The sequence below is a fragment of the Amblyomma americanum genome, chromosome 3, assembly GCF_052857255.1.
Source record: "Amblyomma americanum isolate KBUSLIRL-KWMA chromosome 3, ASM5285725v1, whole genome shotgun sequence".
Classification (NCBI taxonomy): Eukaryota; Metazoa; Arthropoda; class Arachnida; order Ixodida; family Ixodidae; genus Amblyomma; species Amblyomma americanum.
The window spans coordinates 126,782,611-126,854,699 of NC_135499.1; the positions used below are offsets into that span (position 1 = coordinate 126,782,611).

The 72,089-nt window shown below is 46.9% G+C and overlaps 1 protein-coding gene across 2 annotated transcripts; it reads left to right on the forward strand.

The window, feature by feature from the left end:
• The first annotated feature begins 3,690 nt into the window (after nt 1-3,690).
• On the forward strand, nt 3,691-37,365 carry LOC144124887 (alpha-L-fucosidase-like). 2 transcript variants are annotated; one of them, XM_077657823.1, is made up of 8 exons: nt 3,691-3,812; nt 18,082-18,433; nt 25,319-25,434; nt 28,457-28,563; nt 29,874-30,146; nt 32,048-32,268; nt 35,246-35,487; nt 36,625-37,365. In XM_077657823.1, the coding sequence occupies exons 2-8, from the start codon at nt 18,156-18,158 to the stop codon at nt 37,170-37,172; spliced, it is 1,785 nt and encodes a 594-aa protein (XP_077513949.1). In that variant the 5' UTR covers nt 3,691-3,812; nt 18,082-18,155; the 3' UTR covers nt 37,173-37,365. The 2 variants fall into 2 exon arrangements, with proteins under 2 accessions (XP_077513949.1, XP_077513950.1); XM_077657824.1 differs by lacking the exon at nt 3,691-3,812 and adding an exon at nt 15,919-16,058.
• Nucleotides 37,366-72,089: the final 34,724 nt, after the last annotated feature.

Genomic DNA, 72,089 nt, shown 5'->3' on the forward strand with positions numbered 1-72,089 from the left:
ATACTCTCGAGAGCAGCAGATTGGACAGCCGTCGCCGTAGCTCAGTTGGTAGAGCACCGGACGCGATATTCGGAGGTGGTGGGTTCGGATCCCGCCGGCGGCATGGTTGTTTTTTCTGCTGCTTTATAAGTAATTTTCTTTATGCGATAGATTAATCTAAGTATTATTAACCCTGTGATTAGCACTACACATTAAAAAAAATTAAACATTCCCCTATGCACCTTGGTTTCGGTGACTGTTCGCTCCCTTAATATATATATATTGTAATAAGGAACGCCTTGTAAAGCACAGCGTCGCGAACAAACAGCGGTACAGTCCAGGCACAGACCAGAGGCAGCCGTCAGTCCAGAGCACGCGTGAGGGACGGAGCGCTCGGCGCTCGAGCTTCGGAGCGTTCGGGGTTCTCATCGTCTTCTTCGTTAAGCGCCTGCCTCTGAAGATTCCAAAGCCGAAGGCCAGTGGTACAATATAATTATATACATACAGGATCAGACAACTCGATAAACCAGAGAATGTTAGATATATAATGTAAACGTACCGTATTGCCAGGAATAACCTGAAAACGATATTTGTTTATTAACCGTGCAGTGAAGCATGTGTGGTACCGCTTAAGCTGTAAATCCATGCGAAGTAAGGATAACCCTGCTCTACACCTTCCGACGCCTTTTGGTGCATATTGTTTCTGTAAGGGCTCCGGCATATGGCTGAGAAGCGAACCCCGTAGCCTGGTTACTTTTGGCAGTAACTTTATTCTGAGCCTTGATCTGCAGGCGTAGTCAAAACACTGTAAGAAATGTTCAGGCTGTTAGGCATATTTATTTCTTTTTTTGCCTCTGTTATTTTTTTCAGTTCCACTAACCTCGCCAGCTAATGCTTATTCCTGCCAAAAAATTTTCGATCTCTGCACCTTGATAGCACTATAGGGCAAATAGTTGATGGGTGCAAGTGTCTCGACAAAACAAACTATCAAGCAACAAAGAAACGTAGGTTCTACATATGTTGTTGGCGATGTGGTCAGGGCCCGTAAACCATCGACCTCAACTTGAGATAACGAAGCACGCTCACAAGAGGCTAAAGGGAATGCCCCCCGGCGCCTACCTAGTCGCTGGGGCAGCCTGCGGGATTCGGGTTGCGGGTCAGCTTTCCGCAAGAACAAAAGAAAGCAAATTTAGCGCGAACCTTTACCATAATTTTTGGTTCCAAGACCACAGCCGATCCAAGTCAGGCTCCAGTGCTGAGAGCAATACACAATCCTTGCAAACTCTTTCGAGCTGCCTTTATCAAACACAACTGGCTCAGTCCAAGGTCTCTCTCGTGCACTGGCCCTCGGGCATTCGTGCGAGATTTGAGGAACGCCTGAGGCCATGTTCGTCCTTAGGCCTAAACAACAGCAGCATTCGGCGTGGCAGGAACGCCACAGCGATATTATCACTGCCTGATTTATCTCGACACGTGGCGTCCCGCACGAAGCTCTAGGAGAAGCCGTAATCAGCTCATAAGATAAGCGTGGCCTTACCATGGCGCCAAGTGGTAACGTTTCTAGCGCAACCGTCAGCCCAGCCGTGACCTACTCGCAAGAATCAGTTTAAAATTAGCCCACAGGGCAGGTGAGCAGTGAGGTCGTTGCGGTGCAGCCAACAAATGTCTTCAGGAGCACTACACGGCAGAAGCAGTATAGTGCATGCCAAACAGATTTCTACCAGACAGTTCTCGCCGGCAACAAAACTTAGGTGAGGCAATATAAACCCGGTAGTAAGCTTCAATTACTCAGAACAATCAAACACAAGCAACTCCCAAATCACGCCACGTTTTGGTTACATACGCGGGGCGACCTAACTGTTACGTAACATCTACCCTTGAGAACTTGCGGGCATACGTGAGGATCGGTACACAGTATCGACGAGCACCCTTCGTCGATGATGCGATGGGCAGTGAACCAGAGATTTCATCGTTTGATCTAAATCCCCACCGCACTTCTCTCCCCTCCCTAGCCCTTTTAGCGGTTCGACGGTCGTCAGCTGCCAGGAGTAAAACAACCTTATCCCTGGCGATCTGTTTGCTGACCGCGGGCGAAATGGACGCCATATCGATCCTGGGACTCACCAATGGCAACTGCGCGTAGCTAAACCTGAGCCACCTTTTAACAGCTTAGGAACCAGTCGCTTGTCTTCATTTTTCTTCATTTTTTTTGGAGGGGGGGGGGGGGGGGGTACTCCTTGGCTGGGATAGCGTTAGTACGGAGACGAATGAAGCGTATATCAAATAGAAATGCACAGGTTTAGAGAAAACGCCGGAATCATACCTCGTCTTGGCTAAGCCGGCAAGAGATCGCGGGGGCGCCACTCGCGTGGCCTTTCTTGGCACAGCAACCTGGGTGTACGCACCGCAGGCACGGCGTCTCGGCGTCCTTCGAAAGGCAATCTGATCGTAACACACGAGTTTACGCGGTCGACTGCGCTGCCATGCGGGTCAACAGAGGAACGTATTGCACTGTTGTGGTCTTTTCTCAAGCGCTGTTTTTAAACCACAGCGTTGGGGACGAGTGGTGTCCGCTGGCAGACACGCGACGATGGGCACGAAGGCTTGGGCCGACGCATCGGGCTGCACGTAGACAGAGTTCATTCCCTCGTGACATAAGCAGTTACGTTTGTAAAGCGGCCGGTTGCCTAAGAATGTACTTACAAGAATAAGAGATTGGGGAGATCGGGGCGGTCATTTTCGCTCAATATTCCAATATTAGCTGCGGTCTATTCTAATTGGCTGGTTTCTCTCTTTCAATTTTAATTTTCAGTTCGATTCTGCGAAAGGAGCCCGTGAAATACTAAATCCCCATCATAGCGAGGCTATCTCGCTTCTTCTTTCGCGGTCCATAATAATAATAATAATAATAATAATAATAATAATAATAATTGGTTTTTAGAGGAAAGGAAATGGCGCAGTATCTGTCTCATTTATCGTTGGACACCTGAACCGCGCCGTAAGGAAAGGGTAAAGGAGGTAGAGAAAGAAGAAAGGAAGAATAGGTGCCGTAGTGGAGGGCTCCGGAATAATTTCGACCACCTGGGGATCTTTAACGTGCGCTGACATCGCACAGCACACGAGCGCCTTAGCGTTTTTCCTCCATAAAAACGCAGCCGCCGCGGTGCATTCCCTTCTTGCTATTTTCGTTTACTCAAAAACGAATGCAGAAATGTCACCAAACAGCATCCCAACTTCGTTAATGGAAGCTAACAGATATTTTCATTGCAGTTATCGAATACCGCGCTATCATTTAAACGTTACTGAGGTTTGCCGCATACAGCAGTATAAGTAACAGAGGAAATTTCTTCACTTTTTATTCTTAATGATTAAGTATGCACACTCAATTCTAACGAATAAATTGTTGAAATCTAGTTTTCATTTCTTTTTCTGTTATCAAAAAGCAAAAACAAATCTCAAAATACAAAACACGTGCGATGATCGGTGAGGCTCGTGACTACTGTTTTCTTTGAGCAGTATTCTAACTGCGCCTGATTATCAGGCTGTTTTTTTTTTTTCCTGTGGAAACTTTCCGTCAGTCCCATTTCAAAATAAATAAATTAGGATGTAATCTAGATTTTTTATTTCACTCATCTTTCTGCGTAATGTATTGAATCCATTCTCAAAATTCAAGCTTCTGCGGTGCTAGCTACCCAGTAAGAAGCACCGGAAGTAAAGACGACAAAGACAACGAATGCTGCTCGCTCATCGGTGCGCACTTTTTTGGCTATCAGTCTCCCACAGCGCGAACCCAAGCGCCGGACCCAGCTCCAGGCTTCTCTGCTCATAAGCTAGTAAGTATACGTAAATGCTTGTCATGTTAACGGTCGCAACGCAGTAGTAGGCTACCCTACCGGCAGCCGACAGAATAGCTGTCGCCTGCAGTGCTGGCTTATTTGCTCGCTGTAGTGACGTGACATGCACAGAACATCTCGATAAGAGGAATTTTTTGCTTTTGTTTTTATAAATGTAAAAAAGCACCTAACGAAAGTGCGTGGTACCCTTCGGGTTTCCCAGGACATACATGCTGCTTGCAAATCTTACCCGGTCCCTATACTCATACTCTGGCTTCAAGCACGCACAGATGTCGATAGCATCGTCTGACATGTCATCTCGTTTAGCGGACGTACCGCAAACACCTTCTGCCTCTTTGCCACCAGATCCACTTCTGACACATTTAACATCTTCAACCTCCCTCAGGCGGCGCACACGTGCTCTTATTCCCCCGTGTACCCACCCCCTTTCTCCCAACCTATCACGGATGGAGGAGGTCTCTCTGAGGCGGCTGCGTGTCGCAGTGGCCGTTACGCCTGCAGTTCGCCACCAGTGGCAAAGTGAGAAGATTCCTGCGCCAGAAAAATTCCCTCACTGCGACACACCCGCTTCTGAAACCACTTTTCACCACTTATTGTGGACTTGCCCAGGAACTTCGCTGGTGCGCGCTCGCTTTCTGCAAGAGGCAGGCCTGTCCTCAAACAATGACTCCGATTTCAACTTGTGGATAACGAAAAAAATTTACGCCCGAGGATTATGTGACTTTTTACACCTTACTGGACTCCATGCCTTTTTGTAACCTATTAACGTAATAACGTTCATTAATGGCATCACGTTTTATGCCGTGCGGCACATTTAGCGTCCTAAATAAAAGAAAACAGGACCAATCAATATTCGTTTCCCCTGGGAGTGTGTCTCCTTTAGGTAGCATCCTGAGATTCGTTGGGTTAGGCTTGAATGCTGGCTGCCGGCAGCTTTCTGTGGAGGGTATTCTGCCAGCAAAACATCTGAAAAAAGAAAAGTTCGGCAGTGTCGTTTCATTGGCTGTGTGCCGTGACCAGAACCAGCCAATGGGGTCAGACTGCCGGCAAAGTTTCCTGCAGGTTATTTTGCCGGCACGATAATCTCGTCCTCAATATCGCTAGCAATATCCCTGGAAGTGCAGATCAACCGTTGAAGTCACCGTAATACGCTAGAGAATAGCTTCGTTACCTGCATCAAAGTTCGCCCTTCTCCTCAGTAGACACTGTCACTCTCTTAGGACCAGTGCTACTCAGATCCGCTAAAGAGCGAAGAAACTCTAGTCGCCACAGAAGTGTGTTTACATAGGTTTTGGCGTCCCGCTGCGACACTTGGGCTATGAGGAACGCCGTAGTGGAGGGCTCCGGAATAATTTCAACCACCTTGGGTTATTTGACGTGCACTGATGTCGCACAGTACACGGGCATCTTGCATCACAGAAATATGGCCGCATATCTGCAATATCGACCTCATCTTCTCGGCCTGTTCCGCGAATATGTTTCCATAACCATGCTGCGTAGGGAGAAGGGGACAGAATTCCTGACAGCACAAACTCGAAGAAGGGCAGGAAGGGGGGTCTCGGACCCGCTGATCAACGTGTCTAGAACGGGACTGCCCAGACGAAGACACGTCATCATGTCTACATGTCTTGTGAACGGACTGCGGCTTTCTCCGGCACCTCGTTAATAAATAATAAATGCCATTATTTTCCAGAAAACTTGTTTACAATTTTAAGACAGGTCTGCCCAAGCCATGAAGGCTTGTATGGCGGTTCCCGGCAGTCGGTGAATGACGAAGGTCTTGCAAAACAGGCGTAACAAAGGACAAGAATAACCTTAATACCAAAAGTAAACAAGTACAAAGAAACAGTTTAAGTTACCGACACAAGATTTTTAAAGAAATTATAATGGCTTTAATTATGACAGCAAAGAAACTGAGTAGACGGAATCAGGCAGAGAATTAAAAAATTTCGGTATATAATAATTACGGGTGAAGTGGCCATAATGAGTGTAGCAGCGAGGTACCGGGAAACGAGGGTGATGTCGAAAAGAACGAACAGGAATGAAAGGAACCGAAAATTCACTTTCCCAAAACTGAGCATGAATAACAACGTGATGAAAGAGGACATCAAAAGAGGCCAGTCGTAAAAACTAAAATAAATTGCCGTCAGGTGAAAACGTCCATGTTATATGCTACGGATTGAAGAATATTCCTTAGTATTGCATTTAATTCCTTTCGCCAAGTTTTTGAGCAGTAATAAAACACGACTCCATATCTGAGGATACCATAAACAAGAGAATGTACAATAAGAAGCAACGTTTGCGCTTTCCATAAATCACGTTATGTACTATCGGTGACAAAAGTCTCTAGGACTCTCGGAAAGATATCCATAGGCGCCGTAATTATGAGGGATAACATCAATTCACTACCACAGAAAAAAGGAGGTCAGTTTGACTTGCACCTCCACAAGTTTGGTTTCGACCCAACGGCTAATAGCTACCGGCTTGGCTTCCGGCTCGCGCGTCCTAGAGAATTTTGTCCCGCGGCTGCACAGTGGGACATAGTAGAAATACGCACGAAGACGCTTGAGGTTGGAAAAGCACGGTCCTCAGCGTCTCATCAGTATCGTTCTAACGTTTTTCTTTATATGTGGGTCACGCACCGCATGTGATGCCAACGGCATCTCCTGGCAAGTCACGTCGCGTAACGGGCTGCAGTGCGGGTCTTCACCGCTGAGCCTTGGCACCACCCGTTGTGATAACGCGTGCGCCACACTCGGAAACAGCCTCGCTTGTTCATCGCGAAGCAAATCAATCTTGTGGTTTACGACGAAGTACCAAGTGTGGTCGGAGCCTGATCTGTAGCCGCCGTCTCGTTTCCTTCTAGCTTACAGACGACGGTCTCCTTGTGTACCTGACTTGTTTGCTGTGTTCATTCTTCCTTCGCTATCTCCGGTTTTTATCTAAGCAGCACCTTGTGATAAATGGTGGACTGCGGTCGACTCGCTTGTAATGGAGCACATATGCTCCAGCGACCACTCACTTCGAAGTACCCGTTCGCAGTCTTGCGGTGGAAGATGCAAAACATGCCGCCGCCGGGATTTTGGGAGAAAAGCTACAGATTGTGAAAAAAAGCCGATTTTCGTCGTTTTTCCGGCAATAATAGGTGACCAAACAATTCAAGCAGCGCTGGTGGCCCGCTGGGGTTCCGATTCGCACTTTTACTTGCGGATAGTTCAGTGCAAAGGTTCGAAATTTGAACCTCAAGTGAGAAAAAGTTCTTAGCTTCCCTCTTGCTTGTTGCCTGCAGGCGGCGAACACGTTGCTTCTAAACAACGTGAAACGCAAATATTGTGTACTTTATTCCGGAAGGAATACCTGAGCTCTAAGCCGTAGTTCGCCTTAGTAGTGAACAGACGGATACCGTAGCTGGTAAACGAATAAACATTGCTTGCAACATAGCAGCATTAGATAATCACAAGCAAACACTGACAAAATATTTCTAGTTACGGTCGCACAATCTGAACATAAAAACCTACCATTATCCATTCATTGTTTCTGTTTCTTAGCAAGACGCAGAAATTAACAGTCGGCCAGCTGTGTGGAACACCTTGTTTCGATAAATATTGAGCATGCTGAAAGCTGTACTGTTTCCTCATCATTTAGGCAGTCACGCCAAGCACCTGAGCCTTCAGTATAGGCCACACCTTTCTCGATTCCTTCAGTAATGGTATTCCCGTGTAAAAAAAAAAACAAAAACAATCCAGACAATTCCATTCTTCGCATTGCACGTGCCCATGCTGCCTTTGTATTTCCTGTCGGCTCGAAACGCACAGTACAGAGTTTCACCACGTTCCGAGCAACGCGCGACACACAATGGCCGACGTCACCCCTTTGTGTATAGAGAGGTTTCTCGGCGCCCGCGCCACCGCGTCGGTGACGTACAGATATTGCCACGCGCGTGCACTATACGGTCTTTCGGACTCCCACGTAACGAACCTGATTCAGTCTGCAAGACTGCCGCCGCAAACACAATGCAGCCTGCGGGCGAGGTCTTGTTCGCATCCGCCTGCCGATCGCAGCAACGAGCCCGTGAAGCGTTCTTCCGTTCGGCACGCGACATTCTTGTGTCTCGGCCCTAAATGTGAAGCAACTTACTGTGTTTTTCTTTCTTTATTTGTTCCTCCTCGAGATGTTTTTTGGGATGTCTGGTATAACTAAAGACACAGTATGAAACCTTAATTACTCGAAGAGGCCAACGCAATGAGCTTTTAATTGGAGACGGTTCTTCCTGAAACCCTGAGAGGAAGCACGTCGCCAGGATTTTTTTTTTTCCTTTTTCTTGGGGGGGGGGGGGGGGGGCGAGGTAAGTTCTTGTATGGGAATGGGGGCAAGCCCAATGAGTGCACTGTTTGGAGAAATTAGGAGGAGGGGGAGGATGCACTCGTTTTCAGCGGTGCACCCCCCCCCCCCCCCCTTTTTTCTCCTTGGATACATAGCGGAGGGCGGAGGTACAGCCTTTGCCTTCATACGCCCACGCCGGGATTTTTCAGAATGGTCCTGCTACTGTTATCGCAGTGAAAGAAATGGAACGATGCAAACAAGAAAATCGAATAGGTATTCTGAGTTATTCGCCCCAAATTCTATAATTTTCCAGTAAAATTTCTCTAAAAGTTCTAAAATACGTTCGTTCGACTGTTCAGCGAAAGTTATCGCGTTTTATTTTGTATACTGTCTGTCACCGACTTGTAAATGATGGTTGAGCTCCCCCTATCAACTCGCAGCTTCAGCTTACCGCCGCGGTATGCGTCCATCTGCGCCTGCACCATAGCGGCCGCAGTGAGTGATGACAGTGTGTTAGCTACGATAAATCAATTGTTCACATTATATATTTTTTACACTTAAAGTGATATTACTCTTTATTTTGCATTGATTATTTTCAGTTGTTATTTTACGCTAGTTTAGAGTACTATTACGAAATGTTTTATTCCCGTAGTGGAGTCCTCCAGAAAATCTCTCTTTAGATGTGCCCGTGTAGTAGACGCCCGTTTTCGTATCCCTTCTCCAACCTTGGCGGCAGCCTCCAAGGCCGGGCTCGAAAATTAAATACTAAAATAGGAATTCAAAGCCGCAATGAGGAGGCGATCAATATCAAAGCGAAATGAACAACATGTGTTGCCAACGCAGATTTGTTGCCTCCTATCGCATATAAACACCTGTAAATTTTTTAACCACCGGCTCGGTATAAGCGGTCATCACCAATGCGCTGATGGTTATGGATTGTGCTTTATTCTCCCAAAAGACGCGGGTTCGGTACCGGCCGCAGTGGTCGCATTTCGATAAAGGCGAAATTCTAGAGGCCCGTGTACTGTGCGATGTCAGTGCACATTAAGAACCCCAGGTGGTCGAAATTTCCGGAGCCCTCCACTACGGCGTCCCTCACAGCCTGAGTCGCTTTGAGAGTTTAAGCCCTCATAAACCTCATTAAATGCTTTAACACCGGGAAAGAGTTGTATCCTGAAGCGAACGTCTCCGAACCAGTCTTGGGAACAGTGAGTACAACTCCATGCAATTATAATTCCGAGTAAAAATTGATTCCTGGCTATTTCTGGCTGCTTTGACGTTTTTCTCGCGCAGCAAAACACGTATTTATCCCCGAGAAAAATGCATGTTATAATCTTCCCCTCAGTCAATTCAAACACGTTACGCTCTTACCGGAAACGACGGGTTGCCACTGTTTTCATGTCAATGGCGGTATAGCATGGCCTCTGAGATCCGCACCCACAAATAGGTGTCGACGCACACAGTTTAGTTGCGGAATCGGCCGGTGATGGCGACGCCTGTATTTCGTCTTTTCTAGCTTATAAAAGCTCCGTTTTCGATTAGAGTGGCCTCTTAAGGATCGGAACGCGGTACAAGCTCGATATCGGCCAACTTATACACTCTAGCACGAATACGCCTAAATGAGAGCAAAAAGAGAGTAAGTTTCCTCTAGTGCACTCAAAAGGGAGTGCTCTAGGGGATAGCTTACTTCCTTTTTTACTCCTTTCTGTTTATATTGTATTCGTCCTCAGCGTTCCTTTAAGCCAGTCAACCTTATACTTAAGCACGACTGCACGGGGGGGCACGATCTCTTCCATTTACAGCAAAATAGGGAAAAAAGTCTCACCCATCGTTCTCCAGTGTGCTGCGTCTATATCACTGGTCCCCACAAATTTTCTAATCTCACCTGCCGCCTTTAATTTCTTCCATTCTTCGCTGCATTACCCTTTCCCCCAGAGTCTACTATTTCCCTCAAAAGAGAGTTGGCTTCCGCTTCTCCTCGCTAACATATCACACCCATGTCAATTCTTTCTACTTCACAACCACAGGAATATCATTCATTCGTTTAGTCTCTTCTGGAATACATGCAAATCTTTTCCTGTGCCTTAATGAGTGATACGTATCGTTTTTCTTTCCATAGCACGCTGCGCTGTCCTCGATCTAAAAGCGAGCATTTTTGTTAGCCTGAAAGTTTAGACCTCATGTCATGCACTTGCCATTTAAAATTGCCTACTAAAAGACTTGCGCAGCTGGAAACGCTTGAGATAGCTGTTAATTGATATAGGTTCAGCTTGCAGGTTCCGGCTGAGCAGGCTTGAGGCATTCAACCAGAAAAAAAGTGAAAAAAAAAGTGGCTGCGAGAGTGATCGCGCTGCAACGCGGGCCGCCCTTAACGACGGCGCTCTGACTGATGGCACTTCTAGAAAAACACAGCAATCAGAAATGGTAGTCAGCGAGCCACAATGCTTCAGGTATTTAATGACTGCAATATCTTTATCGAGCATAACGCAGGTAGGCATTGAGAACTAGCAGGATGAACCATCAAGAACGCTGCGTACGTTGATAAAACCTGTTCTTTCCGACCAATTTTCCTTGGGCGCTGGTGACTGTCGTTGTGGTGGCTGTCGACAGATGCCTCTCTTTCCTGCTTCCATTATGGCCTCGTGTTTGTTCTCATCGGTAAACAAGTAAATTACCCAGATGAGTACAGGAGGAGAATCTCCTGAGGTTAATCGATGAAATCATGGAGACTTTCTCCGGTACTGTGCACACTGACGCTAATTGGCGTCTGGTTGACAATGCCATCGGCTTAAAATTCAAAAATCGCTAACGAACTTTGGGCTTTGGGGCTTGTCGCAAACACTTTTGCTTGTCTGTTCGTGTGGAAGCGGGCAGGCGCTCAGATCCATCTCGAATCAAGTAGCCAACCAGTAGTATCTGGCTGGCTCCACCCTAGCATAAAATTCCATAGACCGTTCAAAGACTGTCTACAGACTGTTCAGATAAAATTTTCGTAAGGTCGGAGCTTACCTCTAGCGCTCTACACAAAGCGGTGACGCGCATTGTGCGCGCTAGTCGACAAACTCGGCTACAGTCCACCCGTGTCTCTACAAACCGTGCGCTCGCGGGAAGCAGCCTCTCTCCACTATTCGTGTCCCGGAGACATTCCTGCCAGGAAGCGAGCGATTACAGCGCGGCTGGAATGCGCGTGTTATTCAGCGTTCCGCGTGTATAATAACGCGTGCTAGTTCCTCATTATTCTCGCCACTACTGCGTCAGGCGGCGGCACCGAGGCGACGCTCACGCCGCTGCACGGACTCGTCATGCACCCGCCCATCCGTCAGCGAGGCGGTCGAACCGGGCGAAAAGTGCTGCTCCCGTCGCTTGCTCATCTTCCGGTGGCGCGGACGACATCGCGCGCGCGTGGCACGATCGCTTGTTTGCACAGATTAGCGAACCGTCGTTGCGCTGCGCTCTCAACGGACGCCGAGTGCGGCAGTCGCGCGCCTGTCTGGCACGCGTCGGCGACACGCCACCCCCTTTTCCCACTGCCACTCCCAGCTCTTCTTCCTTCCTGTTCTTTTTTTTTTTTGCTTCTTCGTCAGCGGGTTGTCGCTCAGTGGCTCACCGCTCGTCAGCGTAAGCGATAGCATTCGCGAGATAACGGGTGCTCTAGCGGTTTGCACGAAGCATGAAATGTGACCGCGACACGGACCGCCTCTGCGAGAGATGGCGCCACCAGTATTAAGGGTCTTTCTCTCTCTTGAAGCAGCAGAAAGCCGTTGACTAACGGCATTGACTGGGTTTTTTGCTTTAGCGAAGGTTGCTGGTTGCTAGAAGTGGTTGGTGCTGGCACTTACCTCCTTTTACTGCCTGTAGCAAGGACGTTTCAGCAAAGTTTTGTTACCTAGAGCTTCGAGGGTCCCTCCACACAGTTGGCGCAGTACTTGAACTCTATTGCGTGCTACTTAAGGAGTTACTAAAATATTGTGAGTAATGGTTAGCATGCTCGGAGACAATTTTCGTTTTTTTTCTTTTGCAGCGATATAGACCAGCGCTGTGCAGAACACATGCACACTTTCTTAATTATGTTGCTGACGCAGGAGGAGTGTCCCGAAAAGTGGAACCACAATGAGTTATTGTGGCAAGAATTAATGCAGGCGTTATTCAAGGGTCCCTAAGGCACTTCGAGTGGGGACTAAATATCCTGCAAGGAACTTTACTGCACAGCTCGGTAACCGTCCCGGCCATCGACAAAATGGCCCGAGAGCTTTTTAAGAATTGTACGCATTGAAGCAGTGGGAGTTCATTTCAATAAAAAACACTATGTAGGCTCTGATTCGAATTGTTGATCGCAGTATAAGTTCCCAAGGCCTGTTAGTCGTTTCCTACTTTGCACTTTGTCCTTGGTGCAGAACGTGTAATTCTAACCGGCGAATGTGATTCCACCGCAGAAATAAAAGTCTGTTCAGCAAAACTGCCGGAAGGTAGCAGTTCGCAGAAATGTCGCTTTGAATACGTGTCGCCGGCTTAATCTATCTGCCGAGTGCACAGTCAATTTAAACACCAGTGACATACTTCGGGCCAGTCTCGTACAGCGAAATCTCGAACAAGAAATTTTTGCTGCGCGTCTCTTGCCATGAAGGGCTCGTCTCGCTTCTCAGTATTCCTATGTAAGCTGTGGACTAAGTGTCTTTTGAAAGCGAAATACCGCGCTTCGAAACCTCCCGCGCACCTTCCACGCAAAACATGCACTTAAGTATAAGCACGGGCAGGAGGGCAGTCATTTCAGGTCATTATTATACTGTGAGTGTGGTTCTGATAACGAAAAAGTGGGTGCCATGAACGTTATGATGAGATCATGTTGTCTTGTGAATGGCACCTGATGAGTATGCCATAGTCTAAGCCAGAAATGGAGCAATACCTGGCGCTTTATGGACTAACGCAGCACAGGACTAAAGCCGCAGTGGTTACGCCAAAGTGTGTTTAGAACAGTCAGTGCTCTTTGACGTCCATCAACATAACACAAAACACAAACTTTACGCCTCTTATACGCCTACCCTGCGGTGATATGTGGAACCGGTGACAGAACTTCTGCAAATCGATATCCTAGCCACCCCAATAGCGATTTGAGGCTATCACTGTAGGGCTTCGAGCTAGTGAGCACACCAGATTATTTTCAAGAGAGCGATCGAAGTAGCGTTTCTTGATTTACCTTGTTCATGCAGACCTATTTCGTGTAGATAAGCCTACTCTTTAAAGGTTTAACCGTTAGGATTCACACCCAATCGCAGTATCTAGTCGTTTATGAGCATGTGGATGGTGCTTCTTGCCCAAAACAAGCATGCCGGTTGCCTAGACTACGGCAAGGGATTCGCTGTGAAGCCTAGGCGATCGGCATGAGGTTCGCTTCACAGCGAATCCCTTGCGCAATACCTGACGCAGCTCCTCCAGGTTTCGTACGCTGCGGTCTGCGTTTCACAAATCGCGGGACACTCGGGCTGCTCGAATGCAAGCGCACTTTCTGTCCCGCAACACCCGTTTCTTTCTTTTTGCGAGAGCGTGAGAATATGCCTCAAGCTCTTCGGGGCGGTGAGGTCTGTTCCGCGCTGCTGCAGCCTCAAGACGACTTGTGTAACGTTTCCTGTTCATTTGGAGGTATGTTAGAAAGCACGGCCATTAGGCCGATAAAGCATCACGGCTACCCGGAAAGATAGACCGAGAAAGCTGCATGCGGACAAAGCCTCAAGGAACGTGATCATGCGGCACGCATGCGATGAACTGTCTGGCCACAGATCATTCGCCAGACGACAGCCGATCGACAACCCTGTGCCGTAAAAAGAAAACATGCCATTCGACAGCGGCCTTGTTAAGAACCACTGCCGGGCGCACCGATGTGCCGCCGTACGGAAGTGACTTAATTGGGGTCGGCCGAAGGCAGCCGGCCAATCGAAAAGCAGCGCACGCTATTGCTTCCGGCAGCCTTGAATGCAAGCCGGATGGAAACGGGCGATGACCTCGAAACTGGTGGAGAAAAAACGTTCTGGGCTTCTTTGGGCGCCCTTCCTCGCCGCGGCCGTCTTTGCATCTGCAGCGATGCACTTCAGCTGTTTTGTACAAGATAGAGTTATATGAGTTTAAGGTGTATGGTCTATTTCTACCATTCAGTGTGCCCAGGGGAAGACTCGTTACAAATTCGTCATTTCGTTAACGCATCGATGTCAAATTAGTTATATACTTTTACTGCAATACAAACAACGTATTTCTCATTCATAATTGGAGTCTTCACTTGTAGTTGTCTTCTTTCGAAGGAACTGTATCGCTACAAACACCCAACTCTGAACTTTTAATCCCCTCTCCTCTGTCTCTGTATGAGTTTAAGGTGTATGGTCAATTTCTACCATTCAGTGTGCCCAGGGGAAGACTCGTTACAAATTCGTCCTTTCGTTAATGCATCGATGTCAAATTAGTTATATACTTTTAGTGCAATACAAACAACGTATTTCTCGTTCATAATTGGAGTCTTCACTTGTAGTTGTCTTCTTTCGAAGGAACTGTATCGCTACAAACACCCAACTCTGAACTTTTAATCCCCTCTCCTCTGTTCGTTTTTCTCGCTTTCGCCATAAAAAGGAGCTGTAGATTTGCCAGTGGAATTTTAATCCGCGACTATGAAGTGGTGCTTTGCGGATTTGTTGGAAGAAGAAAAGGCAGTAAATGTAGAACAGCACAAAGAATGCTGCGTTCTTTAAAAATGTCTATATTTTCTGCGCCAATAATGGGCGGCTCCTTCTGAAGCCATCTGCAGGAGTTCCGTATCATTTGGCTTGGTGTTTGCGCTAACGTGCTCCATACACTTTTTCACGCATCAAGACAAATCTTTGCAGTCATCCACGTTCTCCTCAGAAACCACAATCCTCCGCTCTTTTTACATATAGCAAAAGCAATGATCCTTTTTATTTCTTGATTTTCAGAGCAACGGTAGACGTTGCCCTTGAGAAAATGGCCATGTTAAGTTGGTGCGCACCTGCTTTGCGAAAAACTGCGAAATCTGCAACGGCCGCCACGAATGGTGTAGCTCGTGCTGTCGCGCGTAGAGCAGACTCTCAGTGACAGGAGTAAATTGTTTTGGAGTGCTGTAAGTTGTAACAACGTTGTCCTGCTGGCGTAATGGGGAGTTATCGATGCAGCCATCTTTAGTACTTTAGTAGCCATCTTTAGTAGAAATGCCTTGTATGCCGTGAGGGCAGTCAACTGCTGTGGCCACGTACCGAGGATCTTTTGCTCTGTTAATGGGCGAGGATCGATGCGGTGCAGGGCACAACACAGTGTATGTCTTGCACTCGCAAATGCAGGGCACTCACAGAGAAGATGAGCGATGGTCTCCTCACAACCACAGCTCTCACAGGCAGGGCTGTCGGCCATCCCCATCAAAGCATCATCTTTGCCTACTTGAGAGCGACTGGATTGAGTGACAAATTGTGACAGCGTTGTGCGTGTATGTGTTATGCCTTTTTCCCTTCTCTCTTCCTCCTTTTAGTCCCCTAATCCTTCTTCCCCAGTGCAGGGTAGCCAACCGGAACCCCTTTCTGGTTAACATCCCTGCCTTTACCTCCTCCTCTTTATCTATCTTGTTTAGTAGATATGGGGCAAGCTCTCAAACCTATAACGCACTCACTGAGGTCAGACTGCTTAGTCGTTCCTGTCCTTGAGCTACAACAAACATGCACGTTCATGTGCAGCTGCTTTGAGCGCAACTAAACGGAGTTCACAGCTGTCCGCGTAGCAACAGAGCAGGACCAAGCGAGAGCGCTAGCCGCTGGTATTGCTGCACGTCCCACATGGCCTGGCATTTTTCGCGCAAAAGTAGAAAGAGAAGCGTGGTTACGGGCAACTGCTGCTGCGTATACCTGTCCGGCAAAGGTCAGTAATGCTAGTTTCATCCATCGTTCCTGACGCATATTCCTGACGGGCTTGTTCGCCATTGTTACATTACGGTAAGCAGCTGGCCTACGTAACCGCTGCGCTGCGGTTTTGACGGTCCACCGCTAATTAGCGGGTTCGAAGCGAAGGTGTCCAGTCGGTACCTTCCTGTCTTCGCCTATCTGCAAAGGCCGACAGTATATATAGTGCGCAGAGCACGCATACCGAATCCCTGATTGCGGCAATTAATTGCGACCCGCCGCGGTGGCTCAGCAATTAAGGCGCTCGACTACTGATCCGGAGTTCCCGGGTTCGAACCCGACCGCGGCGGCTGCGTTTTTATGGAGGCAAAACGATAAGGCGCCCGTGTGCTGTGCGATGTCAGTGCACCTTAAAGATCCCCAGGTGGTCGAAATTATTCCGGAGCCCTCCACTACGGCACCTCTCTCTTCCTTTCTTCTTTCACGCCCTCCTTTACCCTTACCTTACGGCGCGGTTCAGGTGTCCAACGATATATGAGACAGGTACTGCGCCATTTCCTTCCCCCAGAACCAATTATTATTATTATTTATTGTTGCGCAAGCTTCCTAATAATGTGGAAAGTGTGGCGTGGACCCTCCAAGCAGAAAACTGCTGCCCATGTGTTTTCTTCACCTTTTTTCCTTAACCTAAAACGCACCCTTTTCATGTCTTTACAAGTTTCCTATGCCTCTTCGCGCAAGTGATTTTCCACTCACCTTTGTTAGTACGCACTCTATTTCTGCACCTGATTCACTAGAGCTAAGTTATTCTGCTTTCTCCGTTTAGCTGCTGCATCCGAGCACTAAGCGCAAGAGCTGTTCCCTAGAAATGCAGTTAATTTCTATTCACCACATTCATTTATCGAATGGGCCGCGGCGTCATGGCTCCAGGGAGACGATTCAGGTCCACACCAAGCCAACTTCACGCAAGCCGCCCAACTTCAATCACAGTTACAGTCACCACAAATTGACACTTTCAAGTGCACAACAGCGAATTGTACTAAACATATTACACACACCCGCTAGCCTCCTACATCTGCCGCCTTCTATCTACCCAACCTGCTCTAACTACCCTGAATAATCATACGCAGAACTTGAGCCTTACCTTGAGCCTTAACACAAGCCCGGTTGGCATTTTATCCCCCCCCCCCCCCTCGTATAAAGTACCTGGCTGACCTCGGAGCAGTTTCACCGCGTAAACGGTATGATTACTATTAGGCGAAAATATTGGCGTGTATTTCTGCGTGGCCACCGAATGAAGCCTGCAGCGAGCAGAGCGCGAGAACCGCCTCCAAAGAGAGGCGAGAGCATCAGCCGGGGCGGGCGCCATGTCCCCAAGTGAGCGGCGAGTACGGAGAAAGGGAAGAGGCGCTGAAATCGAGCGCGTGTCATCGGTTCACCCAACGCGGCCCCCGCCAGGAAAGGAAAAATGCGTGTAATGTAACGAATGTTAAAATAAACAATTAACGAGCCATAAAGCCAGCCTTAGTAATCAAGTGTAAATGCAGTAAGTCTAAGGCATAAAATCATTACCGAGCCATAAAATCCGAAGTACGTTATATTAATTGCCACAGATTTCAGGCAATGGGATGCGGCAAAATAGAAAAGCATCAAATGAAAAAGTATCGGATCGAACCGCCGCAAATGAAAAAGTATCATCCTACAAACGCATTCTGCTTAAGCAGTCCATCTGTCTTTTTTTATTTATTTCGCTTATTGCCGGCTAGCAGACAAGAGGACATGGCTGTCAAACAGGAGTAAGAAGTGAACTGAGCAGTGAATTCCCTCAGAAAACACACCCGAAAATGACCACGTTCACTAGGCGGAAAATCAGCAGGTAGCAGCAAATAATTCCAGGGCGCATGCGGACCTGAAGGGCCCGTTGAAGGACCGATTGGTCCTTTTAGAGCAAACCCGGTCCCTCGTCGGCGACTCCGAGAAGAGATTAAAGTGCCTTCTCTCACTCTCTCTTTCTTCGCTCTCTCTCTCACATACGCACAAAGCCTGACACCTCAGGCTCCAGGGTCCTCCCGGCTGTTCACCTCACCGAGTGCGTCATCTTCCGGTCTTCCTCGTCATGGGCAGCAAAGGGGAACAGGTGGCCAGCTTTGTTCCCAGCGGCGACCTCGTCCCCAGGGAGGGGTCGACCGCGAGGTCGAGGCAGCCGCCGCAGAGAGGGGCGTCGGCTCACGGGGACGCCCGAAAGCCGCTGCTGCCTCCTCCGGGCATGGCGGTGCCCAGGGGCCACCACGAACGGGACAAGGCGGCCAAGCGTGCGCCCAAGAAGCGAGCCGCTTCGCCGTCCAAGAAGCGCCCGGACGAAGGCGTCAAGTCAGCTCTACCCAAGCCGGAAGTGTAAGAGCGTCTAACCGCCCAAATTTGCTATAGTCGGATACAACTCAAGAACGAAGCGGATTTTCCCTGTCGAGGGACCGCCTTCCTGCAAATGGTGTCGGCCGCCTCGTGAACCTGTTAGCGTGACAAAGCAAGGGGACAGCGTGACAGTGGAAGAGGGAGACTATCCCCCACCATGGAGGGAGGGGGCTACCTCCTATCATCTGCCACTCCCTGCATTGCTAAGCTAGCAGGCTTATGAGATTTGGCCTTCGCCATTGACTTGAAGAGGCTCCTTTAACGTAGAAAAGCTGCTTCGTTCTTGAGTTGTATCCGACTGTTGACATTCTATTCAGCCTAAGGCTGTCGGCCTTCCAACGACCACCCCTGACGTTTTGATCATCGGTGGTGAATAGCTCCACAACATCCGAGAAGGCCTTCAGCCATTGCCTTTGTTAGTGTATTTACTCTCACTTGCCTATCTAAAGCAAAGGAGCTGCATCAGGGTGCCTTTCGGAGTTTATGACGCGGTTATCACCGTCGTCGTTAGCATGGCAGCCGAGCCATATACACAATGACGTCATCGCGACCAATTAATGTCACCCGTGCCTGTGGCTCATCAAATAAGAATGCTGACATATAGGAATGTGGCATTTGAAGTCTTAGCTCTGTTTAATTACTTATCAGCCTTGCAGCTCTTTCTTTATGACAGTGTGTGGCAAACTAGCAAGTAAATGAAGCGAAGGCAGGATGCTTTTGGATTGCTGTAATATGAAACTGCTCGGCGGAAATCGAAACTAAAGGCCGTTATTAAGGAGCAAAAAACATTTTTCTTGACTTCTTTTTAACGAAAAAGGAACTGTTGCTGACGTAGTATGTATACATTTGCAGAAAAATTGATTCAGGTATATTACTTTCATTTATTATCCGTTAGGGGTCTGCGCATGCAGAAGTGGCTACAGTCACGACAAAATATCTTTGCTGAGCCGCCTCAAAGCGCTCTCGCCTTAACCGTCGTCTAATGGAAGGGGGTCTGCAAGGCCCGCGTAACTTGCACCGCGAATTTGAAATGCGGTGATCGTGTTCAGTTTTTTTTTTTAAAACAGCGGCGTTCATTCGCATCTTCCGCTCTGTTAGCAGCGATCCATTTGTCAATTTCATGTGTGAAAAGGGATGCGTGAAATGTTGTGGCCCGACTCGCGCTGTCTGCGGCACGCCTTAGAGAGCACAAACCCCATGCTCAGGCTCGTGAGAATGGTTGCGAAGTTTGCGCACCTCTCTCGCTATCTCTCTTTTCTGCGCGAGTTACTTATTTTGACTGCCCACGCTATGTTCCTGGTCTTCTATCAGAGTCATACGATTAGTACACCTTAGTTATTAATTTCGTCGAAGGGCTGAAGTCTCCCACTACTGACTACGAGCATTACACCATACCTTTGATCCGAGGAGGAATGGTGGCAAGGGGAGGAGGGGGGTGCGGGGGAGGGGGAGTGTTTCAGCTCGTATTCTAAACGACCTCGCCCTGTACGCGCCGCGGTGACTCGGTGATGCCCGTGTTTTGTGCGATGGCAGTGCACGTTGAAGATCCCCCTCCATTACGGCACCTCTTCCTCTCTCCCCTTCTTTCACTCCCAACTTCCTCCCTTCTCTCACGACGCGGTTCAGGTGCCCACCTAGGAAAGAGAGTTACTGCACCTTTAGTTTCCACATACCTCCCCCCCCCCCCCCCACCCTTTCCTCACTTCGCCTTGCCGAGAAGACGCAGTGAGTGACGAACAGTATTTGGGTTCACGAACAGTCATTGAGGTCGAATGCCTCTGTCGTTACATTCCCAAGACGAAAACAGTGTAATCATGAAGCGATATGGGTTCATGCAATCGAGGAGACCGCAGATTTACAGGGGCTTTGTATAGCCTGACATCGTGACACTGGATTGGAGCGCGCGCGCCTCCGCCACTACAAGTTTGCAACGTCGAGTCGACGCGACAGGGCGCTGCAGTGTCACGTGACATCTGGTGCGCGCACCAGGACAGATGTAATGCATGCGGATACATATTATGGGATTATTTGGTGCTTGGGAAGATCTTGCTTCCGAACAACGAGCGCAAGGCGCGCTAATGGTATTTGTGCGAGTAGGTGGTGTGCTTTCCATGCCTCTAACCAAAGCGATAACGATTATAGTATGACACTTAAAGAAACAGCAGCTGGTAGCAATGAGCCACGGTCAGCGGCATCGTGTATTACTTCGCTGATGAGTCATAACAGGAAGTAAAATCAACTCTGTAATGTTTGAATACATCAAACCAGCAAGAGGAATCAATATTCTTGAGCTTAGAATTTCGTAGTGTGATTAGCTCCTTGTTTAGGCAACAAGAAAAGCTTTAACAACGAACTGAATTTTTTATCGCGGAAGGGTTCTGTGTGGCGTTCCAAAATCTGTGTGGAGCTTCACTGCAGACTTAAATCGTATCCGACTAACAGTAAGCTCTATTGTATGAACACGCTTGCGAAAAGGAACAGAGAATGAGCCGTATCAGCTCAGATTCGACAGCAGCTCGTAATGCTCGTCAACCTGTACCATCGAAACTTGGATCTGTCAATGCTCGCCAATTTCATCGGCAAAGCGAGCTCCAAGTTTCGATCTCACAGATGCGCCCCAGTACATCGCTTGTTTATAAGTTTGCCGAGATAAAGTTTTATTACTGCCATCATCTGCACACGTGACAGTGTTAACTTATTACTTCACTGTAAAGTAAGCATGTGATTTCAAAGAGCAGGTAATGAAGGCAGCATTCGTAAAACACTCTTATCAGTAACCTTGCGGACTTCAGATATCCATTAAGCTCCCAATCAGCGGAGCACGGAATACGCAGCTACTAAATTTAGCAGATTGGGGCGGGTACAAACACCGAACACAGCACTGTGGACGTGGTGAGGGTAACAGGACTTTGGACTAAACCGATTTAAAGCGTTGTGGGCACAAGGACTAACACAAGATTTTTTTTTTTTGATGATGACGGTGTTTTTGTTAAGCTAACGGGATGATTTTTTTTCGCTCCCATGTAGTACCACGAGATTTGATAGGATCTGTGATGAATGGTTTAGGAATCACCTCGACCACACCTGGTTCTTTGACGTGCACTGAGATGTCGGCACGCGAGCGTTTTAGCATTGCGTCACCACTGAAATGTAACGGTCACCAACTTGCGCTAAGCGCACTAGAGAGTGAGCCACCTCGGCTGGTGTTCGGAGTCCTGGGTCCAGCATACAGGTCGCACAATGCCCGGCTAAGCCAACGGAGGTTGCTTTCTCTGCAGCGCATCAAAGCAGGGGCTTACGCGAGCTGTCCAAGAAGTGCAAGCATCTTGAAATTGGACGTACGTACTTGTGTGCCTGTGTTCATTAAAATGCTTGCATGTTTACTCCGGAGAAAGCCCTTGAACGTAAAAGTTCTCTGCGTCTTGTTTTCGTGTAGGTGTATTTTGATTACGCCTGTCAATAAAACAGGTTTATTTGTTGAGTGAAGTATTTCACAGCACGGAAACACGAAAAAAACTCCTAAAATCGAGCAGAAATCTGATCTGCCTACAGCCTTGTATTACAGGAAAAAGTTCTATTTAATGATTTCGGTGGATTTTTATGCTAATGCTACCGAATATTAATCACACACGCAGGTTTTGCTTCACTCGAACTATGTATCAGCAAACCTTTTTTTTAAATGCATTTAGATGTAGTGTATCGATCCAAACGCGGGCTGTTTTCTCGCGCGGAATGCCCATTGGCGCGTCTCACAACTTGTTGACAGCCCACTCGAAGCTACGAGCGCGACGTGATGGCCTTCGTGTCTTTACGTGGTTGGCTGGCGAGCGGGTAAGAGCAGCGTACTTGTGGGAGCCGTAGTCTCATGCCCTATGTTCCGACTCCACTGCTAGTAAAAGAGTATAGAGGCAAGGTACGCTGGCGACTTCAGACAGCCATGCACCCCATTCGAGAGGGAATGCACGCCGGGCATGCAGATAGCGTCCAGCTATGTAAAAAAAAAAACCACTGAGACATCTAATTTCCTTATGCATTGGGAGCTGTTGAAGCCCTTGTCGGAAGTGAAGTCACTTCCGGACTGGTGACGTCACCTCTCTCCGGCCAGTGGGCGAACTTAACTTTATGACCGGCGACGCATTTTGCATTCAAAAGTCCGAAACTTACTCGGAAATGTTGCTTACAGTATCGCACCAAAATACATGCGGGCTATGTCTGCAAAATCGATAAGCAACGAATCCGTATGTCACCGAATGGGGGCGCTCTGCAGTCACGTCACTGCGTAAGCGAATTCAGTTGACCCGGCTTGCTCTTCGGAGAGTAGGCATACCTAAAGTGTTTTTTTTTTCCAGTGCCACAGGGCAAAGAACGCTGTGGAAGTGCTGTCTGCTCAAAACTGTAAACTACGTTGTCGCTGCCCGCTTGCTCATGCGTCATCATCTGTCGATCAGAGTACAAAGCAGGTAGCACGCAGCGCTCTTCAAAAGTTAAGACTCTTCTCACGTGACACAATCGCATAGCCGCCCAGCCTATGCCGCCAGGTTCCTGCCCTGTCCCCAGAACACCTACTCTCTCACTCCTCCTTCCCCCAATGTGGTTCGTTTTTCTTTCTCTCTCTCTAAACGCCAGAGCATTATAGCCCGCACCATGTATGCCCAGAATGTATGCCCAAAACAGTACATCCAGCTCTCCCTGCCATGTATCTGAATGACTGACTCACGCCGAAAACCATATCACAGGTCCTGTACCTGTTCCTATTGGCACCTATTCCTGTCAGGCAGATCGTAACTATGGTCTGAAAATTTTGATAACTAATATTTCCTCTGTGTTCATTGTCACTGTCCTGGCGCTGCAGAGACCTCGGGCACAGAGGAGAACTCTCCACTGTAGTACAAACCGTGTTGTGCGCTGTGAACGCCAAGCAAGTCCTACGCCTTGTAGGCACTTTGAACAATATTGAAAGTGTCTCCAGAATATTGCAACAACTTTATACGCATGCTTGGAATGCCTAATTAGCTATAATCGGATTGAGAACAGTGTGTCTTTTTCCTTACAATTGTCGGCGTGACCAAACAGAGATGCTTACGTTGTTTCCTCCAGCATAGAGCAGTAACACATTGCTACTGCCTTCGACTTTATTGCCGGCTAGTTCCGTTTTTAGCGCCGTGTCATCTGCTCAATCAGCTGCGCACTCAGACAAACACGCACTGGCTCCACTCACTCAGAACGCTGGGCTATATAACCCGCCAAATATCATCACCCCGAAGCTAACAAGTCCTCATTTTTCACCTACAAAGCAGCCTACAGCTGAAACCACTTTCCCGAAGCATGACCCCGGTCTACCGCAAAGGTCGCAGGAAAGCACACGCGTCCCACACCACAAGTACAACGCAAGACGAGACATCCTATATACAGATGCAACACCGCACTGCGAAATCCCAGGTACCCACACAGCTGCCTTCCTGGACATAGGCATTACCCGAAGAGCAGCAACCCTCGGAACCACGAACACCCCAGAGGCAGAATGCCTAGCCATATCTGTGTCTGTAGCCCTGCTCACAGACCACACAACCATCTGTACAGACTCCCAAGTAGAATACAGACTCTTGCACAAAGACACCGTTCCTTCATCCTTGGCCTACATACTCTCTAAGCAACCAGCACCACAGCAACATTTCACTATTATACGGGGCGCGTTCATGCGCTTGCCCGTGAAGTTTGCAGTGGATTACCTCCCCAACCCACAATCGTACGCTCGCGCCGACAAACGAACCCAGCGAATGCGACAACCGTCCCAAAGCACTACAATCAAAGCCGCATCATACACCCTCCTCCTCACTCCACCCTAGACCACTACAAAGCACACGCTGGAGTCAACTTCAGACAAGCTCGTTCCCATCCCCTCAGTTTACCCACTTGATCTCTTCCCTCCGTTACCACTTGCGGAGCCAGTCTCCCCACGAGATGTCATTACATCTGGCAATGCCCCCGTCCAGTCTGTGTCCCACCCATTCACTCACCCACCCCAATCTCCTTGGAGACCACACCTTTGGGGCTAAAGTTGACTTGCCGGGCCAGGCTGGACGGGAAGGTCAGAGGGCTCGAACAGAGAAGCCCTCCCGAGTAGATTTTTAACTTTTCTATTAAATAAAAAGTTTATTCTCCCTGGGTTTCTCCAAGAAGCCGCAAAGGGTAATCTTTGTCTCTCTGTTTTACCTTCTCCGCTACGTCAAGAACGCAGCGGCAAGTGTCCCTAACGGAAGCCCGCCAGCCGATGACGTCGACTGGTTCTCATGACGTCGAAGTTCATTCCTTTATACCTGCTAGCGTCAGCGCAAGTGGCTATCAGGTGCTACAGCCGGATACAACTCAAGAACTAAGCGGCTTTTGTCATCGTCAAAGGGCCCCCTTCCAGCCAATGGCGTCGGCCGATTCTCATGATCCTGCTAGTGTGACAATGCAGGGAGGGGACTATCCCCTTTCATCTTCCACTCCCTGCCTTGTCACGCTAGCAGGCACATGTGAATCGACCGATGCTATTGGCTGGAAGGGGGTCATTTGACGGGAAAAGCCGCTTCGTTCTTGAGTTGTATCTGATTATAGGCGACTAACCACGATGTCATGAGGAGGGGGAAAATAACTTTTATTGTTACCAAGAAGATATAGATCTTGGACGTTCCTTGGAACAAACATTCACGTCATGACAATCTCTCGACGCCATTGGCTGGAGAGCTTCCTTGCGGGGCATTGCCGCTTGGCTCTTGAGTTGTATCCGACTGTGGCTCATGCAGCGCCACGCCCTGCCGTCTGTTTGCGAACAAGTGCTGCCATTAACGACACATCGCTCCTTTGTGCCGTTCCCGGTTGCAGACTGCATTGGTCGCGGATCTTGTGCCCGACGCACTACCGGCTCTGGCTTGGCGTGGTCTTCCTCCAGATTGTCGTGGTGCTGTACTTCTTGCTGGGACTGAGGGCCTCCGTCAAAGGTACACCTTTTCAGAAATGGAGTTCTTCAATCCTATCTGTTTTGAACCCAGCAGCACACGAAGTGCACCAAAGTGCACTTCAACACTCAAAGCATGCTCCGGTGCCGCAGCCCTAAATATCACTTCACACAAATGCGAAACTGTAAATTGAAGTGTTATCGCAGTCGTAGTAGTAGTGTTGTCATCGCAGTGTGAATTCGTGTGATAGGTTAAAGGCGCGAACTGTTAGAGCAAGTTTGCGCGAAGCACCGAAGTTAAGAAGTAGTTGTCTTTGTCAGACTCGCTCCTCGTGGCCTTGACGGGCAGGAATGGAACCTTGCATGCAAGCATTGTGCGCGGAATTGCAGCCGAACGCGATTGCGTCCAACCTCGTGTTTCCAGACTGCTCGTCACGCCAAATAAATACCGAGCAAGGCTGACACAGCACGTCGCACTAATCATCGCGCTATGCCGACGTTATCTATGTAAAACTCGCAAGCGCTTTCTTGTTTGTTTGTTACTTAACGATCTTCGTACAAGCTGTTACGCTTGAATGCACGGAGTGTAATTAAGGAGCGCGTGTCGCGCAAGCCGCAGAGTCCACACACTGAGGGATGCCGCACGTCTGTCAGATAAGGAGCGAGTTCATTTGCTGGATAATGAAACCGACAGAGTGTTCATACACACGCATGCATCGCGCTACGCGTTTCATATGTCCCGACTAAATACCACGCCAACCCGTGGATGTATCTGCTATGTAGAAGATGTGACATTTGGTCGCCGGTGAAAAACACACAGGTTACAACCTCTACAGCCCTCGCCATATTGCCAGGAAAACGTTTCTGCTGCGTCGCAATGACGCTCAGGCGCTCTTGCCTTGCATCTCTCCTAACTTCTGTGCTGCTGAGTAAGCTGTTTTCCAGTTACTTCAAGTTCGTTCTTTTCTGCAGCAAATAGCATACTTTCTACATTCGTTTGAACTATGACGCTGGCCTTCTTTCAAGGTAATGCGAAACTATTGCTCAGAGCAACTAATTCATCCGGTTTGAAATGGTCATCTGGCATATTGTAATGATACTTTTTTTCTTTTACTTGCATACCCTGCTTGTTAAAAAAAAAGTGGTTGGGTTTTAACGCCGTTAAACCGAGTAGACTGCGAAAGAATGTGTTCATTCTTCACCTCTTCTTTCTGGCGTCTGCATGCGCACGCAACCGCGTTCCTCGCTCTTATTCGCCCCCTCTCCACTCGGCGACAGCTGGCGTCACGCCCTCCTCCCATTGGCTACAGCTGGCGCGGCGCTCCGCGGAACAGTATGTGTCGCATGTTACCGAGCAATGTCGGCCGCCAGTCGACATTAAAGGCAGGGCTCAACTATAAGCCGATGGAGGAAGAGATTGCAACGGGAAAGTAGCCGCCGCAGAATTCGTTTTCACATATTCTGTCGTTAGAGTGCCAGCGACTGCTCTATTAGCATTGGGGTTAACCGTTCTATTCTTGAAGCATGATATTTAATTGGGATAATTGTTTGAAGTCACGCGTTCAAGATGAGGTAAACGTAAACTTAAAACTGCGTGCATTCGGCACTGAATACCTTTGGTGTTCATTTAACTCACCTGGCTTTTGTCATAAGACGTCAAGAGCACCAGCCGTCTTCATTCGGTAGCAACTTCTTAACGCTAAAATGCAGTGTTTTGTGCGAATTCGCGCCACTGATTAATCTATCGACAATTTTATTAATACCCAGCCATCACCTGCTGTAGTGGCTCTGTGGATCTGGCGTTAGGCTGCTGAGTCCGAGGTTGTGGGATCGAATCCCGGTCGCGGCAACCACATATCGATAGACGCAAAATGTAAAAATGCCCGTCTACTGTGCGATGCCAGCGCACGTTAAAGAACGTTGCACGTGATGTAAAGTAATCCGAAGCCCTCCACTACGGCGTCCCTCATGACCAATGTGTCGCTTCAGGACGCCAAATCCCAAAATTAAAGGGGAAAAAACTATGGCCATAATCGGGACCAACAATTTTCGCTGGCCAGTAATATTTCTGTTTTGTGCCCAATTTCTTTTTTCGGTTTTCTAGCCATGAAATCCACTTATTCAGTCCATCGAATTGTGACGCTGGGTTCCGTCAATCTACTCCGAAAAATTATATTGTGCTTCGTCATGATTACGTCATGATTCATGATTCCGTAATGATGGGCTCCGTCGCGAGCCGCCAGCTTTGTGTTCCGTACCGGAAAAGAAACACGCTCAAGTAACCCAGACCCTTAAATGCGTGATGCACGTGAAATTTGAAAATAGAAGTGAAGTTGGTAACTGGAGGATTTTATATATAGCGTAGCGAAGACGTTCTGTGGCGTAGACGCACGCCGGACCAGCCGGGTGCCAGAAGCGCATGCATAGTAGCCAGGTAGAGAAGCGCACCTACTACTATGCATGCGCACCTGACACCCAGCTAGTCAGGTCCGGTGTATGTCTGCTCTAGTAAGTACCCGCTAGGCTAAAGCTTTCTATTGCGCACCACTGCTACCACCCTTCAAAAACGGTCTGCAGACTGTCTACTAGTTTTTTATAAACTTTATTGCCTCCCTATAGATGTATGCTTTATTCCATTCATAGTATCTAGACTATCTATTGACGAAATTGCACTTCAAGTTTATTGTTTAGGGGGGTTTAACGTCCCAAAGTGACTCCGGCTATGGGGGGCGCCGTAGTGAAGGGCTCCGGAAATTTTGACCACCTGGGGTTCTATAACGGCCACTGATATCGCACAGTAAATTGTCTATAGACTGCCGGTAGGCTTTGTATTGCCTACAGACTAGTCTATAGAATTTGTCTATAGAAAGTTCATAAATTTGCAGACAAAGTCTATAGATTGTCTATAGAAAGTTCATAAACTTTGCAGACAAAGTCTATAGATAGTCTATAGACTGTGTACAGAAAATTTTGCAAGGGCTAGTTCAGACGCAATACGTATTATTACTGCTGTGGAAAAATCAGGGGGACACTTCGTGTTCATCGTGTTCATCACGCGCGTGCAGCGCAAAATTCAATCGCCCTACCCCCACCGGAGCCGGGAACGCGCTACTCAGCTTACTGGCGTTCACTGGACACGCGCCCGTTGCCGGCCTGGTACGACGACGCTAAGGTACGCGTTCCGCTTGGCCCACGCATTGAGCCAGTAATTTTGCGCCAGAGAATACGTGGCTGAGGACATGAGAGGGCAGTCTGAGAAGGCACTATTGATGTCTACTGATGCCACAACTAGTGTCTCTAATGGCTGCGGACAGGAGAGGGCAGTCTGAGAAGGCACTATTGATGTCTACTGATGCCATAACTAGTGTCTCTAATGGCTGAGGACAGGAGAAGGCAGTCTGAGAAGGCACTATTGATGTCTACTAATGCCACAACTAGTGTCTCTAATGGCTGAGGACATGAGAAGGCAGTCTGAGAAGGCACTATTGATGTCTACTAATGCCACAACTAGTGTCTCTAATGGCTGAGGACATGAGAAGGCAGTCTGAGAAGGCACTATTGATGCCTCCTGATGCCACAACTAGTGTCTCTAATGGCTGAGGACAGGAGAAGGCGGTCTGAGAAGGCACTATTGATGTCTACTGATGCCACAACTAGTGTCTCTAATGGCTGAGGACATGAGAGGGCAGTCTGAGAAGGCACTATTGATGTCTCCTGATGCCATAACTAGTGTCTCTAATGGCTGGGGACATGAGAAGGCAGTCTGAGAAGGCACTATAGATGTCTACTGATGCCACAACTAGTGTCTCTAATGGCTGAGGACAGGAGAAGGCGGTCTGAGAAGGCACTATTGATGTCTACTGATGCCACAACTAGTGTCTCTAATGGCTGAGGACATGAGAGGGCAGTCTGAGAAGGCACTATTGATGTCTACTGATGCCACAACTAGTGTCTCTAATGGCTGAGGACATTGGAAGGCAGTCTGAGAAGGCACTATTGATGTCTACTGATGCCACAACTAGTGTCCCTAATGGCGAATTTTCAAAGCTTCGAGTGGCTTAAAAATGTAAGCAAAATGGCAGAAGAATGCGGGAATCTATTATAGACTTCGGCTCCGCCCATCTTCTGTCGTTGCATGAAGCCTAGCTTGTGCTGGGTCTCTTGAACAAGTTGAAAAAAAAAAACATTTGCGCTGTTGCTGCAAGCGAGGCAATGAAGATTAAGAAAATAAACTCTAGGTCACACATTGTATGTCTTGCCTGATCGCTAACCCCTTTAATGGCAAAATTCAAACAAAATTCTCTGAGAAACCTACGACGCCATGGAGCGCAATTATCCCCCTACTGTGAAAGCCCCCTATAACTAACTAGCAATCGCCCTGTAGGCGAGCACGCCAGTATAGGAGTCAAAATGAAGTAAACTGTCCTCCTGACACTGGGAGTAAACTGTACTCTTTTCTGTTTAAACGCCTTTCCTGCGCAGGTGGGCATTTTCGTGCACTGGGGCGTCTTCTCGGTACCAGCCTTTTACTCGGAGTGGTTCTGGTGGCACTGGCAAATGAACGGCACGGACGCCTACCGAGACTTCATGGCGGAAAACTACGGAAGCGGTTTCACGTACCCCGAGTTTGCGCAAAGCTTCAGGGCTGAGCTGTTCGACCCTGACCGCTGGGCGGAGCTGTTCAAGAAGTCCGGTGCCCGCTACGTGGTGCTGACCAGCAAACACCACGAAGGCTTCACGCTCTGGCCTTCCAAGGTGCGCGCCTCGTTGTTTGCTGAGTGCCCACCCTTTTGTAGCAACCAACAACTAGATCTACCGGTCAATAAGTCGTGCCATCGCTCACACACTGATTAATCATTCTAAGTTTGCCTGCTTTATCCCTTTGACGCGCATTTTTTTTGTTTCCACCGAAATGAAATCTCAGGCCTCAAGACAGACAAGTTGGTAGTTTTCTAGCGCAGAATACTACCGGTTCATTTTGTGCAAGGATGTGCAAAATTTTGTGCAAAATGTCATAATTGATGAAAATAGCAACATCTAAATACCGCGACTTATCAAATAAACACCAGAGAAATCATGGAAATAACTGTTATTTCGAAGGTGCGCATTACACTTGAAACTGCGAAAAAAAATGTTACTACTGGTGGAGCAATACATCCACACAATAATTTCGGACGACATGCTACCCCACTCACTGCTTCGCGAAATGATATATACTACGTCTGTTATCACTGCATTAAACAAACAACTTTGGTTTATGGGGGTTTAACGTCCCAAAGCGACTCAGGCTATGAGGGACGCCGTAGTGAAGTGCTCCGGAAATTTCGACCACCTGGGGTTCTTTTACGTGCACTGTCATCGCACAGCACACGGGCCTCTAGAATTTCGCCTCCTAAACAAACAACTTATTTGCGAGATTAAGAGTTGGAAAGTCATCTGAAACAAAGAACTCACTGCTAGGCGCAGACCACTCTCAGAGGAAGCTGCAAGTTCACTTTGTACACAATTGTGTACATAACGTGTCAAATGGTTATTTATTTATTTTATGACATTACATATAGCGCCTGTTTGGCACTACAGGGAGGGGGGGTTACAACATAATCATACGACATAGTGGCAGGAAAAGAATAAAAAAATACTCACAGAAAATACATTGCAGCATAATTTCATATAAACAAACACAAGTATAAAATTACAGCAAAGCGGCAAACGATTCATTAGATTTTATCGAAACGACTTCCTGGGGCAACTTATTCAATTCATTTATTGTTTTTGGAAAAATGACCTTTTCAGTAAATCAGTTCTGCATTTAATTTCTTTAACTTTGAAAGTGTGGTCCCTTCTTGCAGATATATACTGGCGGAAACAAATAATGGTCACGGTCAATACCTGTTTTAGAGTGGTATATATTATGGAAGAATTTCAGCCTAAGTACGCATCTGCGTCTCTGTCGTAACGAGTTCTGCTCTGCTGACGCACTGAAATTTCTGCTGTTAGTATTTAAAACAAAACGGACAGCTAGGTTTTGGACCTTTTCTAATTCATCAATATAATTTTTTTTTAGTTTTAGGGTCCCATACTGTGCATGCATACTCCAGTATAGGCCTACGTTAGTTGTGTATAGCAGTTCATTAGTTTGTTAAGGAAAAGACTTAGCATTGCTGCGTAAGAAACTCAAAATCCGATCTGTTTTTGTAGTTATGCAATTAATGTGCTTATGCCAACACATATCACTAGTTAAATACGCACCGAGATATTTATATTTGATGACGGACAACAAATTCACAGAGTTAATGCTGTAAAGAAATTACAAGACTGTACACACATCATCTAGCACCAGTCAGTCGGTTAGCTATCCATCTGTAATCCCGTCCGTCAGTTTCCATCTCTGTCTCTGTGACTGTCCACCAGTCACACATCCGTCATACCTGCCACACAATATATCAATCTATCAACCAGTCAATATAATCAGCAAGAACAGGTATTCCTCATGACTAGCCAATATACAGGCCCGTAGACTGACCATTCCAAGCGCACGTGAGTCATCTGAGACTGTGCTTGAGATCGCAATGCCTGGTGCTATGAAGATGCGGAGTGTTGCTACACTGATCCGCTAGCATATAAAACTTAATTGGATGCTGACGAACTAACTCAAGGTCTCGTGGAACTGGAACGCCGCGGACGTTGGTCCGAAGCGCGACCTGGTGGGAGATCTGGCCCGTGCCGTGCGCAAAGCAGGAGGTATGCGGTTCGGGCTCTACTACTCGCTTTACGAGTGGTTCAACCCGCACTACCAGCAAGACAAGGCGGCCGGGTGGACCACGGACACCTACGTCAGGGCCAAGGTCACGCCCGAGCTCCAAGACATCGTGGAAACGTGAGTTGAGCGGCAAAGATGGAAGATGCTGTTTCAAGCATTCCCGACGCATCTACGTCCTATGTATTCGCGAATACGGCGGGATGAACTGCACCTAAAATGTATTCAAATGTCGACCACGAACTATCGGCGAGTCCGAACCTCTCATCTGGATGGCCGTTAAACCAACTGCGCATTAAGTGCGTCGTGCTCCGTGGAGACAATCGCGAATGTCAGCACAAAATTTGTCTTAGAATACCAATGACTGTGACTGCTTCGGTCAAGTGCCCTGAATATTCATTAAAATTCCGTGCGGGTTAACGTCTAACTGAAAGCAAAAGAAAAGGGCGCACAACTCGCCACTGTTTTCAAATCACGCAGAGGCCAGACGACAGACGCGCAACCTCCGCTTGTGGCTTCACTTTACTCGTTCCATTCTTCTATTTTGCTCATGAGTTTACTTGAAATGAAATAGGGTCTATGTGAACACTGTTCTGAAAGAGCATGAAAATTCTTGGCCCGACTCCGAGCCCACTTTTTTTTAACAGCCACATAAAATAAGGAAAAAATATTTTCATGCTACCATGGAAGCAGTGCCTACAATATGATTCGAAAATGTGATGTCGTAAAGACCTGCACTGCGCTTGAATGGGATTACGGAAAGAGGCCGGACCATCCTCCCTTTTCACACGCTTCTATAGATGCGCTGATTGGCCAAATGCGCCGCTCTTACTTCTTTCCTAGTGGTGACGCTGTAACAGTTCTTCAGTAATGCATTAAACAAGTCCTGTCAACTGGATAGACAATGTAGTTTGAAAGCCGAGATGCAAGTGCAGAAGGGGGATGTGGGGGATAAGCGGCTGGGTGGCGAATTCCGCTTTTCTTAAACCACTTTGCGCGGAACGCATATCCGCAGAGGCAGTCGTAAGCTAGGCAATCGGGTCTTAAAGTACTCAGTTAAGAAGCCAACGCGTTTTAAAGAAATGAAATGTCGCTCTTGATGTCTTAAGCAGTGCTCATTAACTCTGCGACATTGGACCACGAACTTTATGGCATACATGTCCTGCATGACACCCTGCACAACAAAGACCTTTAACTTAAGGTGCATCCCTAACGCATCGCGTCCGAAATAAATTACGAAGGGCACTTAAGAATACTTACACGTTGTGAATGCGAAAGCATGTAGGCGGGGTGTTCGGCTGCGGCGATGGCGTTTAATGCTCTAATGCAGTGCCCAGCGAAGCCGATCTGATCGCGCCGCCCGAACTGAAGTTGATGACGCCACCGATACCCAAACCCAGCGCGAGAGACTGGCAGTTTAGCGCGCGGGAAGTTGTGCTGCTATAATGGCGTAGTGCTCTAATGTAGTGGCTTGCGAAGCTGATCTGTTCGCACCGACCTGAGTTGGAAACACACATCGGAAAAGATTTTGTTGAAGGAATTTTATTTTCTTCCTTTACCGATGATGTAGACACTGCCGATGACGTCATCAGGTCACGTCGATTTTGGGCCCGTTTCTCGTAGAAGGAATGCCGGGTTTTCTGACTGACGAGCCATTTAATGTCTGCGCATTAAAAGCTTCTTCGTTCAGGCAGCAGAACTGTAGAGAGAGAACGCAGATGATGGTTTAGGATGGTTTAGGAGGGTTTAACGTCCCAAAGTGACTCAGGCTATGAGAGACGCCGTAGTGAAGGGCTCCGGAAATTTCGACCACCTGGGGTTCTTTAACGTGCACTGACATCGCACAGTACACGGGCCTCTAGAATTTCGCCTCCATCGAAATTCAACCCCCACGGCCGGGATCGAACCCGCGTCTTTCGGGCCGGCAGCCGAGCGCCGTAACCACTCAGCCACCGCGGCGGCTTGAGAACGCAGATGAAAGCACCTGTAACATCGATCGGTGATTGATGCGCCATATACTATGTAGTTTCGTACTGTTTGATGATACAAAACTAAGACAAAAGGCCAATATCTTTGTCTTCGACCACTTATTTTTTTACCAGTTGGAATGTAGGCATCGCGTCATCAGTTTACACCAAGGCAGTTCGGTATAGACACGCACCTCATCCACCTTCGGAGCACGTGGCACGAACATTGGCCCGACTGGGAAGGGACGCGTGTTAGCCACGGGCCACCCCGGAGTGGCTTATTAAGAACTTCCGACAATTGTATTGTCCTTGCATCGCGCGCTAATTGAGCTTAGCGCAACACCGCGATGCCAGTATACTAATAGAAAACAGCTCGTTTATCACTTGTCGAGCTCTAGTGACGCTCTTACCGTATAGAAAGGAAAAAGTGAATTCAAGGCCGGGAAATGTGTAACATCGGCGCTGTCTATATCGGAGACAAAGAAATACACCTCTCCAGCATTTCGAAAATATTTGGCACCTAAAGTACAGTCTGGTACTTGGATGCTGTAGCTCACTGGATTATAGGCCAACACATTCATTCCTCATACTATCACGAGAGTAGAACAGTTTGCTGCTGGACATCGACGCAGTTCAGTTCCATGTTCTGTGATCGTTTACTTATTCATTTACTTCGTTCCATATTTTTCTTCTCGAAATGTCACTCGCCTTGCTTCCTCTGCATTCTTATTACTCTTTAATATATTTGTTATTGTGGTTATTCCACCATCTGTGCAATACCCTCCCTGTGAAGGGTGATACGGCTAACATGAATACATAAAGTAAAATCGTGCTAAGGAGCCTATTATAATGGTTAGCGTTACTTAAGAGATGGCGGCAATCTATGATGCGTTACAATACAAGGCAAAAAGGGGGTGTCAACTTTTTTGTCCCAACTTGCAGCACACGTTTCAAAAGCTCATATCTAAGTATCTTTATTCTCTGCGGAGTGTTTTGAAACTTCTAAACCTTCAGTATTTCGTAGCAAACCTCGTAAAAACAAGCCTCTCTTTCCAAAAATGCAAGAACTTTTCAGAATAATTCGACGTTCTCGATTTTCAAAATGAGGGCCTGTTTGACTGCGGAAACAGATACCGTCCCGATATCATCTGGTCGGACGGCGACTGGGAGGCCCCGGACACCTACTGGAACAGCACCGAGTTCCTGGCCTGGCTCTACAACGACAGCCCCGTGCGACAGAGCGTTGTCGTGAACGACCGCTGGGGCACCGGCACCAGCTGTCGTCACGGCGACGTCTACGCCTGCCAGGACCACTACAATCCAGGAAAGCTCGTTTCCCACAAGTGGGAGAACGCGCTGCCCCTAGACAAAGGTACGCCTCGTTTCGATTTTCGATCTTTTCAAAGGGCACATTCATATAGCACTTTCATATTTCATGAGCATTTTCGTATTATGGGCATTTTCAAATGGGCACATTCACATTTCGATTGACTGACTCGCCCGAAGCCGCCGACCAAACTTGTTTATCTGTTGGTAAAGGGGGTTCGCTTCCATATATTGGCTGCAAATGTTTTATGGGCGCTGTCATAAACGCCATTCAGTTTCGGTTTCAACTACTTTCGCTCACACGGCTGGAGGAGAAATGATATTTTAAAATAAGTCATTTCACCACATGCGCGCAGTGTGAGAGACAACGGCGATGCCTGAACCGTCTGAGGCACAGGGAACCTAAGTTGCTCTGTATTTGCCGTGGTGGTTCGAATCCTGCTAGACGACGCAGTTTTTTTTTTCTTTTTGGATACCGTCCGAACGCTGTGGGAGGAATTTGCGCTGACGTATGGAATGGAAGTTTGGATTGGAAGATGTAGGAAATTTCCTACCCTTTGCGCTCCCCTAGATGAAGGCATAACGAATAATTATTCTAGATGCTGCCTTGCACTTTGATTATATCGCACACAATAAGCTCCAGCGCAAGGGGAGACGGGCACGAAATGTAAATGCAACAACCGAAACCCAGGAATGAGCCTATTGGTTAAAACGGATGCTTGGGCGAGTGGGTAAGCCATTTTAAAACAGAACAGGGCGCACTTTGTCTGGGACTACGAGGAAGACACGACACAGACGAGCGCTGACTTGCAACTGAGCTGTGCAAGTCAGCGCTCGTCTGTGTCGTGTCTTCCTCCAAAGTGCGCGCTGTTCTGTTTTAAGAAGAGCCTATTGGGCTGAAGCTGAACATCCCGCCTCCAAAACTGAAGATCACGGTAACCAACAAATAGATGAGCGACAGACTTTTCTCCTCAGCCTGCTTCCTCTTTTCAGAGCCGTACATATTTCCCCGCGTCTCTGCTAGTTCAGTTCAAAGGTGCAGCCAAAAAAATCCCACACCGAGCCAAACACATTCTCTCAACACTTTATGCTAGATTTCGTTACTTAGTAGCTTTTGCTCCCCCTCCGATCGCTGCTTCCCACAAGAAACAAACTTGCCCATAGCTCTGATCTTCACGCGCAGGCAACAAGAAAGTAGGCGCCATCTGGGGCTACCGCCGGAACGTGCAGCTGTCCGACTACCTGACCATCGAGGAGCTCATCCAAGAGCTTGTGTCTACCGTCAGCTGCAACGGCAACCTGCTCTACAACATCGGCCCTTCCAGCGACGGCACCATCCCCCCGCTGTTCGAGGAGCGCCTCACGCAGTTAGGCACCTGGCTCAGAGTCAACGGGGAGGCCGTCTACGGCACGCGGCCCTGGAAGTACCAGCGGGACCCTCTGGCGCCTCACGTCTGGTACACGTCCAAGCCTGACGCCTCTTCGCCCACCGTCTTCGTCTTCATGCTGAAGTGGCCCAAAGGAAGCACACTTATGCTGGGTGCCCTCAGGATCTCCAAGGAGGCCAGGATAACGATGCTCGGAGCACCAGAATCAAACGTCTCCGCCAGCCTGCAGACGGACAGGGAGACCGTTGGGGGCGTAGCGCTGGCGGTGAAGTTGCCCTGTTTGACGCCGGACATAGCGCCTACGCCTTGGGCTTGGGTACTCAAGGTTGATGGGGCGCTCTAAGTGTCTGCATTCGCATGGCCAAATGCCAGTTCACTCACCCGCAGGTGCGCGCGTCGGCGTTCTGTAACATCGCATCTATTCATAAAGGCAACGTGAGCACGCTTATGGCGCCTTAATGAATGTCTCTTTTCATATCATTGTGATTTTTAATTAAAGTGTGTGGTTCTATTCAACGCTCCTTGGCGTACGCAAAATAAACACAGGCATAGTATTGTCATTGCATTTGGGTCCGCGAACGTATTGGACGGGCATGCATGCAGTTAAAGACGTATTCGAGTGCTGTAAACGTCAGCATGTTAGATATATCTAGACAGGCTAATTGTAAACCGACGCCATTCTTGATTATGACGCACGTTGACTTGTAGGGCTCACTTGTACCGGTCTGTGAACTTGCCACATGTGAAAAAATGCCTCGCGCCATTTGCCACACACGAGAGTGCAGAAATTGCTGACTTTGAAAAGGATGCAAGAGTGGCAGATCGGGCTAGTTGGTAATTCATTATGGGATACAGCGCGAACAGAGACGAGGACGAAGAAAGACACGACACCACAGCGCTGACTTCAACTGTATTTTTATTGCATAAAGGGGCGCTATTTATACGTAAAGTGGGCGGAAAAGCATGGTAATGCCACTGCTGAAATTGCTACCCGGGATAAGATAACAATGACGAGAAGAAAAGTCTGCACCGGCGCACAAAGGGAACTGCTATTAACAGAACAAGGCAGTACAGGATGGCGTTTAGCCCCTTACTCTGCCTTTGCTTTATTTCATTAGCAGGTATCTCGTCGCCGGGTTGCCTCCAACACCAGAGCGTGAATGTAACCGAACGAAACTACAAAAAGTGACCGCACAGGGGCGCGTGCATTAAAAAAAAAAAAGCGGTCAAGGGAGTTTGCTCACTTTCAGCTCTTTGGCGCGAAGTCACGCAGGGCCGAAACGCAATCGCAATTACCTTTTCTTAGATCATCGTGGCAAGTAAGGACGATCGTAGTCGTATACGCGCAGATCCCCCTTCTGCCAAAGCCGTCTCGCGAGCCGAGGCGAGCATTGCGAAATCATACATCCGCACTGCGCTCATCAAAGAAGCAAAGGACTTCAAACTGCAGGTGCATGCATAAAAGGCGGGCGAAGGGAATGCGCGCAGAATATCAAAATTCGCCGAAGAACTTCCGTGACGCAAGAAGCGTACGTCACGCCGGTTACTTAGCCCGTCGTTTGTGTGTGTGTGGTTCGAAGCGGCGGGACGCCTGTCATACTAAATTGGCTATTCGGGCGCCCTTGTGACAGGAAGGCGTCGTTTCCACCGCGCAACGCATTGCGCCGGCTATCTGCACCGACAAGTTTAAAAACACTCACTTAAGCCTGGGAGCGTAAAAAATAAAAACACTCGTCGCTTGACCTCGGACTCGGCGGTAGACAACAACGGATGCGCTCTTGCTCCCTGCGGCCTTAGTTGCTCACTGCTCCAAACAGAAGGCCACGGCCGACGGTTCAAAGTCCGCAAGTAGAATACATCGGCGTGCTTATCGAAGTTCAATCGCATTTTCCGGAATGGTGGAGGTGGCGGGAGCCTGTTCTGGGGAAACGTCCAAGTGAGGGAGAAAAAAGAAAGTGCGACTGTGGTTCCCGCTCTTTCGTGGGCGGTCTCGTTGACGTCAGTGGTGACGTCAATTACACAGCCTCACCAGAGAAGTGCGCCGTTCATTCGTTTTTTTTTGTTTTTTTAGCTTTTGCTTTTTTATTCTTCCTTTTTTTCGTGTTGTTTTGGCCGCTGAGAAGACGGTTGGGTTCAGAGGCCAGGAGGGGCATTGCAGCAACGAAATGGAGTTGACGGCTGTCCACGTCCACATGATGTTAAAATATTGCTGTTCAAATGGGCATGGTGGACGCAAGACTGGACGTAAATATAAACGAGACGGCTAAGAGAGGGTTTGCAACAAACGTTAGTTGTAGCCATTAAATTCGCAAGATTTTGAAAAGAATCTAGGTAATTGTATGGTCAAACCACGGCGTCAGCCGTAAATTTTTGCCTCTGTCTCGCAACTTTCAGCGGCTCTCTGGGTTAGCACCGAAGCTTGTCGCTGAGAGGGGGCACCTGCAACTTAAATCACCGCGGAAGAAATACCTGAGCGCTTCCACACTAGTGAGGATAGGCGGCCAATTCTAATAGTCTCATGCATGGTGTTCTCAAATTGGACTACGTAGTGAGCGTATGCACGTTTTTTCACCGGTAGCGAGTAGTGTGTATATATATATATATATATATATATATATATATATATATATATATACTTATGAAGGGAGCCGACAGTCACCGAAACCAAGGTGCACAGGGGAACGTTTTTTTTATGTGTTGTGCTTATCAGTGGGATAATATTACTTAGATTAATAAATCGCTTAAAGAAAATTACTTACAAAGCAGCAGAAAAGCAAATTCTAATAGTCTCATGCGTGGTGTTCTCAAATTGGGCTACGTAGTGAGCGTATGCACGCTTTTTCACAGGTAGCGAGTAGTATATATATATATATATATATATATATATATATATATATATATATATATATATATATATATATATATATATATATATATATATATATATATATATATATATATATATATATATATATATATATATATATATATATATAATATAAGATCACCAAAAATTGAAGAAACATAACAGGATTTAATTCACGACGTTTCGGCTGGAGGACCAGCCACTCGAAAAAGGCTGGTCCTCCAGCCGAAACGTCGTGAATTAAATCCTGTTATGTTTCTTCAATTTTTGGTGATTTTATATTATATTGACCAAATCAGCTGCCAGATATATATATATATATATATATATATATATATATATATATATATATATATATATATATATATATATATATATATATATATATATATATATATATATATATATATATATATATATATATATATATACGAGACAAAGCAGCAAAGCAAGGGGCAAACGTATTTTTGACAAAAGAGATTATGAAAATTTAACGGGGATCGAAAACCTTTCTGCTTGAGCAGGAACATTATATATATATATATATATATATATATATATATATATATATATATATATATATATATATATATATATATATATATATATATATATATACGAGACAAAGCAGCAAAGCAAGGGGCAAACGTATTTTTGACAAAAGAGATTATGAAAATTTAACGGGGATCGAAAACCTTTCTGCTTGAGCAGGAACATTATATATATATATATATATATATATATATATATATATATATATATATATATATATATATATATATATATATATATATATATATATATATATATATATATATATATATATATATATATATATATATAATGTTCCTGCTCAAGCAGAAAGGTTTTCGATCCCCGTTAAATTTTCATAATCTCTTTTGTCAAAAATACGTTTGCCCCTTGCTTTGCTGCTTTGTCTCGTATAGCGGTCCTTGCAGCACCTTTTTCACTCCCGAGTCCCTAAAGAGATAACGACCAGCGTTCCCCTCAGCCTCATGAAATTCAGCGCGTTGGCGGTGTAAAGCAAGCCCGCACTGCACGACTAAGGAATGAACTTGGCCTGAATATATTGAATATATTGAAGAGTGTATAGTGCAGTACAACTGGCAACACACTTAACAGGAACACTCGTGGCATTGTTCTAGAGCTACTTTGCAAGATACCCCAGCTATAGCTAGCAAACGTCGGCTGTTACGGGAAGACGACAAATACGGCCGTAACACGCGCACGACAGTTGTACCAGAAAGCTCAAGCTCTGCGAAAAGCAGAAATGAAGAGCTCACCGCCCCATCCTGAATTATGTGATCTGATACCACACTTTGAAACCGGGAACCGAAAACAAATGCAAAACAATGCCAAAGTAAAGACTGCAACTGCTATCTTCTGACTGAGAAGCAAAAGAGCGAAATGATTAAAAGGACGAAAGAAATGGTAATGCTGCGCTTACACACAACAGGTCTGACAAGCCTGTGAACTAGTGCTGATCTGTAGCTAATGCGAGAGCACGACATCAGACTACATAAGTTTTTTTTTCTCTTTTTTTATCAGACAGAAGCCTCCCGTGGTGTAGGCTAAGTAGACGCGCTGTACATTTCAGAACATTGAGATGCTGTGCCGTTGTCTGAGAAGCTCGATGTGGTTGAAACCGCTTCTTTTGTAGCACCTTCGCACTCGTAGATATGCCTGAACTCGCAGTATAAACGCCAAACCAATCAGCCATTTCAGTAAGAAAATCTCAATCTGTCCGTAAAGGGGAACTCACAATTCTCATCTAGAAATCTCGATCTAGCTAGCCACGCACTCTGAGCATAAATAACCTATATTGGAATAAAAAGGAAATATGCTGTCCTGTCGCGCGCTTTTTTTAGGGGCAGGGTATGCCGCCCAAGTCCCAGGGCAGGTTAGGTAGGTAAGTATAGGGTAGGTAAATATAGAGAATGCTTGCTTTAATTAGCAGCGCAGGCATACTCCCACTGTAAATCATAATAACTTGACGCAGTTAGCAACAACAACAGGCTTCTAAACAAGTCGCAGGAAGTCTCGATATTAGCTAATAGAGAAGACTGGAACCTAATTTAAAACCTTCGTAACTGCTAGAACTTCGCAGGTTTTGAAAAGGAGAATTTGTTTCAGTTGCCAACCGCTAGTAGTCCGCATTTTTAATTAATTAAATCCACCCCAGGCCCTGGGAAGAAGAGTACAGCTTACTTTTTGTTTACTCCATGCAGGCTTATTTCAGTTTAGAGTTCACGCTGCGCCTATATACGGCATGTAAAACAAAGCATTCCGTCCAAGTTTCCCAACAGCGAACTAAGCTCGGGCGCATTCCTCATCGTTCATACACCGCTCGGGCAAGTATCTTGCGCAAGTGTGCCTCAACCAGAAGCGACGTACCTGCAGGGGCAAGAAACAGTGAACGCTACGTGCAGCGGATAATGTTATCAAGGCGTATATCGCCGCGAATCAACTCCTCCTCGATCGCATCTCGTACAGCCATCGCCGTTCGCGCCAGACTCGCTGGAAAGACGAGTTCACGGCCGCTCAGCTTACGACCGGCTTGCCGTGGATTCAGGGCCGCCGACAACCCAAAATTAACGCGCCATCGGAAACCGCAAGCATTGCTCCCTGGTCGACGCTCCGTCTTCAAAACAGCGCTTGCACGCCCGGACGAAGCGGCGGTCAAGATGTCTGTACGTATATACCTGGGAGTCCGTTGCGGTGTTTTGCCTCGGACCGGCATGGGTGGGCCATTCCCAGTTCTTTCCCAATATGTGTACGGGACTGGCATTAATATATTCCGCCCTCTAAGCCTGCGAGAAGAGATTGTCATCTCGACTTTTCAGGTATAACGGCAACGCGCAGTTAGAATAAAGCGGGTGTCGGATATCAGACAGTCTGTCTGATGCCTGAGCAAACTCGGGAAAACCCTTTTTGCAGACGGTGAACAGCCTTCATATTTTCGCTCACACGTGTGCATGAGTGCGCGTGTGTAAATACGATGATGAAGCAACGAGGCACAAATTGGTCTTCAAGGAGGGAAGCTGGGTTTAAAGCCGGGCGTCAGATTAAAGTGCGGCATCATAAATTCTAAACCTGCCCCGCCCTCAAACCATCGATACGAAGGGACAGAACGTTTTTCTATTTAAAGTAAGCAGCTGGGGCATTGCTTAGCTCTTGCCGGTTAAAGGACTTCATGTGCGCAGATGTGACGAGATAATAAACCAATGCTGTCACGCCGTAACAATTTATGGCACTCTTGGCACGTATCCTGAGGTTGCATGTAATGTAAGCCAGGCTAACGCGACTTTTCGCGACTTGATAAGCATTACAATTATTTTTTATTGTGAAACCACTGAGAAGAAAACGCAAAGCTGGAGGCTGAACGCAGCACAACACTAGATTTCAGAATAAATACATGCGGCAATTAATCCAGCAAGTCATCTGCTCATTAAACGCTCCTATCATGATTTGTGAAAATCAGCAGGCTTGGGCTCCTTAGGGTACTGGCTGAATAATCGAAAAACCCGCGATCTGGCTATGCAGCCTAAAACGACCCGAGGTTTTTTTTTTCTCTCCATTATTCAGGATAGCAACAACGGAAGTAAGTGTCCAGGTATGCAAGCTTCGCACACAATTGTCGACGCTATTATTTAAACAGCCTGTCACGTGAATCACATTTATTTCTCTCTTTTTTCTGGAACTCTGTCGCTAGCGTCATAACATACCCACTTGTAGACTTACAGGTGCACATCGCACGTCTAATTCTGTATCTGCAAAATTAAAGATTTATGCGACTGTTTTTTTGCGTACAACTCGTGACAATTGTTTTTTGCTCCGACAAAAATGTTCTTAATGCGAATGCCCAGCTCAGATGTATAACTCGGGAAGAAATAGTACTCGCCACAAAATATTAGCTGCTTGGCGCACCATGCCTCAACTGACCCTACACCAAGCCCGCTCCCCCCGCAACCCATATACATAGTCAAAAAGAAAATTAAAATAGCAGACGGTTTAACACAGCTAAGCGCGGAACAGCGATAAGTAGCACTAGTTACGGTGGGCACTTGAGGTCCTTACGTGCTAAACGCATTTGACCTAAAGGCTTTTAACATGAAGGCTTTTGGCCTAAAGGCCTTTCACCTAAAGGCCTTTACCCTGAAGGCATTCCTCCTAAAGGCCTTTATCCTAATGAGATTCGAAATAAAGGCCTTTACCACAAAGGCATTTTCCCTGAAGGCATTTACCTTGAATGCCTTCACCCAGGTGCACTTAAACGCGGTGGGCTGGTGGGCCGCCTGCCACAAAGCAGGCTTCAGGCACGTACGTGTACGTATGCCCGAAACCGGAAAATGCGCCTAGCAGTGCTACGTACCGCACTAAAAACAGTTCACAGCTTTTCCCATTACTGATTGCGAATTTGCGTCCTTTACGCTTGAATCGCTCTTTCTTCCAAGTGTCACATCTAGGCCGCCTTTATGTTTTTGCTATTTTACACGCAAATAGGTCACATATAAGTACCTGTTTCTTCACGTCGTTTTCTTTATTTTTCACTTTCCAACATTTATTAGCCTATGTATTTTATTACTGCAATGTACCGTTGCCGCCTTATTCAGAGATTTATGTTGATATCTTGCATTAACAAAAAAGTAAAATCCTGAGTAATGCAATGAATTTTATTTGTGCTATATTTAGTGTTTCCTTTTTTTCCAACCTTCTATAGCGTTACTAATTTGGTTATTGTACTCCTGCAATAAATGTAACAAGAGCCATGTCTGATCCTGGTGTATGACATGAGAAGAGGTAGACACTTGAACAACGCAACAGCATCTTTCATTCTAATCTTTTGCGTTTTCTGCCTTTCTCGTCTTCTATTATACATTTATTTATTTACATTAGCTTGTATAGATTTTTTCCCCACACACGCACAAAAAAAAAAAACCTTGGTAAGTTATCCACAACGCTTTCCAGAGTTAAACAGCCGTTTTAACGGACCACCTCTCGCTCGTTTCATTCTTGGTGAACCTGTTTTTACAAATGTCAAGTTAGGTATCTCGATGTTCAGGTATCGAGCCCTTCAACTGTACCAGAAGACACTTTTATGCAAATGTCGCTTTATTTCTAGCTCGACTATCGCGATACACTTTAAACACGAAAGCGCCTACGTTTCTGTAAAACGAGTGGAAGCTGTCCTCTAGCGCAGCTTGCTGCCTTTTCAATCCGTTGAGTTTAGAGTGTAGGTGTGAGTCGTCCGCCCTACACGCGAAGACGAGGTAGCATTCTAATGCTTACTGCCCTATATTTTCGCAAAAGAAGCCAACGATTGGCGATTGGGACAATGGAGCCTTCTCCACGGTAGCATAAGTCCGCACACTGCTCTCAGCGTGACCAAATTTCTCGCCAAGCACATTACTGTACTTACCCATCCGCCATACTTGCCTGACCTCTCCCCATGCGATTTTTTCCTGTTTCCTCGTGTGAAGATAACCCTGAAAGGACGCTGGATGGGGAGCGTGGAAGACATTCAAAACGCCACGACAAAGGAGCTAATAGCCCTGCCAAAAGAAGCGTTTTTCAACTGTTTCCAAGAAAGACCTCAAGGAGCGTTGGAAGCTGTGTATAGACTGCAAGGGAGACTATTTAGAAGGGGTTCTGCACAAATGACTTCAATGTTAAACGCATTTTTTTAATAAACTCAGTCTCGGAAATTTACGGACAAAGGTTGTATTTCACGCCGTCTCCCAGCAGGTGAATCATAGACATCGTACTACCCCCCAGGATGTCGGAAACACGAGACCTATGACGAGACTCGCAGCCGCCTTTGATATAACACCAGCAGCTTGAGCTTCCAACAGTATCACGCTCCGTCCGGCGATCCGAGGGCAGAATCGGCCACTTGACGCCGCCGTCCTCGCCGCCTCGTTGCTTCCACAGAGCTATTATAGTTGCTTCTAGGTGACTCATACACCTGCACCTGAGACCGCTAGGAACTTTTCCCAGACCCGAGTTTGCCGATCTCTACAAAGCATTCATACACAACTCAAGCCACAAAAGAACTCACACGTGGTCAACTTCAACCTCACTAACAAAAACTAAGTCAGAATGAATAGTGTGAGTGCATGCGAGCTAGTGGGAACTTGAATACGAGCTGGGTCACTGAACGGAAAGCACGCGAGAAAGCGCGAATCGACAAAAATCCGGAGGAGCAGAGTTAATCTTAGTAGACGTCATTAATTAATCTCTCCGTTTCAAATAGCGTAGTGAAAGGCTCTATTAATTTTAACGGCACTGCACTCTTTAACGCGCATCGAAATCTCCCTCGCGTTCTCTCATTTCGTCTCTGTCGAAATACAGCCGTCGGCCATGACAAGGAACCAGCTGCAGAGGGCACATTTTAGCAATTTGGTATACGCCATCAAAAGCAAAATCTCTTGTCCGTGTGGCTTTGCTTGATCAGCAGTCCTTTTTTTGTGTGTGGTGCTATATAATCATTGTATGCGCAAATCGAGCCCCGAGTCTCTTTCAGTCTCTTTCTGTCCCTTTTACGTTCCTTTTCTCCTTCCTTTTCCTTCTTTTTTCCCTCTCACAGCTCTCTGCGCTGCACTTGAACCAGCGGCACGAACCTGGGACGCAAAATAAAATTCTCCCTCTCTAACAATCTACGCTACTCTAATGAAATTTCAAATGTTTTATTAGCCTCCAATTCCCAGTTCCATGGCGTGATAATAGCAGGGCACAACTTTTATACATGCGAGAGTCATTTTAATCTCTTGCGTGCGTGAGCGCGAGCGCCTATGCATGCGTTTGTGCAGCAGCAAGGCAACAAGCGAGTACTTTCGTAAACACGTCGGCCATCAAATTTCGTTCTAACGCCAGCGTTGCGTTGCGTCGGCCTCGATGCTCGGTGCTGTGATATTAATCAGCGACCAGCTAGACAGCTCCGAATTTCTCTGTGCATGCGTGCGTGTTTCACGACGTAGCCAAATCAGCGTCCCAAAGTACAGCAGTGAGGAAACGTTCACGATGACACAGCCGAGCACTCAGCAGCAATGAAAGTTTTCTGACTCTTAAACTGTCGAAAATGTTGAGTAGGGGCACAGAATACGAGTCGAAAAACCGTGAAGCATCGACCGTAAGGTAAACCTACGGTTTTAGGTTTGATGTTTATCCTACTTTCAAGTACTCGAGAAAGAAAAAAAAAATCAAGCAACAGCTAAAGGCACAGCCTAACAAGGGCTCTTGTTTCATCTTGCAGCGAACTCCCGCCTCTTCCGGGTATCTCTGCATGCAGTAGCCATCGTAGTCTTTCTCTTGCTCTTGAAAAACCGTACAACCTTGCCCAAGCTAGAGCTGGTGGGGGCTGATTTCCCACAGGTGTTCGGTCAGGTATGGCATAAACAATTTTGTTTTCGACTCGATTCTTTTTTCATTCTTGTCGTTCAAGATTGCCTTACTCGAACGACAAGAATGTATAGTATACACAAATCAAGATACAGCTCAAGAACACAGCCGCAAATCTCCCTCAAAAAAGGCCCTCCTGCCAATGGCGTCGACTGATTGTCATCATGTCGCGGCTAATCCCTTTGCACCTGCTAGTGTAACATAGCAGGGGGCTGGCAAGTGAAAGATGATTAATCACGGCTTGATCAGATTAGCCGTGACGTTACGAACATTGGTCGACGCTATTGGCTGGAGAGCATCCTTTGAGACGCATTTACAGCTGCATTCTTGAATTGTATCCAATCACAGTTTATTAGTATTTAGAGCGTACTCGTGCTGTTCGCCACGTCGGCCAGCAGGTCCCAACGATAGGGAAGCTTAGCGTCACCAGAGCTATAGAGACGAAGATCGGAAAAATGATCTAAATCGAATAGAATTACAACGAAAGCACAATATTAACCAGCGTAGATTTCTCGGTTCGGCCTGTGAGCCGGCATATTACAACGACCTTTCCCCTCGATTCCGCTGATTTTTGGCCTTCACCGCACCCAGCGGCAGGTCTCGCCAGTAGCTCCAAAGCCGCAAGGGCATCTACGAAGGACGTAGCCAGTAAAGGGCTCCGGATTAATTCATACCACCTGGTACCCTTCTGTATGCACCAAAGTCTCAGTGCATGAGTTTTTTTTTTTTGCTCCTCCACCATCCAAACACGTTCCCCGCGAATGGGTTCGAATCAGACACCTTGCGTTCACTGTATACAGAGTGCCACAGCCACCGAGCCACCATGGAAGTTCCTGTAAACGGATGGAAGGGATCATCATAGAATAAAGTTTCGATACTAACGTTCAATTACTCCGTTTCTGAGCAGATGAAGCCTGCTCTATCCCCGACAATGCTCCGCCATTTTAGAGGGACGTATACTGCAAACTTTCAGCGAAAACGGGGTCAAAAAGAGGAAGTAAATGCTTGAAATCGAGCCGACCAGCGCGAAGGAAGGGTGGAGAGCCGAGGGTGCTCCAAAGACAACCGGCCTGCCTATCATCACGGCACGGCCCGCAGACCTCCGCCGGGGGTCGCTATCTTCGCTTTATCGCCTCTCGGAAGGGTTGTTTTTGCCACGGCAGCTGCAGTCGACGTCTTCACGCAATCACTACGCGTCTATTTCTTTTTATCGCTACGTGCTGCGTGGCTTGGGACAGGACAACGAAAATCGCAAGTCACGGCTGCGGCAGTATCTGGAGGCTATCGTCGCGTGTCTAGCAGTACTTTTTTATTCATCGTTATCGGACCCTCCTTTTGCTTGCTTTACTTTTATTTATATTTTTTACAAGGCTGAGACGACAGCGCTGGAGTCGCTCCCGACAAAGGACCACAGGGCATGTTTTATGTCCCGGGAAAGGCTGTTTGCCGCGGAATTCGACGCCTCGAGAGGAGCGCGCATAGCGTGAACGGTTGGCGATACGGCCCGCTGTCAAGCTGTACGCGTAAGACGAGTAGGAAGATAGCGCCAGACAACCTCGTGTGGCAGGTAACTGACCACCGTGACTGGCAAGTTTCTCGCGGACGCTAGGCGGATAGCAACCATTGTCACCTGATAAACTTTCTACGCAAATGACGCGACAAGAGGATAATGGAAATTGCGCTGCATTTTACGATGTTTCTCGCACGAGTCACGTATAGTGCGGACAGGTGAACAATCATCACCAACCGTGCTTCTCTGCGGACAGGGGAAAAAATCATCACCAACCGTGCTTTTGCGCGGGTGTCAGCAATTGCAGTATTGCGACCAGACGGATTAATAATTGCTAATCAAAGCTATCGCTGGCCAGTCACCGCTTTCACGTATTTCTAGCATTTACATCTGAAACAGATAGAATCTTTACTGTAACTAGCAGTTATGGAAACTATGGAGAGGCGATCGGGATGCATGCAATGCTTTAGCATTTTTCTTTTACTTTCTTATTCAATTCACTTTTTAGTCGATCTCATCGTCTTCATTGATATCAATAGCGAACAGGAATATTTTGCTACTTATCCAATATATTTCACTGATAACTCAATCCGTTCCCCCCCCCCTTTTTTTCAGTCTACCTTGCTAGCATCTGAACGTCAAGAACGTCCACAAAATATCCAACTACACTGGATATCTCTAATACATGTCACTCGGCTTGCACATTACTCGGCGTTTGTTAAAAAGAGGACGCGACTATGAATGTGTTAGTAATAATGGCATTCTTACCTGCTCCAGGCAGTGGTTATAATTTAATGTTATCACCTGCAGACGATAACGACCGCGGTAAAGCCTGAGAGCCTTATTTCGCACGCCCTATCGGCAGTAATGCGCTGAATCAGATAGTGTCCTTGTCGCATCCAGAATAGCGAAGCTATATTGATGCGGCTGCCTATTCACCACGTCTCTTACAGATGACTTTTCGCAAAGCGCGACCTCACCCTGTCTGCCATGCCCCCACAGCCCACGTCTCCGGTCCTCCCTTTGACTATTCCAAAAGCTGCAATCTCATTCGGGAGGGAAGAGATTTCATACTGCCTAAGAGGGAGAAGACGGCTGATAGCCATTCCAAAAGAATGATTTGCACTATACTTCGAAAACTAGCTGGAGCACATGTCTGTCGATCAGGGGTCCTTAGGGGTATTTCAATGTAAAAGTGCGCAAGAAGACGAGAGAAGTAAAGACTGGGCGAACACAGCGCCGACTTCAACAAACCACATGGTAAATTAGACGCAAACAGTAATGTGTGCTAGTGTTTATTGTTCTTGTCTTCTTGCGCGCTCTTTACTCGAAACATGCCGCACCACCTATGCGTTTTCTGTCACACCCAACGTAAATAACTTAAACTGGTAGTGGTGTTTCATTGTTCTACGCGTTGCGAACACTTAACACAAATGTGAAGTCGCATATCTCCCGGCGGGGCTCACGGTGAACGTCTTTGCTTATATGCTACACCGCATGAAACAACTCTGGTTCAAAACTAAGATCTGCGCTACAGCCATGACCACCAAGAACTTAAGTGACGTAAAGCCCTTTCCAATTACAGATACTGCAGTTTTTCCAGTGGTTCTTGCATAAGGTAGCACAGTTCTGAAGTGATCAAATGATCTCGGAACAGGAATTTGATAAACTAATGTATACGACCGAGAACAAACCATGCCGAGTACGCAGTTATAAAAAATGAACACGGCTTCTCGACCAAAAGAAAGCAGTATTAACCTACTAAATCCCAAGCATCGAATATCTCCGATAAAAGTGATGAACTTCCAAGGTTTCGTCAAAAATTGTACCTTCATTCCAGAAATTCAAAAAAAAAAAAGAAAGCTTAGAGATTTCTTAAGGAGAACTTGACTATGGCATAATTAAATTTAGCTAATTTGGATAATTTGTGCGTGTCCAATGACAATAAAGCTTTGTCCAAACACTCAGCAAGACAGTAAATTGCTCTTTCATCTGCAGTGCACGTTAAGAAACCCAAGTGATCGAAATTTCCGGAGCCCTCCGCTACGGCGTCCCTCATAGCCTGAGTCGCTTTGGGACGTTAAACCCCCATAAATCAAAACCAAACCTTCATCTGCAGTTCCAGTATTATGAGCACTAAAATTTTACCTTTCTTCGCCATTAGGATTAGCTTTCGCACGAATTCTTCTTTCAGCAGGTCTGTCGCATCGCGGAAAGCATATACTTTGACCTTGGTTTATAAATATATTGGAAAAGACTGTACCCCCAAGTGTATTATTAATTCATCTAGTTCCATGAGAAGAAATTGAAACACTCCACATTTGCACGTTCCGTATCATAAAAGAATCACTAAACTTTACAGGGTTAAAACACGATAGCTGTGGTAAGCGCTGACAGCTGCAGGGAAAGATAAGAGCGTGTGAACTTTTTATTTTTGCTCTCTTCTTCATGCATCCTAAAAGTCCCATTACGATTCTAATCGCGAACGCTACAAGGCACGATAGAAGTCCAACGCCCCCTGCCGCCTCTGCCCTTGACGCTAACCACGTGCATATCTGAGAAAACGCGCCACCACTCGCGCGATTTTCGTCGCGAGTTGGAATCTCCACCAAGCACCTCGCCCCACTCGGACAGCTTTCTGGGGAGCGGTGGAGCCAAAAATATTTCCTGCAGCGTCCTGGGCTCCGAATATACACTGTAAACAAAAAAGGATTAAGCAGGGAGTCAGTCGCCCTCTAGCGCACTATCTTTTGTAAAAGGTGAGTGCGTTGGAGGGAAACTACTCCCTTTTTACAGCCATACATGCGTATTCGAGTTTTTGAGTGTATTCTCTTTTAAACTTTTGCAGCAGGGGCCTTTTGAGGCCAGAAACTGTTTTCGGCGAATGCCTGGTTTCTGCAACAGAGAGGTGCAATGTCTGAACATCGGTGCAGTTAGGACCCTGTTGATACGATGATAAGAACCAGTTTGGGCGCGTGTGTGGTGCAGCCGGATAGCGCTCGCGCACCCAAATTTATGTGGAATATCTGCAACTGACAAAAATACCATGACTGCAAAGGTGCTTTTAATTCCACTCGTTACACATTTTTATCCTGGTTTTATCACTCGTTCGTCGCTGCTTTATATTTAAAGTAGAATGAAGCGGCGTTTTCGAGTCATTACACCAGCGAAATATTGAGGTATTAGGCAACTGCGAGTAGCAGGAGAATTTTTTGTTGTTGCTTTTTCGAAACTGCACGCATAAGCTTCGTTTCCAGCCCATTGCTTTCATACTACCTCATAACAACCTCCATTTGGTTCTCCTTTCTCTTGCGGCACGCGTGAATTTTTATGAGTTCATCTTTTCATTAATACAGTGGCCGCCCCAAAACCTCGGACGTGAGTCTGAGCTTGGAAAGGTTTATAATCAGCAGCCCAACTTTCAGCAAGGTTGCTTTTTTTTTTTTCAAAGAGGTTAGGCTTTATGTTACTTTGATTAGATGAGCCAGAGGATTGCAAACTTTCCTGCTGTTCAGCAAACATCTAGCTTTGTGCACGACATCTGTTGATGAAACTAAAGGTGCCCATTTGTGCTCAGGCTGCATAGGCCAACAGCTACCAACAAAGATGTCATCACCTTCCTCGCAGCTGTGTAAATAGGAAGTCTCCAAATGCTTCTTAGGGCAACTTCGCGCTACACCCACTATACTGAGATTAATCTGAGAACAACGGTGCGCTATATTTCATTAAGTATAATAAAAGTTAGTGAAGTGCATAAAACCCTATGAAATATCAGCGGTTCTTGCCAGCATTTGCAGTTTCAAACAATCGAACCCCGTAATCAGCGCAGTCGGAAGCAGTCACAGTGGTATCGGTATTAGGATCACGTCGCCACATGTGCGCTTGCAGCCGACAGTATGGCAGCAAAGTTAAAGGACCACTGAAGGCAACTTCATCCAATTCTTGCTGCCAGTAAATATCTATTCTGTAGCTTTTTCCGAGGTGTTTGTCAGGCAGCAAAAGGAGCGTTTATGTCGATAAAATTGCATTTCAGACCTTTTCAACTACTCTATTCAAACCAGAGACGTCTGAACAGAAAAGGATTCCGTAATCACCACATTAAAATGAGTGCCGGAGTTGCATAGCCTCTAGGATCCGTGAAAGAGAAACTGTGCCAACACACTGCAATTTGCTTTAGAAATCAAAAGTAGCGTCTTTGTCTTTGCAATGCGATAATCAAACGACACAAGCCAATTTCAATTTATCATCAAGGTCCCTTCAAGGTCACTTATACAACACACATACAACTATACAACGTAAACTTTCTCAAGTGTTAAATTACTGCGTGAAATGTGATATCCAGCTCGACAGGATATCTGAAGCCAATTTCCAAAATTTTTCTTTTTAAGCGGAGTTTTGACTAACTTTTTATCCTCCTGAGCTGTATTTATTTTTTTCTCTAGTTCATTGTCAATTCCCATCTAATTTTCGTAAGCTGCTGCGCCGCTTTGTTTTATTCCTGTTTTCCAGAACGTATAGCTGTGATCCCTTTATTACGCAAACTTGTTTTTGGCTGAACGCGCATTTTTTAGTTTTTTTTCTTTTTATTTCTAATGCCTTGCTCAAAGTGTGTGGACGTTGGTCTGTATTGTGTGTATTCGTAATTCCTATGTTCGTACTGTAGGGGATGATGGAGCTAGTCAAGATGGCTTCCATGCTTTTTTCCTGCCCCTCCCTCACCGACTGGATGAAAAATAAAGGTGTTATTTTTATCATTACTATTAACTACTGCTCGGGCCAGAGTGTCTTCGCTCTGCCCAACACCCTTGCCCACTCGCCGGCAGAGGCGTGTTCATGAAACCTGTTCAGCAATTGTGAGGCGCAACTTACAGGAGCATGGCAACGAGGCCGATGTCATCTGCCTTAAACTAAGGCTATGTTGTTTTGTACTTAAGCCGGGCCAGCAAACACTCTAAGCTATTAAGCGTGGCATGCTTATAGGACGCTTCAGCGCTTCAAATGCAGCTTTCGGGCAGGCTGTCACAGACTAACGCACAGAAATGGTGCATCAAGCGTCATCGTCATCAACATAGATACCTCCACAGCAGGACAAAGGCCTCTCCCGTATCTCACCAGCTGCGAACAGCTGCGGCCACTTTACCCCCGCAAACTTACTATCCCATCCGCTCACCTGATTCCCTACCACTCACTGCTGTTTGTCAAGAACCAGCCCGCTATTAAACCAAGAAAAGTCATGCAGCCCTAGTAGAGTCTGGAAGCGATCCTTCGAACGCTTTCGCTTCAGCATCTCCAAATTTTCGAAAACGTGGCAACGGTCACCGTGGCCAAGCAGTCAGAAACGTTAATCTGAATAAACTTGATTTGCAAGATGCCTTGGCGGACTCCCCACGAACGGTCGGAGCTGCCCGCCGCACCATCTCTACCACTCCGTCAACAGCCGAATGATCTGCCTACCAGGCAGGTCTCACGAACGCCGATGACGTAGGCTGGAAGAGCGTATTGCATCACCGCGGATATAGAACCGTCAGCCGTTCAGTGGAAGCGTATGTGCTCGGGTGCTGCTAACGCTGCCGGCGAAGCGCGCGGCACATGTAGCATGAACAACAAAACGCTCGCAATTCGCTGCAAGTGATGCAAACGCTCGCAAGTGATGAGCATGGTTTCTGTAGCCAGTACACCGGTCGCTTCTGCTGCAGGAAATGCAATAGGATGTTGCTATTCTTAGCTCAACGCATCATTGTTTCGCACAGCCGATGTAGCGACCGCTGGTTTGAGTACAATGTGGAAGATGGTTTATGGTTTTTGGTTTATGGGGTTTAACGTCCCAAAGCGACTCAGGCTATGAGAGACGCCGTAGTGAAGGGCTCCGGAAATTTCGACCACCTGGGGTTCTTTATCGTGCACTGACAACGCACAGTACACGGGCCTCTAGAATTTCGCCTCCATCGAAATTCGACCGCCGCGGCCGGAATCGAACCCGCGTCTTTCGGGCCGGCAGCCGAGCGCCATATCCACTCAGCCACCGCGGCGGCTCCCTATAATGTGGAAGAGCTGCTTTCCTTAACTTCCAAGGTTGTACTCTATTCGGTCCTGTGCTTCAGAGCAAAACGGAATTGATCCGTAGCCTCTCTCACAGAACAAGCACAGCTTCGGACGAGAAATCCAACATACCATATTACACATACCATACCGTACCATACCATTCATACCATGCCATACCATACCATGCCATACAATACCATACCATATCATGCATGCCATGCCATACCATACCGTACCGTACGATGTCATACCATACTATACCATGCCATGACAAAACATATAATAACGTAACATACCATAACCATAACCCAAGCCATACCATATCATGCCATACCATACCATACCATACCATACCATACCATACTATATCAAAAAGTATGCGTTCTGAGGCCAAAGCTACAGGGAGCCCTGAGGTAGCAGCTGAGGACATCAGTTTAATTTAAACACCTTCTATTTTTATTTTTTTGCTCGCTGAGTGCTCCGAAATCTCGGTACGCGTGGAACTTTTGCATTTCGCCGCCATCGAAATGCGAAACGCAGCAAGTGCGAACTTGTGTCCGTTAGAAGAGAGCCGTAAAAACTAAGCTACGATGTCAGCCCAGCGTGGTTGTAGCATTAGCGGAAACTCAGAAACGCTGCACCGGCAACAAGCTGAAACAGACAGTTGCCTGCCTTCCTTTATGCTCATGAGAACAGACTACCCCTCATCGCCCTCAAAAAGATCGACAAGCGGCGCATGCCAGCGTTGCTGCCTAGTCCAGCAACTTAACTTTTCACTATGCTTCCTTCAGCACGATGCAAAAGTACTACGTAACGATAATGAGGAGGATTGGTTTTATGGGGCTTAACGTCCCAAAGCGAATCAGGCTATGAGGGACGCCGTAGTGGAGGGCTCTGGTTAACTTCGACCACGCGCGGTTCTTTATCGCGCACTGGCATCGCACAGTACACGGGCCTCTATCATTTCGCCTCCATCGAACTGCGACAGCCGCGGCCGGGATCGAACCCGCGTTTTTCGAGCCAGCAGCCGAGCACCATAACAACTGAGCAACCGCGGAGGCGTGATGAGGAGGAATATGATGATGATTATTAGGAGGAGGAGGAGGAGGAGGAGGAGTTTCGTATTTCAAGGGATTATGTGAGACAGTCATTCGGCGTGCAGAGATTGAAATTAGGCGGGAAGGAGCCTAGAATTTCTCAAAACTACCTCGGGGGAAAAAGAGGAGCCGCGATCGTTCACTCACCACGGGAATCCCTGAAAAGGTGAACTTCGCATTTCTCATGGCTAGAAAGTGGCGCAAAGTCGGGATTCTGTTGCAGGGTTATGACTTTTCTCGCCGCAAACCAACTTGCCTTGACATACCTTGCTTATTGTCATGCTTACCTAATACTGAACATTGGCTTGCAACAACTGTTTTAAGTGGTGAAAAAAGTACTATTAAAATAATTTTCTCTGCGCATAGTGGAGACCAGTGATGACCATTGGGCCAGCTGTGTTTTAGGAGCCGAATTCATGTTTTTGACCGAGGGCCCTAGCTAAATCATACACAAAGTTCACACTTACCGGTATTTTTTTTTTTATCACAAAGCCCTCTTTCAGAAACCTGCCTTAATCTCTGGCGTTCCTTTTTCCTGAAGGCAATTTTGAGCAAGTAACTGCGTGAGAGTAAGTACAAGGTTGTGTCAAATGAATTCTGTGCGCCCGCATTTCCGTAGTAAACAATACCACTGTACTTGAGGCCTATGGTAGGCGAAGTCTAATTTCCGTTGCATAGCGGACTGGTTTTCGTCCGCCTAACGACTGCGTTGAATGCGGTGTACGTACTGGAAAGAGGCGCCCATTTCACGACTGTACATGCTGTTATGAAACACGATGGAGCGAGAGAACGACCACATACAAACCAGTATTATTGAGCACCAATAAAAAAAATGTAAACACCTGTACTATCGAGGTATAACTACCCAGCAGCTCTATCTGGCGGCTATTTGGTGACGAGTTATTTCTGTTACGTTGATTCGCTCACAAAGTGAAAACAATGGCATAGAAAACACTCTTCGCTTTATCCTTACACAAGCAGTTTATTTTTGTTACAAACTAGTACTTATGGGTTAAGTAACGAGGTTGAATTGAGTGCACGATTGCAGACGGAAAGAATTTCGATAACTAGCGAGCAGTTTGAAAGCCTTGCAAAAGAGAGTTGCATTTCACCGCGCGGCAGGTTTGACATTGGCCAGTCAGCGGTAGCAGTCAATAATTAAAAATAAAAATAAAAAGGAACGTGAAAACGCAACCGGGGGCCATTATAAATGAGAATTTTATGCCTTTCCAATCTTCTGTCTCTCTGGCATTCGTCAGTGCCAGCTTTTAATAACGCAGCCGACGAACGACATTGTTCGCTGGCTATCAACACTGACGTCTGGGGAAGCAGCTGGCGATGGTAAAAAGAAGGTAAGAAAATAAAACGGGCGATAAATATTAGTTGCGAAACAATGCCCGTGTTTCTTCTAATTATGATTTTTCTGTTTAATGAAGGGAGGAAGGGGGTGCAAATTCGCACGCCACCAGTATGCGCCAGTCACTCTGTAAAAACTAATAATCTCGGGTCAAACCCGAGCAAAGGTTAGGCTTGTCAACGTTAATCCAAACACATTTCTCATATCTGGCGGTTCCTACGAATATAGACAAAGCAGTTTTGCGGCCTTAGGTTCAAAAGTTTATCTTATGTGATTTTTATCGATGCTCCCTACTATGGGCCTCTGCGCGTACATAAATACAGTGACGCTTATAGACAAGCAGCAAAGTCTTATGACGTATGTTTAGCGAGATACATGCGGGACAGAAAGCGCATTTCAATCAAAATGACAAATAATCTCATGTTAAAGCGCGAGAAACTTGAGAGCTGTTTGATCGTTGGAGCCAGAAGTCTGATTTCGACAAAGCAACCAACTTTTAAGGCTGCTCGGAGCGCTCCTATTTGTACACAGTTCTTGAATAGCTAACTATGCGACACCAGTTTCCAATAACACTTGGGCTGTGGAACTTCAAGCGTTTTCTAAAAGTTCGTAAAAGAAAAATGTGCATTATAAATTAATGTACGTGGTTCGTGACGAGAATATAGTAACTTCCTTATATTGCTACACTCTGAACAGAAAACAGTTAAAAGGGAGTGATATTTCCTCTAACGTACTCCGTTTTATAAAAAGGGAGTACGTACTCCTTTTCTTACTCCCATATGGGCGTATTCGTGCTTTAGAGTGTACGGCCGCCCCAAAAAGCTAGCACATGTGCTGATTAAGGCGAAAGTCTTATGGCTCATACTCCCGCGTCCGGAGTAACGCTGTCTTCCACGAATAACGTGGCCACTAACCAGGATAGCAGAAAAAGAATGGTAGCACCAGATAGAGGGGGTAAAATTTAACACCCACACCAACTTTGATGACTGTAGAGTGATTAGTTAATTAATTATATTCAATTACGGCAGAAAAACTACGAAAACAACCAAATTCGTCGATATAGCGCGGACGTCGATATAGCGACGAGAAAGGGTGACGTCACACCCGAGGTCGTCATGGTAACGGCCCACACGCTGGTGGCGCCACCTGCGCGCCACCACCAGAGAAGAAAAGAAAGCAGACCGTAAGCGCCAACAACGTCGTCTATAGATCGAAAGTGTGGCAACGATGGATGGATGGAAGGTAGGAGCGTCCCCTTTGAAACGGGGTGATGGCAATTGCCACCATGCTCAGCTTTTTTTCTTTAGTTTTGTATAACTATGTTGTAAGTTCTTATTAAAATTCACCATTTTCTTTAAATTCGTCTTACCACACTTCCAACCTTATATCAGCTCTCTGCTTTTGAGCCACCAATCTCCCAATCACTTTCTGCTAAATTACACCGCAGATTTATTTACATACCTATTGTTATCTCTAAATCCTAGGGCCTCAGGAAGAGTGACTGTGCTTGCATCGACATCGGGACGGATACCATCACATCTTAGCATGAGGTGTTCTATTGTTTCTACAGATTTACCCCACACAGCACGTGTGTCAATTTCGTTAAATTTCTTTTTGTAGCTGTGCATTCTAAGACACCCTGACCTAGCTTCAAAGAGGAGGGCACTGCCTCTTGAGTTATCATAAAACGTTTCCTTCCTCATCTGCCTTTTCCAGCATCGATATAGTTCTACACTACGCTTCTTTTTCATTGACTCTATCCAATTTTTACCTTCGACGTTTTTAACCTGTAGTTTAATGCTCTTTCTTTCTCCTTCCTCGTCTCTGGCAAACTTACTGGTTAGCTTACTAGTTCTTTTCCGCCATTGTGATTCAAAGCTCTTTCTGTACAGGTATTTAAATACGTTAGCTGGCCACCTATTAGCGTCCAATTTCCTCAGGCGCTCTTCGTATAGCATTTTACTCTGAGCTTCCCGTGCTTCGAACGACGTCCAGCCCATATCCTCCTGTACTGCCTCGTTTGTGGTTGTCCCGTGGGCACCTAGTGCTAATCTTGCAACAGCTCTCTGATTTACTTCTAATCTCAACTGAATTTCTGCCCTTAAGCACAGAACAGCGTTCCCGAAAGTAAGCCCCGGCATTATTATTCCTTTCCAAATGCCTCTGAGGACTTCATGCCTGTTGTATCCCCACAATGCCCTAACGTTTCATTATCCCGGCATCTATTCGCCCTTTTGCTATGAGAGACTGTTCGTGCTTTCCCGTGTACATCTGCCCTTCATTTACCTATACCCCGAGATATTTGTATTTGGCCACTCGGGGTATTTCATAGCCTTGTATTGCAAGCTCCTGATCAGTTGTATCGTTGAAAATCATCACACCTGACTTAGTTGCCATAAAACTGAAACGCAGAGTGTCTCCTTCGTCTCCACAGCAATTAACCAGTTTTCAAATCTTCCTGGCTATCTGCCAACAGTACAATATCCTCCGCATACATTAAACCCGGTAGTCGTTGCTCAACAACCTTTCCGCCTAACCTGTACGAGAGATTATAACCTAGATTACTTCCTTGTAGCCTTCTTTCCATACTTCTAAAGCATGAACAGCAGCGGTGATAGATGACAACCTTGCCTTAATCCTTTGTGTACCTCGACAGTTGTTGTACTCTTAGTTCCTTCCCATGTTATTTCAACTTCATTTTCTCGCTATATTTCCCCTAGAAAATCAATTATCAAGGTAGAAGCCTTTGCGAGTGCCACTGGTTTGGGAACCCGCGAAGCTAGAGTCACAGTCGGCAAGGCCAAAGGCTTTCGCCTAGATTGGCAAAGTGCTCCCACAATTTTTTTTCGCTGTGGCTAAGAAAATGATGCCAAATGTGCAGAGGGGCCGAAGAAACGAAGAGGATGAAAGCAAACACGCATATCCCTGTCCCTTATGACCTAAAGTATACGGCGCGTTGCAGCCGGGAACTCGGAGAAGTCAGAGCCATACATGTCGTTTACCACAGACAGTACATCTCAGGTGCGTTCACCCACGCCTGCTACAAATGGATCACGCCGAGAGGGCAGGAAACACACTGGCGACCTCCGCAGTTGAGAACCCAGATGCGCTTACCTGCCAATTAGTGCGCTGCTGTGCACCCGACGGGCATTAGCGGCGAAATCAGGTCACTCGTCCGACACTCCGTGCTTAACGATCATTCCAGCTCTATTTTGCTGCCACAGAGGGCGCAACTTCAACTGACGGAGAGGACAAGAGAGAATCTTGCAACCACTATTTATTTCTCTCTTTTTCTTCTCTGCGCTCTGAGTATCAGGCTACATCGAATTAGAATAAATCGTTAACCGTGAAGTATTCAGTTCCTTGTGCTTGTTATTCTGATGGCAGAAACGTTTGATTTGCGCTGACAATTAATCGTTCACCAGATTGCGTTAAACTGTTATCCACTCTCACCACTGCATTTTCTTACGCAAAAAAATATTATTAATTTCTACGGTATGCTGAATACTTTATTACGTTTTTTATATATTTTTCTACGTGCACCTTTATTATTAGTCGTGTTTAATGATCTGTTTGTTTTAGCAGGTGAATGCAAGATAGAAACTCCTGTGCATATCCAAAGCAGCGGAGGAATAGGTCAGCCCTTTCCACCAAATGTAAATCAGCACATTTATGCCCACAGACCTCCCACTGTCCTTACCGTCTGTTCCCTGCCCACTGTCTGTTCCAATTTATTCATCCCAGTCCTATGTGCTAATCTTTCTAATTAATCATTAACCACCAACTAGCCCAGCTTTCTGCCTTGACCATATGATGTCGTATGCTTGATTTCGCCTTTCACCTCCCATCTTTTCTCTTTTTATTTTCTTTTTCCTATTTTTCATCCTCTTCCTTCACCCTCATCTGGAGTAGCATGCCAGGTTAACTACCAGGCACACTTCTCCTGTAATCATTGAAATGTAGCTCTCTCCCTCTCTCTCTTTACGCCTTCCTTTCTTTCTTTCCTTCTTTCTTTCTTTCTTTCTTTCGAACAACTTCCACCCCCACCGCAAGAAAAAAATAAATTTAAAAAGTTGTAGGGCTACTTCAGCGAAAACACTGGACGGATGTTATGCTGGCAGCTGCTTGGGAATCACTATCTGTCTAGTGTGTCGAAGTATTCGAAACGCTTTATAGAGTTTCATATGCTACGAAAGCGAACGATGCTGCCTTTAAAAAGGTGGGGATGCGTCCTCATAATGAGCCGCACAGCAATAATGCGTAGCCTTGGACTAGTTGGTAATTTGACAGCATACATTTCATACAGCGCCAGACAGGTACGTAACTCGCCATGGTCTACGTTATGTGGGCTGCGCTGATCTGTTCTATGTTACGGTCCTTTATTATTGCCTGCTCAGCGTTGCCAGCGATGTGAGGTCAGATATTGTAAAGTCCGTCATTAGTGTTTGTGGTCCACACTTTTTACAGTTTTCTTAGTCGGAGTAGTTCAAACTCCTGATACTTCTTACATGTGATACCTCGCAAGGCACAAAAAAATATTAACTCCAGGTTCCGTGACATATTCGCAAAGGGTGGCTCAGTGGTTAGGGCGCTCGGCTACTGATCCGGAATACACGGGGTCGAACCCGACCGCGGCGGCAGCGTTTCGATGGAGGCGAAAACGCAAAGGCGCCCGTGTGCTGTGCGATGTCAGTGCATTTAAAGATCCCCAGGTAGTTGAAATTATTCCGGAGCCCTCTACTACGGCACCTCTTTCTTCCTTTTTTCTCTCAGTCTCTTGCGGCGTGGTTCAGGTTTCCGACGATACATGAAACAGATACTGCGCTATTTTCGATCTCCGCCCCCCCCCCCCCCCCCAAAAAAAATATATATACCAACCGACAATAACCGAGGCGCAGCTCACTCTGCTTGCAAACCGCCTGTGCTGCAACACTTGCTGCATCCGCCCGAACACATCCTCCAGTGCCATTCAAGATTTACAGCTATATTTGCACTGCTGGACCGACTACATCGTCATCGTAGTTTGCTCAATTACGTAATGGTGTCGACGTCAGTTCTCGGTTCAGTCCACCCGAAGCTGACAGCCGGCTCAAAGCGGTAGTTCAAGAGAATCGGCAATGCATTACAAGGCGGCAGTTATAAGGCTGCCACAAGACAGCGCCCTGAATATTGTTCATGTTTTTGTCACAAACCCCTAACCAAACTCAGAAATAAAGGCGCGCAAATGGCATGCGGACAGAAAAAACAATAGAGTTTGTGTACTTCAAGGCTAGACACAAAGTTGTCTGCAAGCCCTGTAGTGCTGCTGGGCAGAAGAATCGAATCGTGAGCAAGTCACAACGACAAGCCAAGCATCTGCAAAGAATACCGAAAAGGATACCCATATTCTGGAGTCTCAATTTGACTGTGCAATAAAGTTGTTCTTACTGACTGAGTGAACCGATTTCACGTGCGCTTAGGTGAGCGTCATATGGCGCAACAGCTCTCGTGTTCTAGTAAAACCGTAATTGGTGCCGGTTGGTAGTATACAGGTGAAGACCTAAGTGACCGGAGCGCAATATTATATTCTAAGTCAAAGCATGCCTTCCGTAACAAAGGGCAATAAACACTGCGTGTCCTCGTTAAGTCGCAGTGGCGACCATCATCAGTCAGCATACGTCGTACAGGTACAGCCAAAAGTAAACGGAGCATGTAAATGCCTTCGAATAATTTTCACGCTTCACCTAATTCAAACTTCCAGCAGTTGTATGAGCATGATGGTATCGGATGTCGATGGGCTTTCTCGTAGACAAGCAACGCTTCTTTATTTCCAATAAGCAAGGAGGGATTGCACTTATAGCGGAATAGCGTGCTACGTGGTTGGTTACTTATGTCCGCACCTGTACCTGCGAATTTTTATTAAGCAACGCCTAATAGCGTTGGAAGGCAATAGCCTGCTACGTTTAGTTATAACCACACGTGCGCGTGTATTCTTCGTGGTTTCCCTTTTTTCGTACCCACTCTCCGTTTTCCTGAAGTAGTGAACTAATTGCAACGATCTGCTGTTCTAAGTGAGCTTTGGTTAAAGAGGCAAATCCTCACACAAAAGCTACTTTTTATTTATAGATATTTATTTATTTATACTGCAATCCTAGAGTAGGGATTTTAGCAGGGTGGGGCTACAAACTAAGCAGTTTAACAAAACAGGCAAAAGTAAACAAAAATAACAGTGCAAGTTGAAGCTCTTGTGCACCATTGGGTATACAACAATTAAGCATATACAACAGAACAGTGAAATAGCAAATGCAATAAAAACTAGGTGATATGTTGCGAGAACAATGTTAGCGACAGGCTGCAGCACTTCATTGTTAGTGAGGTTATTCCAATCGGAAATAGTTCGTGGAAGGAATGAATATTTATAGCAGTTATTTCGAACGGGAAAAGGAGTTAAAGTTAGCTGGTGTCGTTGTCGCGTCGCATATCCGGACGAAAAAAACAAGCAAATCGGTAAGCTCTGTTCTGTAGTGTCTTTTGAATAATTGATACATAAATTTAAGTCGTGCACGACGATTTCGCTGTTATTGTCGGAAGGCCAGCTTAGATTAAAAGATGTGTTACTGATGTACGTCGGTAATTGTTATATACGTATCGTGCCGCCCTCTTTTGAACCTTCTCTAATTTATTTATGTTAGTTTGCGTGAACGGGTCCCTAATGATAGCAGCATAATCTAAGGTAGGCAGAACAATACATTTGTAAGCAAGTAAGCGTGCAGGTGGGGTAGACAACCGCAATGCCCGTCTTAGAACTTGACGCATGTTTGGGCATTTCGCCTAAAAGAAATTGCACCGTCAAAGTCTTCATCCCATTCAAGCTTTATACATCGCTGCGTATATACGCACTAGCATGGAAACACACTGGGTGTTCTCTGAACTGTAATTAAAGCCGCGGTATCATGCCCCGTGTGTAAAGCATAAACCTGTCTCTAACGACACGGGCGAATGAGTTACACTAGCTCCGTGTTTTCACAACAGTCAGGTTTTTTAAAGGGCGCAGTCAGGGGTCATTTGACCCTGGAGCCCGGTGCAGTTTAAGCGCACTCTTTGTGTGTTTTACTGACGCCGTACGTTTAAACATCCGTTCACTGCAATGCGCCGTTTTATTGCCTCCTCTCCGGTGACAGCGAAAGAAAGAAGAAATTTACAATAACAACCGGGACAATCCCTAGGCACTTTGGGTAAAGTTCTGGCACAGAAAGCCGTGTGGCATTCAAGTGTCACTGCATTCACTGCGAACGTCGTTTCCACTCTAATTGGTTGTTTTTCGCTTGGAACTGCACGCTGATCGCATGGACTGTGAGTAGTTGAATGCGCTGCGCAGTGATTCGCGGTCTCAAGCACGACGCACGCACAGCTGTCTGTCAGGTCTCCAAAGTACGTCCCTCATTGCACTCCCTAGGTCGCAGGCCAGCTGTGCTTAAAAACGTACGCGCTTGACAACTATGGTTAATGGACATCTTGTGCCTATTCTACTAGCCATATCGTGGCTCTCGGGAACGATTAAAAGGGCTTCTCCGTCGTTTTCTCTCCTTTTTCTTTTAGCGTCGCTCATTCACTTTCACTCGTTTTCTGTGCATACTCTATGTATCCGATCGAGACGCATCAAAGGCATAAGTGCGCACGACTTATACGTGATTTCCTGTCCGTCGGCTGCAGCGCTTTCGCAACCACCCCGACACCCGTGACCGGAACGAGACGCAACAATGTCGACACGAGGACATGTCGCTGTCAATCACAGGACGCTGTTCAATCAGGCGAGCTCGCCACGAAGCAAACAAGCGACTACGTGGTGGCAACCCGCTTGTACGGCGCGCGCCTTGCGAAGCCGCTGAGTTTGTATATATAGCTGCATTCCTTACTCCCATGAGTGTTTGTTCCTCTCTATTGGGCTATGTGCACCTGCGGATCAAGTAGACAGCATCGACCACAATCCGGCGAACTTTTTGCACAGAGTCTTTCTATTCTAAACCGAACATTCGGAAAAGCGATGGCTCGGCGGCTTTGGCATTCGGCCCTTGATCCCAAGGTAATGGGATCGAATCCCGATCGGGACAGCCGCATTTAGATGGAGGCTAAAGGCAAAAACGACCGTGTGCTGTGCGATGCGAGCGCACGTGAAAGAAGCCTGCAGGTGGTCGAAATTATTCCGGAGCCTTCCACTACAGCGTTCATCATAGCCCCTGTGTCGATTCGGGGAGTTAAACGCCGCATACCAATACCAGTACCGTTCGACAAAGTGCTGTTCTACTCTTATTAACCAGGCAGCGTTCAGGCTGCCGTTCTGCAGAAAATCCGGCGTCGCCGGCGTTGTGGGCGAGAAATGCCCAGGGAAGCAACTTAGGTGGTCGACCTAGGTCACGTGACATTGTGGCGTCATTACAACCTGCCCACCGGGTTGTGAGAAAGCTGGCCACCGTGGCAGGTGGCAGTTAAATTAACGATTGGTCGCGAGAGGTTGCTCGGGAAGATCAACCTGGGTCGCAGAAGCCCCACCGGTGGCAGCACCTGCCATCGCAGGGCAGTGGCGCATCGCTAACCACTGCACTGCGCCAGGAGTGGGATGAGGACTCCCTGCGATTAATGAACGCAAACCAGAGAATGAGAAATTCCATGTATATGGGCATCAACACATTAACGCTGTCGCGTCATACCCTTCAGGCGGAGCTTAAATGTACCATCCAGTTCTCTCTATTCCACTTGGTAGTATACTATTTTACACCATTTTCTCTTTGGTCTCGCCACGAAGTAAGCAGGATTCTTCGTTGTGGGAACCAGTGTATATCATGCCCGGCTGGCATACACCCTCTGCGTTTCATCGTTCGTCGGTGCAGCTGTATTCCTGAACCGACTGAATCCTTGGTTATCCACTTTTCTCCCTGTATGCCGCGGATCACTTAAAAAGCCTTGCTCACTGCAAACACTCACAATGCTACGGATATCTGTACAGAGTCCTTCTGTAATGGACGTCCGAACTGCTTGTTTTGTCTTGTTTTGTTTTAGTTTTGTTTAGCTTTTCCGATTGACGTGGCATTCGTTAAGTGAAGCGGCGTTTGCGGCCTGGGAATTTCTATTCCCCGCGTCTCTACAGTGCCGTTCTCTGTGTGAGCATACTCATTCACCGGTGTTTACTATCGGCAAAAATTGAAACGCGCGTAGTTCATTGAGTAGCGGTACACATTATTCGGTGTTTCCGTGTTGACCGCATGTGGCAACTAAAACTCAACGGTCTGATACATTAGCGACACGAGTCACGCATTTCGCGCGGTGAACGTTTCATTTACTGTTGTAGTCGGATACAACTCAAGAACGAAACGGCAAATGGACCTCAAAGGAAACCCTCAAGCCAATCAGATCGACCAGTTTTCATCACGCCGAATTTAAGCAGCGGTTAATCTCAAGTCACGCTAGATTAGTCCCCTGTAACGTTGATTAACCAGGGATTACCTGCGACGTCATGGAAGTCGGTCGACCCCACTGGCTGGAGGGCGCCTCCTTTGAGGCACATTTGCCATCTCATTCTTCAATTGTATGCGACTATAATGCCACCTATCGATGTCACAGCATGCATGAACTCCGCTCATGTTTCGATTCTCGCTTGTAGCATGCGCACAGTTTCTGACAGAGGCATGCGGTTCACTTCGCGGTTGGACTGAAGCGTTCCTGCGTGGTACTTTCGGGCCTTTGCGGGGCTGTTTGCGCGTCTAGAAACATTACACAGAGAAAAATGGTGCGTCTATGAGCAAGAATCTGTCATCAAGGCCCACAAGCTACACCGCCCACATACACTATAGGGCCAGAAACTATGCGTGACACACATCAAAATTATGCGGCCCGAATGTGGGTAGCACATCTTTTTTTTTTAACAACGCCCCCGCTTCAAGATGCCTTACGTCGCATCCTGCTCAAGCGAGTCACCCGCGTGCTACGTGTACTTTGCCAGCTGCCAAGGGTGTAAAGTATACACAATTTTTTTTCTGTCAACAGTTATTCCCGAATATTTTTGAATAACGACAGTTATTCATCATTCGTTCACAAGCACAAATATACAACACGCACAACAGCCGAGCCAGATTAATCAGGTTTAGCATTACGTGCACCGCGTTGCCAACTTCATTTGACAGGTTACGCCTTCTGAGCACTCGTCTCCTAATGAAAATCACTTTTCGTAAGAAAAACTGGAAACGCCCGTGGAGCCGCAGAACGGTCAACCCTACAGGCTGCTCCAATTCGTCGCCAGGGGTCGAGTGCTTCGCGCGCAGGTGAGAGAAGCTGCGCTGTTTTGGTTCCGCCCCATGTTCCTACACCCTAAGCACAAATTAGCCTACGTATGAGTAAAAAGATAGTACGCTGTCCTCTGGCACGCTCCCTTTTATGGCCGCGGTGGCTGAGTGGTTATGGCGCTCGGCTGCTGGCCCGAAAGACGCGGGTTCGACCCCGGCCGCGGCGGTCGAATTCCGATGGAGGCGAAATTCTAGAGGCCCGTGTTTTGTGCGATGTCAGTAAACGTTAAAGAACCCCAGGTGGTCGAAATTTCCGGAGCCCTTCACTACGGCGTCTCTCATAGCCTTAGTCGCTTTGGGACGTTAAACCCCATAAACCATAAACCATAAACCCTTTTATGGCCGGGGTATTCTGCCCAAGCTACGGGGAACATTGTTATCACTAAAAAAAAACAGAACAGTTAGACTTGGCAACGGAAATAAATTCCCTCTTCAAAACATGTCAATTCCTAGCAGTTACGAAGATTTTTAACCGAAGTTTCAATCCCCTCTATTTTCTAAGCTCAGGAGCGCCAGTGCCGCGTTTAAAAGGCTCCCCTCATTGCTAATTACATCAAATTACTATGTTTTGGGGGGAGAATATGCCTCCGTTGCCAAGAGTAAGCATTCCGTATTTTCAGTGTTCAGAATCAGCCCCGGGACTTGGGTAGCATACCCTGCCCCTAAAAGGGAATGCAATGGAGGACAGCGTACTCTCTTTTTGCTGCATTGTAGGCTGATCCGTGTTTAGAGTGTACCCGCGGGTTCCAGAACGCATGCATATGAGATCAAAAACATCCGAATCTATGAACAAGGCGACCGCCCTTCTACCGTCGTCGTAACGCAAAGTCAGGTATTTAAAAATAAAAAAGTAAAGATTAACAGAAAAAAGAAGGCTCAACGAGCGCTTTGTGCTGCGACGACCGCGTTCTTATTACTCTGCCAAAAGCTCGTAGACAACGCGAACAAATGCACAGGGAATAGTGATATCCGTCGCTAGCGGCAGACAGCTGACCGTTCAGCTCTTTCTTGCAGTTTGTTTTCGTCGCCTGATATTTCTTCGTTGTTTTCTTTTCTTTCCTTACTTTTCTTTATTTCCTTCTTTCTTCCTTTCTTTCTCTCTTTCTTTCTTTTCCCGGAGCAGTGCGAAGCCTGAAGCCATCCGTGGCGGCTACGCGCTGAAAAGCGGCGCCGGAACGTGCAGTCAGTGGGGCAGGAAAGTGCACGAACAGCTCGCTCGACCGGCTGGCGCGAATCGTCATGAGACGAGCGACGACCGAACAGAGCAGACGGGCTCGCTGCAGCAGAAGACGTACGCGTCTTCCGGTTCCTTGACTCGTACAATCGTGGTAGTACGTCTGCGCCCCCTGTCGGGCTCTTTTTTTCCTCTCCCTCTCTCTTACTTACTCTGTTCCATGTTTCCTATTTGTTTCTTCTTTCTATGTAACGGCTAGGGCGAGAAACTGTCGCCCACCAAATGCAAATGGAATACCCACATCATCATCATCATCATCGTCGTCGTCGTCGCGCCGAAGCAGACGACAGGAGGATAGGAGTATCTTCTAGTTCACTCTAATAGGAGTAAAAGCAGCCAAACTAAGTGACGTCACGAGAGTTGCGATGGAAGCGTGAAGCAACGAAGGAGAGTTTATATTGAGACACATTAGTATTAGTATCGCGCTTCGTCCATGTAGGAATCAAGTATGGAAGCCGCAGAAGGCCCAGTGATCGTGACAATGATCGTGGTCCTTGCGATAAAGGTGTATACGTTTAGAGCAGCGCCACATGTCGCCTGCAGAGGTGCAGACGATTCCGAGCTGTAGCATCACGTCGGCCGAACCGGGTAGTTGTCTAACTTACTACGAGACTTAAGTTATTAAGGCAGAAACTAGGGCTAGTTGGAACTCGTTTGAACTCATATTTTCTAGCGCTTAGTGAACGCAAGGGACAAGAACAATACGTCCTGTGTATTTGTGTTCTTGTCCCTTGTGTTCACTAAGCGCTAGAAAATATGAGTTCAAAAGAGACTAAAGTTGTCGCAGTATGCAAGTTCCATGCGCAGTTTCACTTCAAACGAGCCAGCAGTTGAGGCGGGAGGATTTTGAGAAGTCGCTACGATTAAGATTCACAACATGGTATAACCATGAGAGTAACAAATTCTCTGTATGGCGTAGGGGTTTACGCGAATGAAATATAAGTAAAGAAGTTAAACAATAACGCATACTTCAAATCAAGTAGCGCCGTATGTATCTTAGTCTAGTCTATTCCATGTTAATATGTAGTCTATTACTTGCGTCTTAGGCTTAGGCCGATGAGTAACGAAAATGCCTCTCTTCGGAAGCCGCTGGGCACAGCTGACGTATACATGAAAATTAAATGACCCCAGAGAACTTCGCGCAGCCTGAACCGCCGCTCCTATATACGATGCCTGTTTTAAGACCTCAAATTGTCTCGATTCGTTGTTCCCAAGCGGCAGAATGCCTCCTAATATACGCCGCTATCGAGGGAACCATATTACACAGCCATCAGGTTGGAAGTGCTCATCATTTTGTACTGTAAGTTACCACGCGATTTGGACATAACAAAGACCCGTGGCAGTGAGAGCCTTCGAAGCGGGGGTCCGGGAAAAAACGGCTGCGCGCATTTGGACTCTTTGAAGAGAAGGTTTAGATCTTCGTGGAAGACCGCCTGTTCCGTTAATTGGAAAAGCGCTAATCGGCGCTCAAGGAGCTATTTAATACTTTGATCTGAGCGAGTTGGTTTGTTGTTTAATATCAATAACTGCACGAGAGATATGGACAAAAAAGGAACACTTAAGCCTGTAAGAGTTCCTGTAGGTCTTCCTATATGTTTTTGCGTGCTTCTGCGCACCGCTCATGTCGTTAACGTTGCTCGTCTATCCTGGCTTCTTTTGCGGAAACGTGCGCATTCAGTGGGTTTTGTTGATCTGCGATAGCCGCAGCAGGAAAAGGCTGCATGCTTCGGCTCACAAAGAACCTTGCACATTATGGCATTCCGCTATAACATTACAGGAACCAACACTTCGCCGCCTGTAGCCAAAACAAAAATTGTAACCTCCGGAAGGGGATTTTACAACGAACCGCCTTTTTTTCCTCCTCCATTAATGAAAGGGCTTCAAACGGCCCAAAGACCAATTTTAGTTTCAGTCTTAGATTTAGTTTATAGGGCTTTAACGACCCAAAGCGCCTCAGGCTATGGGAGCGCCGCGTTGAAAGGCTCCGGAAATTTCGACCACCTGCGGTTCATTAACGTGCACTGACATCGCACAGCACAAGGGCATCTAGAATTTCGCCTCCATCGAAATTCGACCGTCGCGGCCGGGTTTGCAACCGCGTCTTTCGGGTTAGCAGCCGAGCGCCGTAACCACTGAGCCACCGATGCGGCACAAAGGGTAAGTGCTTCATCTTCCAGCTTAAACTTTCTTTTCAAAGAAATGAAGTTAATCTCACAATATATGCTCTCCGATCGATACTGCTGTGTTAATGTAAATTTGTGATCAATTAAAAAAAGGCCGAGAGTTTCCTCTGCAGCTCTCTCCCTTTCTTTTACCACCTACAAGAGAAGCAGCTACCGTACTTCAACACTTCGCCCAGCCGACCCCTACATTGTGAGATTCAGTAACCGCCACTCATAACCAATGTTTCGCGCTGTCAAGCCTTAATTATGAAGAACCAAACGGCGCGCTCAATCACCCGCGCGAGGCGCGTAATCACACCCCTCACGCCTTCGCGGCCGGCCAGCATGCCTGCCGAACCGGTGGCTGCGAGAGAAAGCTGCAATAAATTCTCACCTAGAGTGGTATTCTTCCTACACTGTCGCAAAATGAGACCTCCACTAACCTCGGGAAGTCTGGTACTAAGAAGATTGGATATTCACTCCGAAAAGTAACGCCGAAACACACACACACACACACACACACACACACACACACACACACACACACACACACACACACACACACACACACACACACACACACACACACACACACACACACACACACACACACACACACACACACACACACACACACACACACGCACGCACGCACGCACGCACACACACACACACACACACACACACACACACACACACACACACACACACACACACACACACACACACACACACACACACACACGCGCGCGCGCGCGCGCGCGCGCGCGCGCGAGCCGGATTCACATCTATCTATACCCTGTACACCATCTCTCAAAACCAAACACTAGAGGCCTCCTTCTCTGAAGTAAACTTATTCATCCAATCATTCTCTGCGTTCTCAGGGCCTTCTGGGACAAACGCAGTATAGAGAACCCGACTGGAACTCGTTCGAAATAGCGTGACGTCGACAAGCGGCGAAAAGGCATGCATCGCGAGGGCGTTAGCCCCTTTTTTCAGGTTATGAAATGCGTTTAATGACGTTGTCGGCGGCTGCTGCTGCCGCCGTGCTTGGTGCGCACACGTGTTCCGCGCTGGTGCGTCGACCGCTCCACCCCTAAACGCAACAACAAGGAAATCTGCAGGGGAAACACCGCCCGAAGAGGAAGTTGCCAGCTGTGTTTTCTTTGTCTTTATTTTTCGTTATTATGCTACGCTGCCAACGATGGGACAACGCCACTGATACAAAACATCCGCTAGCACGGTTCGTACAAGATG

Bases quoted from the DNA above. Each gene is read 5' to 3' on its own strand.
- LOC144124887 (XM_077657823.1), top strand. From the start codon at position 18,156: ATGGGCAGCAAAGGGGAACAGGTGGCCAGCTTTGTTCCCAGCGGCGAC. The intron at 18,434-25,318 runs GTAAGAGCGTCT...TCCCGGTTGCAG, and splicing joins GCTCTACCCAAGCCGGAAGT to ACTGCATTGGTCGCGGATCT. The intron at 32,269-35,245 runs GTGAGTTGAGCG...CTGCGGAAACAG, and splicing joins CTCCAAGACATCGTGGAAAC to ATACCGTCCCGATATCATCT.